Genomic DNA, 70497 nt, shown 5'->3' on the forward strand with positions numbered 1-70497 from the left:
AAGATGCGGGATAAAAAGAGGAAGGTCGAGAATGAGCTCAGATTTTTAAAATCAGACTTTGCTGAGATGGTGTTGGCAAAGGAGGAGGCACTTGCCCAGTTGGCCAGTGCAAAACAGGTTCTTACTGAACTGAAAGCAGAGGTGGATAAAACGAGCCTGGATGATCTCGATTAGGAAAATGATTATATTGTTCTTATGAAGTTGAACTAGCTATATGGTGTACTGTTGTTTTCATGTAGCTATCGTACTGTGATGTTATAATATATTTATGTGCCTGATATGAAATTGGCAAATAGTTGTTCAATATGAAGTGTAAATTTGCATAATACTGGAATTATTAATTGTAAACTAATAAACCTGCTAAATGTGTCATGAAACTTTGCAAACGGTTCTAGCAGTAAAAGCGCTTGTGATGGATAGCCCAATGCCACACAGTTTTCTTCATCAAATCGTGTGTGATGTAGTTGATAAAAGAAAACAGTTAACCAAGGCAGAGCATGTGTGATAGTTACACCTTTCACACACGAGCCTACACATAAAATTGTGTGGGATGTACATACGAATGGAAACGTTTTCACTGGATTGATTGTGTGGGATGTACATAAGGACGAAAATGTTTTTCCTGGATTGACTGTGTGGGATATACATAAGAATAGAAACATATTACTTGGATTGACTGTGTGTGATATACATACCTACGGAAATATTTTTCTAGGATTCACCGTGTGGGATGTACATACCTACGGAAATGATTGGGTTTCGATGCCTCGCCCGATTGCACACGAGCTCATTTGGTGTCCAGGAGGGCATATCCCCAACGATTTCTGGGTCGTGTGAGAAGAACCGCCCTATCGCCCACACTCACTTGGCGACGATTCCAAATGCCGTCGCGGAAAGGGGTTAAAAACCGTTTGTATAGCACCGATGTGTACCATTGAATTAAGTCTCTCTCTATATATAGTTTAGCTCTTTCATTGCATGTATATATAATTATCCTCACTATATTATGCAGATTGAAGATCGTCGAATGCAGAAAAGCACAAATCTATGACATTGGGTTAATTAACCCAAATATCATACATGAATGGACGGTTAAAAACAAAGTCACAAATACCAAGGACAACTTGCTACAATCGTTGCTTAAAAATTAAAACAAAGATAAAATACTCTTTCCTTGCAACTTCAAGTGAGTGTCACTTCTTGTGCATATTCGGTTTCCCTTATTACTCGAGGTTATAGTAATGTAATTGATGAGTTATGCATGCGTGCGTAGCTTCCACTTTATTCTGCTAGAGATTAAGCTTGACGGGGAGTAGTAACCGTCTTAGACTCGAGGCGAAAAGATCCCCAGGACTATGCGGACATGACTGAAATGCTCCAGAAATAAGTTCAATCGATCATTATCGCACCATATTGGCAACTTTATTCATTTCCTGATATCATGTAATTATTTTCTTTGGCTGGAAGGGTTTGTAAAGAGTTCACCGTAATTACTCCGGGACTGCCGAGCGAGTTGCGATTTACACACCCGAAAGTAAGTAATACTACCTAGTTCCGCGCATCTCCCATTGATTCTAACTAGTTTCATCAATACCATTTAGCATGCTTGCTTATCAGTTTGATTGACCTCTATTTCTCGTAAAGTGCTTGTGGCAAGAAGCCGGGAATAATTTTTGTGGATACTACATTTGTGAGCTCATCTATAACGCGACGGCCTCTAATAAGTCGGGCTACTTTAAAAAACAGTATGAAGTGTGTAAGTAAAAATATTCACAATTTTATTTTATTACCATCATTTGTGTTGAGTTTCATTCATATACATGTATTGATCCTCTTCTTCAATTTAGATCTGGCGGATGCGGGATGAACTCCTACCACAAGATCGCATACGAACAATTCAAGAGGAATTGGCGAGATTCTTTCTTGACCACGTCATCAATAAAGCCAGAGAATGCCATGTGGAAATTGATATAGACATGAGATGTTAGGGACTGTAAGAGATCTTATATTGTACTCCCTCCATTCCTAAATATTTGTCTTTGTAGAGATTTCAACAAGTGACTACATACGGAGCAAAATGAGTGAATCTACACTCTAAAATAAGTCTATATACATTCGTATGTGATAGTCCACTTGATATCTCTGAAAAGACAAATATTTAGGAACGGTGGGAGTATATATATATAGCTAGTAGTGTCGGATAGATATACGAAAACTTGTTGTTCGACAAATCTCTCGAAGAAAGAGAGGTGCACTCCTCTCTGTATATGTTCATGACGATCTTGTGTAATTAATGGTTCCTTAATTTACTTACTAGCTAGCATGTGGAGTTCTCTCTATACGCATAGTAGCTAGCGTCGACCAAGCACGGAGATAAGAGAGATCACTTCTCTCTATTAGCTAGCTAACATAATATATGAAACCCCTAAATTAACCCTCCAAAACCCCTACCCTCTCCCTTTAAAAAAACAAAAACCCGTGCTCCTGCCAGCTGCTGACGCGTGGATGCCTTTTAGTCCCGGTTGGTGTTACTAACCGGGACTAAATGTGCTCCTGCCTGGGCGCCCCGCAGCGGCCACGTGGATCCCCTTCTGTTCTGGTTCGTAAACGAACCGAGACTAAAGGTTTTGGGATTTAGTCCCGACCCTTTAGTCCCGGTTCCAGAATCGGGGCTAATGGGCCTCTGGAACCGGGACAAATGGCCCGTTTTCTACTAGTGGACCTAACTTTTGCATCAGACGTGTCGCCGTGTCCATGGACGAGGATGTCGGCGCCTTGCCCATCACCAATTGGTTTTCTCTAATCTGAGGAGCATATGTTTGTTGATGGTGCCCATCCTCATGGCACCCGCAGGGTTCGGGTGCGGGTAATGCTTGCCCAAACCCTTACCCGTCCCATTTTTTTCTGCCCAAACCCGTACCCGTACCCGTACCCCGGGTATCATATCTTTCCCATACCCGTACCCGGCCGGGTGTGGGTAATACCCGCGGGTAACCCATACCCGTCTGGGTCACTTTTCAAATAAAATTTTGCCATGTACTTTCAGCATGTACATACCACATTTCAGCATGTATATTAGTATATACCACATTTCAGCATGTATATTAGTATATACCACATTTCAGCATGTATATTACAGCATCTGAACACACACACACACACACACACATATATATATATATATATATATATCAGCACATATATTCCAGCATTTCAGCACATAAACATGTCAAGTTTCAGCATTTAACAATAGTTTCAGAATTTCAGCACATAAACATGTCAAGTTTCAGCACTTCACAATAGTTTCAGAATTTCAGCACATATGTCAAGTTTCAACACTTGGAAATATTTCAGCACACACATAGTCATTTCAACCACAAAGTTCGACGCATAAATAAGTTTGAAGACCGCAAATAGGTTCAACACACAAATAAGTTCAACATCTCAACACACAAATAGGTTCAACATCTCCAACATGAAACCGAACGGTCCAAACCAACTTGACTTGCTTTCATCTTCTCTCCACTTCATGAGCCTTGACATCTCAAATTATCAATTCCTACTATGGGACATATAAATTGCAAGACATGAGAACTTGAGAGTAATGAGTACAAGCTATGTTTAGTTTGCAATTCTTATGTATTACTAAGATAACAAGAATAGAAGATAACATGAATACAACATATCTTTGATGTGCAACTCCGAAGTAGTAATAAGATACATCATAACAAGAATACAAGATATGTTTGATTTGAATTCTTAAGTACTACCAAGTACTAACCTGCATCCCTTCTTGAATGTCTTGAAGACAAGTCCAGAAGCTAGTTTCTGTTGTGTGAGCATCTACAAAAGTAGACAAACATCAACAACATTTCAGCAAGAGAAAATATTAATGAAGTGCACTATTTTGTCACCTTTGTACTTGTTTCGAAGCCAATCTTGCGAGCACATTAAAACCTCCACCATATAAGGTGTAAGTCGGCTTCTATGGTCATTAAGCTTTCTGCCACTTATACTAAAGGTTGACTCTGAAGCAACTGTTGTTACGGGAATAGCAAATATGTCTCTTGCTACTTTCCTTAAGGTCGGATACCTTGTTCCAGCCACCTTCCACCAATCCAACACACTGAACTTTTCAACGTAAGGCACTAAACCATCAGTCAAGTACTGCTCTATTTCACCTTGAAGTCTAGTTGTTGCAGGCACTAAACTCTTCACCGATTTGGATGCTTTGCTGCCCTTCTCGCCACAGTCGCAGGTGTAGCACCACCACGGCCACGACCACGGCCACGCCCCACCTTGCAACCGGGAGCAGTGAAGCTGCGCCCAGGAACCTGCCCTGTTGATGGTGGCTGAAGACGCACAGGCTTGGAGGTAGGAGAAGGCGTCGGCGCACGAGACCCACTGCCGGTGCCTTCTTCAAATCCATCCCCGTCCACCGGAGTTGCATCCGCGCTGGAGTGAAACCCCTCCTCGGCGTCCTCCTGGTCAGGCGCCATGGCGGCAGGAGGTGCCAGGACGTGGAGGGAGATGGCGGCAGGAGGTTCTGCAGGTCTCGCGTGGAGGTCGCGTCGAGGAGAGGAGGTAGAGGGAGGAGAGGAGGAGAGGAGGGAGGTGGCCGGTCGCATCGCTGCAGGCAGCGGCGGCGGCCGGCGGCAGCGACCTGTGGCTTCTCCCCTCTAGGGTTTGTGGCGAGAGACAGAGGTGGGGTTTCTGGAGTGACGGCGCGGGGGTGGGTTGGGGTCTCGGAGAAGGATTTGGGTGGGATCGATGGGGAGTGGGCTGCTGGGCCTGGGCGCTGGGCCGCTGGCTGCCGCCTCGGCTGGGTTCAGTTAGGGTTTTGATGTTTTTAGCGACTGACATTAAGGGCCTACCTGGCATAATGAATAAGTATACGGGTATGCGGGTATGCGGGTATGGGTATTGTCGTCCCATACCCGTACCTGGCTTACCTGATGGGTATAGTTTTTTTCCCATTTATAAACCCATGGGTAATTTTCTTTCCCAAACCTTTACCCTAATAGGGTTTTTATCCGCCGGGTTCGCGGGTAGCGGGTACCCATTGCCATCTGGAGGTGCCCTAGATCACCTAGACCTCTCAAGAAAAAGGCCAAGACCGGGTGGTGGTCACGAGGACCATTCCTGATCAGCCTGTTGGCGTATAAATGTATTGCCTAGTCTATTCCATTGTATCGGCCTTTTGATTGCATCGGCTAGAGCATGCACTTCTACATGGTATCACAGCCAAGAGGTCTTGAGTTCAAGACTCAGCTGGCGTAATTAAATTGTAGCCCACTTTCGATCCACGTTTAGGCCTGTGGGAGAGTGTTGACGTATAAATGTATTGCCTAGTCTCTTCCATCATATTGGTTTTTTGGTTGCATTGGCTAGAGCATGCACTTCTACACAGTCCAAGCCCCCGGAGAGGAGATAATCGGTGACAAGGAAATAGGAACTCGACGATGGGGGAATCGCCTCTGAGAGAAGGGAAACCCTACACGAGAGAAAAAACTTTTTGCAGGTTACCCATATTAGTTGCTCTCACATGGTGGTTGTTGCATCAATTTTCTTATTGGGCTAAAAGAGGATGCTTTGGGTTACTGGCCATTTCGGAGTAGTGAAGGAGAGACCAGGCCCGGTTTTGGGCATATATGTTTGTTAAGAAGTACAATACTAAAGTGAATGTTTACGTACATACATACACATCTTTTTCGCTGCACACCTGTATACCCTAGCTTTATGATTACCATCAAGAGATCGAGCAAACACATTTTAAAATTGACGAAATCGCTGTAAACATCTCGCTATCAACCGGAACGTCACCTCCCATAAATATAATCAGTACACACTATATATACATAATTTAGTGACAAAGTATTCAACTGAACACCGATGAACTGACGTGGGCCCGCCCCTGCGTTCATACAGATCGGCAGCACCGCAGCAGCATTACCAGTGCTATGATGTCAGCTTGCCGCCGCTCCTCTGTCCGTACACGTGCGGATTTCATCGGTGTAGTTGTTGTTGCTGCCGGGGCACTCGAAAACAAGGACATGCGCTTGGCTAACATCGCTAGGACAGACCCGACGAATACCAGTATATACCAGTAGTACTGGTGTAAATCTACCGGCTGATCATTAACCGGTCGATCGATCTCATTCCTGAGCTGTTAGCCCATCCCTGAGCTCCACGTAAAGAGCATGAGGATCGTTGGAGTAGGCAGCGTGCTGGAGGCCGCTCGACCGGTGGCGGCGATGGTGGTGGTGGAGTTCGTCTTCTCGGCTATGCAGATCTTCATCAAGCTCGCGCTCGACGACGGCATGGACGTCCGTGTCCTCGTCGCCTACAGGCCCATGTTCGGCGCCGCGTTCCTCTGCCCCATCGCCTTCCTCGTCGAGAGGTGCATGCCTTCTTAATATCCTCGCTCATTTGAACATTTGTCTCACAAGATAGTGAGACGAGCATACACTCTGCCAGAACACAGTCTACATGTGTTAAAGAAGATTTGTTGCTGACTAATACGGCTGTGGTGTGATCTCTAGGAAGAAACGTCCACCACTAACCATCAAGGTTGTGACAGGGTTATTCTTGTGTGGACTGTTCGGGTAACTTCTTCTTCTCTTTGATGACCATGCTAGCAAATGCTCTAGACTTGAACTCTTTGGTCGATAGAAGAAAAACCACGTTGATTTACTATGTTTGTTCACATATATAAATACAAATGCAGAGTCACCATGAACCAGAACCTGTTGGTGCTTGCCATCAAGCTGACGAATTCGACGACCATCGTCACAGCTCTCAGCAACCTCACCCCTCAAGCTACCTTCATCGTCGCAATCCTGAGCAGGTGGGTCGTCATACTAATCAAAGATTTCTATAAAATCTCAATTCCTTTCTGGATAGTGAATACTGTACTAGTCACAGACTCACTTGAAAAATGGAAAAACAGGATGGAGACTTTGAAGCTCAGAAAGCCCAGCGGTCAAGCGAAACTGGCGGGAACCCTGGTCGGCCTGGGCGGCGCGATGCTGCTGACGTTCTACAAGGGCCCGGAGATGGGGTTCCTCCACCGTCTGGCGCACACCGGGCTCAGCCACGCCAGCGGCGATCGCCAGCTCCGCCCGCAGCCGGCCGCGGGTTCTCGGATTCTCGGCTCGTTTCTCGCCATCGCCGGCTGCTTCAGCTATGCGATCTGGCTCACCATCCAGGCCAAGGTCGTCCAGGTCTACCCGTGCCACTGCTCCATCGCCGCTCTGGTGTGCGTCTTCGGCGCGGTCCAGTCGACGCTGCTCACGCTCTGCATCCACAGGGACGCCGACCACTGGAGGCTCGGGCTCAACATCAGGCTCTACGCGTCGGCTTTCGCGGTAATCAGGCAGCTGATCGGCCGGCCACTGCTTCCTCCCTTCACGCCCATGCCATGTTTCTGATGTTTGATTCGTACGTCCAGGGTATCGTGGCGTCCGGGTCCGCCTTCCCGCTCATGTCGTGGTGCCTGCAGGAGAAAGGACCCCTCTACGTCGCCATGTTCGGACCTCTCATCATCGTCTTCGTCGCCGTCATGAGCTCCGTCGTCCTTAACGAGGCCCTGCACATCGGAATGTGATGCCCTATTCAGTAACTCACATGCCTTTTAACATGGTGGAGCCTGTTTGAGTTTCTCACGGGGAGTCGCGTGTGCGCTGCCATTTTTCCTTTTGCAGCGTACTTGGTGCTGTGCTAATCGTGGCGGGGCTGTACATGGTGCTATGGGGCAAGGCCAAAGAGGAAGATGAACAAGAAGCCGATGTGCCAAAACTTGTTGGTCAAGACGACGTGCTGGGCAAGGAGTCCGTTCCACAGGCTAACCGTGAAGTTAATGAGGAAAATAAAGACTTTAGACTAGTCATAGTGAGAATAACTTAGACTAGTGTCATGCATATGACACTAGTCTATGTTACTATCTTCAGAGCACGGTTAATAGCATAGCCAACAACAGGTTATATGGAGTTGCCATGTGACATATAGTCAACGTAATAGCCAACATGTATAGTAGCTAGTTGCTAAGTAATACTACTTTATTAATGCATGGTCCATATTAGAATATCTAGATTCACTCATTTTTGGAGTTCGGGCTGCAGCCGGCTGTTAATTTACAGTCTGCTTCCCTTCTGTCTCCTCTTCTATCTCATCGAACTCAGCAGAAATATAATTGTTTAATCCTTATAGTGTGCTGACTGTACCATATCATAGTACTCCCACACTCCCTTATACAAGGCCATTATAAAAAATACATTTTGCATCTATACAAGACCACTAACAGTAACCGAGACAAAATTTAATGATGTTTCCTCGCACTGGCGACTTGTTTAATACTTGCATGCATGTAGTCATAATGACATTGTGCTACTTTCTTTCCATTCATTCCTTGCATGCATGCGGACGTATTAATGATTCCGGTTAACTAGAAAAAAAAGTTGGCTTGCAAAGCAGTCATTAAATTTTACCTTGGTACTTCCTTCGTTTGGAATTATTTATCTTGGATATGGATGTATCTAGAACTAAAATACATCTAGATACATCCATTTCCGCGACAAGTAATTCCGAACGGAGGGAGTACCTGTAATTTGAGTGTGTGACCTTATATAAGAGAATGGAGGGAGTATAAATGCCATAGAAGTAGTACTCCCTCCGTTACGGTTTAGAAGGCACAGTTAAATTTGCGTGCGTTTCCACAATAGACAAGGTTTAGGGCCCATTGCATTTATTTCTAGTAGCTAATTAGTACTCCTATATACTATTTCTATATGCATGCGTAGTGTGAATGCTATTTTTTAGCCCATACCACAATCAATAGATAACCACCTAGGTTCCAGAGAATTTTCAAGCACGCCTTCTAAACCGTGACGGAGGGAGTACTATCATACTCCCTCCGTCCGGTGAAAAGTATACGTCTAGAAATTTTAGGACAAATTATGGAGTGGAGTAAAAAATGCATTGGGAAGATGGAAGCCACCTCTCTCTCCTCTTTAATTACTCAACCCCAAATGAGCTAAGTGCATGCAGAAATTAAGAAGATTATGTATAGAATGTTATTGGTCTTGACTACCGTGTAATGAGAGAAAATACTTTAAAGTGCATTGTAAAGATAGAAGTATACTCTTTTGTGGACAAATTTTAAACTCAAACGTACACATTTCATTGGACAAAGGGAGTATATGGTTGCATTTATTAACTTGTAGACTCAATTTTTCTTGAAAAACGCTACGTGATGTTAAATAAAGAAAGTACAATAAGGTGATATAGACGGGCTATAAGACTAAAAGTAATATATTTATACTGAGCTGAAAGAGAGAGAAGACAAGAGGACTACAAACTAACAGTCGGCTGTAGCACATGCTCCTAGAGACTTTGTGAGGGATGGAGGTGGGTCATGTATCAATGAAGTAATACTTATTTACATCTAACTATTATACTTGCCGGCTATATGTTTGGCTACAGTTGACATGGCAACATCATATAGTCACCAGCTCCCTGTACTTTTAACCATGCTCTAATATGTATGTTCCTCCAAACATCTCTCTTTTCATTAACTAGCTATCACATAAGCGAACTTGTTCTGAAATATGTTATGTTACTAGCTAAGTTACTCCCACTATGACTATCCTTACCGTACACTTTGCCCCAATCAAGATTCTTTCAATTGTGATGAAGCTACGCCACCAACCTAACATTTCACATTCTTAGTCGAGGGTTGAAAATTCTCCCATCTAAATAAAAAAATAAAAATCTTGTCTCACACCTGTTGGAAAATTAGGCAAGTTCATGCTTAAAGTTGCGAGAAAACTTCGAATCTACTCCCAAACATCATGGTAGTACAAAGAACACAAGATAATAGAAATTACATGCATGTTTGTATATATTTTTTGCAAGAATACATGCATGCTTGTAGACCACCTGGCGATGACTACAAGCACGGGAGTGAGCCGAAGGCGCGCTGCTGTCATCGCCCCTCCTCAGCGAAGTCGGGCAAACCTTATTGTATTAAACAGCCGAGAAGTCATTGTGCTAAGCCCCCAAAGGACCAGCACACTAAAATAGCAACTATCGTCGATGAAGAGAAGCATAGATTGAAAGGATCCAACCAAAATACACACGAACACTGACAAAGCAACAGTTATCATGCATACGTCTATGGCAACCAGGAGCAACAAAGTGGAAAAACACTTCATCCCTACCCCTACGTCGCCCAACCTGGCGACATGGCGGGACCATAGCCACCATCCACTAGTGTTCCTCCTCTCATTCTCGCATCATTGTCGCCGGAGGGGTCATCGGCAATGCCATCGCGACGTCAGGAAGGTGGGGGGAGGGGCTTGGCACACTCGTGTTCATGGCCATGGCAGCATGTCGTGTGGCAGCGCAGATCTGGTGGCAGCTCTTGTTACATGATGGTGATGCGTGATACGTCTCCAACATATCTATAATTTTTGATTGTTTCATGTTGTTATATTATCGTTATTTGATGTTTTACAATCATTTTATAGCAACTTTATATCATTTTTTGGGACTAACCTATTGACATAGTACCCAGTGCTAGTTGCTATTTTTTTGCTTGTTGTTTACTTCGTAGAATATCAATACCAAACGGAGTCCAAATGCACAAAAACTTTTTGGAGATTTTTTGGACCAGAAGACAACTTGGGAGCCAAGGAAGTGGACGAGGGAAGGCCCATGGGGCCCACAACCCACCAGGGCGCGCTAGGAAGGCCCATGGGGCCCACAACCCACCAGGGCGCGCTAGGAGGCCCAGCGCGCCCTGATGGGTGGTGGGGCCCATGGAGCTTCATTGCACCGCCTTTTAGCTCTATAAATACTCAGATATTCTATAAACCCTAGGGGAGCGATCGAAACACAATTCCAGCAGCCGCAAGTTCCAGAACCACGAGATCCAATCTAGAGCCCTATTCCGGCACTCTGTCAGAGGGGAACGCGGTCACGAAGGGGTTCATCATCCTTATTGGTGCTCCTTCGATGATGCGTGAGTAGTTCATCATAGACCTACAGGTCCGTAGGCAGTAGCTAGATGGCCTCTTCTCTCTTTTTGATTCTCAATACAATGTTCTCCTCGATGTTCTTGGAGATCTATTTCATGTAATGACTTTTTGTGGTGTGCTTGATGGGATCTGATGAAGTTTGAGTTTATGATCAAATCTATCCATGAATATTATTTGAGTTTTCTTTAATATCTTATATGTATGATTGTTATAGCCTTGTATTTCTTCTCCGAATCTTTGGTTTAGTTAGGCCAACTAGATTAATTTTTCTTGCAATGGGATGAGGTGCTTTGTCATGGGTTCGATCTTGCGGTGTCCTCACTCAGTGACATAAGGGGTAGCGAGGCACGCATGTATCGTTGCTATTAAGGATAAAAAGCTGGGGTCTATTCCTACATGAATAGATCTTGTCTACATCATGTCATCGTTCTTATTGCATTACTCCGTTTCTCCATGAACTTAATACACTAGATGCATGCTGGATAGCGGTCGATGTGTAGAGTAATAGTAGTAGATGCAGGCAGGAATCGGTCTACTAATCTTGAAAGTGGTGCCTATATACACGATCATTGCCTTGGATATCGTCATAATTATTTGTTCTTCTTTCAATTGCCCAACAGTAATTTGTTTACCCATCATATGCTATTTTCTCGAGAGAAGCCACTAGTGAAATCTACGGCCCCCGAGTCTATATTTTATCATATTGCTTTCAGATCTATTATTCCAAAAACACAAAAATACCTTGCTACACTTTTTATTTACTTATTTTATTTTGTGTTTTTGCTAGACCTATTTATCCAATCTCATATAGTTTAATCTATCTTTTTACCGAGGAGGGGTTGACAACCCCTCTTACGCGTCGGGTTGCAAGTATTTGTTCTTTGTGTGCAGGTATCATTTACATAGTGTTGCTTGGTTCTCCTACTGGATTGATAACCTTGGTTTCATAACTGAGGAAAATACTTACCGTAGCTGTGCTGCATCATCCATTCCTCTTTGGGGAAATACCGTGTTAGTGCATGGTGGTGGCGGGTCTGGTCGACGGCGTCCGGGGTGGTGGCGACAGTTGGGCCGTGGCGGCGCGTGTGACTGGTCTGGCCTCAAGTGGCTGGCCATTGCGGCTGCTGCCAATGGCGAGCTGCTTCAGGGGCTTGTGGCCTTGATCTGATGGCGTTGCGGCTGCGATGAGGCTGCGTGATTGGGCTTGATTCGATGCTCAATGATAGCGCTCCAGAGTAAGATCTATGGAGGACGGCTTGAGGCAAAGGGCATGGATGTGTACCAGCGGTGAATTTTCTTGATGTGTTGGTAATCTATGTAGTGAGATGCTAGTGCCATGATCCCATCTATAGGTACACGAGCGGTCACGTCGGCTTACTCCGTCATAACATGGCGGTTCTTCGCTCGGGTGCGCAAGTGATGATGTGGCCCTGGGTGATTACAAAGATGAGTTCGGGGATCTTCATATCCGACAACAACGTTGAGCTTGTTTTTCTACGTGATGCTTCCTCTGAACTAGGAAGGTGTTGAGCCCCCAATTGAAGGGTTTGTAGCAGCAATTATCCTCAAGTGGATGACCATAAAATTTATCGAACCAGTAGAAGTGTACGACATAACCAATGATAAGTATCTGCACACACAAATTGCAAAACTGCATTGGCCCAGAACAAAACTAGCGAGGTTGTCCGCCTCCCTAGTCTTACTATTACAAGGATTAAATGCAAGTGTGTACGGAAGAATTGATTGCAATGGGAAATTTTAAAAAACAAGCAATTGTAAAAAAAACACAATTGTAAAAAAAACATTGACCGAGGTTGAAGGAAATAGGAATAAGAATGGTGCGGGGTCCATAGGATGACCTTAAGGTTTTCCCCCTTTCCTCTTTCTTTTTACTTTTTCATTGGTTTTGTTTAGTTCTTTCTTTAGTTTTCATCGTTTTTCTTCAGTTTTTTAACACATGTCTAATTTTTTTCATACACATTATACACTTTTCGTATACATCAGCAACAATTTTTATACATGTTTAGCATGTCTCAAATATATGCTTAACATTCTTCAAATACGTGTTTTGAATATGTTTTGAATACATGTTAAACATTTTCATGTTGAAACATTTTTCCAATATGAAATATTTTTTCTAAACTGGGTGCACATTTTTTAACATTTCTTTAAAATCTCACAAACATATTTTTAAAAAGTGTGAATAAATTTTAAATGTAAAATACATCTTTTTGAATGATACATATCTTTTTTTAATCTAAAAAACTTTGTTTGCATCGTATATGTCACCTACATTTGTTTTCAAAGTGTGAATATTTTTAAAATGCCACATACTTTTTTTAATATTACAAACATTTTCTAAAAATTGAGTGAACATTACTTGTATGAACATTTTTTTAATGTGCAATTAACATTCTTAAAAACTTATTAATTATAAGTTTCACAAGATATGCATTTTTATTATTACTCAGGATATAAATAAAAGTAAAAATGAAAAGACATACACATGTGTGACGCCAGCGAGACGAAACAACATGGCTACTCGGCTGCCCCCACCATCGGCTCTATGTAGGCGAGCTCGGCTTCCGTCTCGCTACCGGTTGGTGCAAAGCAAATTTCTCGCCTGCCGCGAGTTCTAATTGGTCTCGCCTAAAGTTGAGCCCTCCCCCGTCTGGTCGACTACCCATAGTGAAAGTAACATAAGTAGTAACATCATACATATTTAGTCAAAATAAATGACGTGGCAAGTAATTAATGAGGAAAAAGAGACATGTGGTTATATAGCTATTACATCACATATATCAAGACAAGATGACTCTATAACCTAGTAATAAATGAAGTGTTGCATGATATCACACACATGTTACTCTTCACTATAGAAGTAGTAAAATAGACTAGTAATATATGCATATTACTAGTCGAAATTACTCCCCTCTGTGGGTAGTCTAATACTTTAGTTGTGCGCATGTTTTTTTATGTGGTTTTTATATTGATTTTTACAGTTTTGCATCAGTATTCTTCAAGATTTCCTTGGTTTCGACGGGTTTCTTTGGGTTTTCTGTCTTCTCCTTTTATTTTCTTTCTTCGATTTTCACCAGTTTCTTTGATTTTTTTAACACATGTATATTTTTTTCATACACATTGGACATTTTCGTATGCATGGGAATATATTTTATAGACATTTAATATTTCTGATACATGATTAATTATTTTTAAAATAAATGTTTTGATGTTTACTTTTTCCATACACAATGAATATTTTCTGTATACATCTAACATATTTGTATATATGTTCAACATTTTATAGATACATGATTATCTTTTAAAAATATAGGTTTTGATGTTTTCCAAATATGTCTATAATATTTTTCAAATACACGCTATTATTTTTTAATGATACAAAATATTTTTTAAATGTGGAAACATTTTTTTTCATTTTTTTAATTTATAGGAAATGTCACCAACATATTTTTGAAATGTCTGGACATGTTTTAAATGTAATTTACATTTTTTCAATGGTACAAAACATATTTCTGAAACATTTTTTACAATGTATATTTTAGAAAAATGTGACCTACATTTTCTTAAACGCGTGAATTGTTGAAAATATGCCCTAGAGGCAATAATAAATGTTATTCTTTATTTCCAAATTTTTATTTGATGTTTATTAATAACCACAATTCTTCTCGAGTCCGCAATATAAACGAGAATCGGAGGAAAACTCATGTGCATGTGTGAAATAATTAATTCTTAGTCTTACTGGTAAGACTAGCTCATGTGTTTCTTGATGGTCATGTTTTCCATATCATGGACATGTTTAAAGTAACAAGGATGCTGAAAACAATGGGAGTACATTGGTAGAATAACAATTGTGTTGATCATGTTTTCCTTATCATGGACATGGTTAAAGTGACAAGGATGTTGAAAACAATGGGAGCACATTGTTAGAAGACCAATTGTGTTGAACAGACCCAATCGATTGATATAGTACGAGATCATATCATCACGAGTTATTAGTATAATCACACAAATGTTAATGTATGCATAATTTATTAGACTGTGAGGGTATTGAGTACCTTCATACCGGAAGATGTGCTTTGGGGTTCATCAAACGTTACCCGTAACAAGATAATCATAACGACAACTTTAGGGTAAATCGGAAATGTATGACAAGAGATTGATAGGTCAAAATCGGGGACGACGGAGAAATATTCTTAGGGCCCTCTCAGTGTTACGACATCCATCATTGTTGGGCCAAACACTACATGACATGTTCACGGGCATGCCGAAATACGGGAACAAGAAAATGGAACAAAACCAGTAACGAGGATAACTTGGTATAGTGATAAAGTGTTGCTTCACATGGATATCAACAAGTATCACCTTGGGTTTGTAAAGTATCATGAAGCAAAAGGAATAGTACACGGGAACAACAAATTCACTCGGCAATTATTCATGCATGTGTAGGGGTCAATATGGATGTCCATGATTCCACTATTTATCATTGATCAGAAGGAGTTCCTGGTCATGTCTACACTTTACCAAGCCTGTGGCGTCACGCGCGTAGGGTTATCGTTCTGATGAGTATTATAAGTGTATGAGCTTATGTGAAATTGCACCATAAAAGTATTTGGAGAAAATCGAAAAAACCTAGATAACTATAAATGTTCCGGGCAACCCTAGAAAACCTCTGGTGGATCCAGTAGGTTTTAGAAGTGTTGAAACCCTCCCAAATAATTTCATAGGGTGTCATGGGGTTACCACTTGGCAAGGGCCTAGTGGACATCCCTAGATGGGCCACATGGCCCATTAGTGGGGTGCCTCCCTTTTGCTTGGGACACAAGCCTGTGGAGCGGCTAGGGAGAGGAGGAGGGGCAAACCGCTTGGGGGCTGCCCTCTCCAAGTCGGCATCCTCCCGTGGCCTATATAAAAAGAGGTGATGAGCAGCCTCCAAACAGACCAAGCACTAGCCTTGGTTGCCCCTCTCCCCCTCCCCGTGTCTTCCTCTTTCTCCCACAATTACATCTCCATGCCGTGAGGTTGCTCCTCCGTTTCTTCTACTCCGACACAACTGAGCTCTCGACAACGAAAACCTGTCAGATCATTGTTCCGTACACGTAGATACCGACAGAGATATCGTCTGTTTTATCTTTGGTTCGAGGAAAAAATTCTTATAGTTCAACTAGGAAAGGAAAATAAATAAACATAAAAGAAAAATAAAAACATAAATAAGAGAAAAAACAAACAAAGGAAGAAACAGTCAAATTTTCTTTTACATTAACCGGTCAAAAGCTTGTAAAAGCTTTGTAGAACCGGTCAGAAACTTCCCAAAACTGGCCACGAGTTGAACAAAACCCATAAAGTTTCAAAGCCCTATATGGGCTGGCCCAATTACTTTACGATGGATGTGGGTGTGCGCCCCATAGGCATTTCCTAGACGGCGCCTTAAGCGCCCACTATAAGCGAACTCGCCAACCGACACACACCCCACCCCCCGCCATGGGCCGACACCATGCATAGATTGAACAATGGCAACCATCGGGATACCATGGCTGCTGTGATGTTTATACTTCTTTTTTCTTCTTCAGTAAAACACAAAAATGTTGTGGTTTCACTGTTTTTGTTGTCTTCGTTTTGGCCGACTTTTTGTTCTCGTCTTTTCGTTTTCTCTTTCTCTTTCTCTTTCTTTCTTCATTTTATTTTCTTTTTAAAATTTGCGATTTTTTGTCAAAACGTTTACAAATTCAATGAACTTTTTTTAAAAATGATGAAATTTTCAAAAATTGCTGAAATTTTCTTAAAATTGATAAACTTTTTCAAAATTTGTGAACCTTTTTTTCAAAATTGATGAACTTTTTTGAAAATAGTTGAACATTTTATCAAAATTGATGAAATTTTTTAAAAGTCGATGAACCTTTTTTAAAGATCAATGATTTTCTTTACTAATTTGTGAACTTTTTTTTCTAAAATCTATGAACGTTTTTAAAAGTTTAATGAACCTTCTCCAAATTTGATGAACTTTTTTTAAAATTTGTGAATATTTTTTCCAGATTCGATGAACAATTTTTTAAAATGAATGAACTTTTATTCAGAATTGATTAACTTTTTCTAATTCATGAATTGCTTTTCAAAATTTTAAACATTTTCAAGTTCGTGTTTTTTATAATTTTCAAGTTCATGGGGTTTTCTATATATTTTTAGAATTATTTTATGTTTTTTCGGATAACTTATACTCAGTATATAATAAATGTTATCTGCAGTACTAAAAGGGTCAAATACTATTATTTACTAGCGGCTAACATTCTTCCACTCCGTCCTGAAGACTAACTAAGACCAATTGAGTCATGTTTTCATGTTTTAATTTAACACTTTCCATTTATGATGTAACTAAAGGAGAAGATTGTTCTTTTACCAAACATATACAGATCAAATCACATCTTATAATAAGAAGAAATCTTTCTCGGTGGTAGTACGTTGACTATGTCGTTCTGAGCTCAATTCCTCCTTCTTGCAGTAATTTCTGCTTTTTTTTGAGCGATTGCAATAATTTCTGCTAACATTTTTTTCTGCGCGTCTTTCCTTTTTAGCATGTTGTTGGGCTGGCCCGCTAGGCGCCGCATCCGTGCGCCAAACAGGTTTGTATACTTTATAAAGGAAATTATCATTAGAAAAATGTTTCCAACGAGTATTGAAAATGTTTAACATATATTCGCAACACAATTCAAAACATGTTCACGTAAAAATGTACATGTATTTTAAAATGTGAAAAAATAATAAAAAAAACATGTTTTAGATGTGCAACGTGTATGAAACAAAATATGGACATCAGAAAATATATTTAAAAAAAGGGAACAATGTATTTGAAAATGTTAAACGCGTGTTAAAAAATATTTCTAATGTACACAAAAAATGTACAATTCATACGAAAAATGTAGACATGTGTTGAAAGAAAAAAACTGAAAAAAATAGTGAAATTCGGTTAAAACCGAAGAATAGAACAAAAAAATAAAGAAAGTTACAAAGAAAAGTGTTGAAAAAAGAAACAAAAGAAAGTACAAGGGAAGCAAACCGAAGAGAAAACTAAAAAGAACGGAAGAAAAAATAGAAGGAAAAAGGAAAACCCAAAACCCAAACAAGCCAGAGAAAACCTATTGAAAACCTAAGAAAAAATGGGCTACAAATAGTAAAAAAATATATCAAAATATCAGAAGAACAAACTCGTGTCGTGCTACAGTGTTGGCTGCCCGTAGGTGATTCCTACTGGAATCGGTACTAACGAGACATAGCCATTGCACCTTTAACCAGCCCATATGAGAAGTATTTAGGACTCCCAACACCAGAAGACCATATGTCAAACGGCCGCTCTTCATAATATCCTGATGAGTTTGACTAAACAACTAATACATTGGGGTGATGGCCACCTGGCATAACCGGGTCGAGAGACGCTCATCAAATTGGTCGCGCATGCATTACCCACCTACATCATAGGTGTGTTTAAGCTTCCCTTTTTCGGTGTGTGATGAACTTACTAGGATGGTGCGAAGTTTTTATTGGGGTTCTACCAATGGGTAGAGGAAAGTTCACTGGCATGGGTTGGATGATCTTCTACAACCAAAAGAAAGAGGCAGTGTTGGGTTTAGAGACTTCCCGCTCTTTAACCAAGCCCATTTAGCTCATCGAGCATGGAGGCTAATTGTTAAACTCGAAAGTTTATGTGCACATGTTCTCAGTGCTTATTTTTATCCAAGTGAAAAAATTGAGGGCACGATCTTCACTGAAAATGTGTCTTCTTCATGGAACATGGTAAGCAATGGATTAGAACTTCTGAAAAAGGGTTTGGTATGGAGGGCGGGGGACGGCAGGAGCATTCGTGTGTGGCGGAACAATTGGATTCCGAGACCTTTTTCATACAAACCTATCTCTCCCCAAGGAACATGCAGAATCAAATTTGTTGCTGAACTCTTAAATGCTAATGGTTCCTGGATTTTTGGCTTACTTCAGAACATCTTTATGCAGGTGAATGTCTTAGAAATTTCAAAAATCCATGCTTCGCCTAGATTGGAGTCCGGCACACTGGCTTGGGGTCCAAAGTACGGAGTGTTTCCCGTCAAAAGTGCATATTAGTTGGCCTTAGATGAGGCGCACAGAGATACTGCTTCTGATTCTAGTTCGAGAGCAGATGGTCAACGTGATTGTTGGAAATATATTTGGTCATGCGAGGTGCCACCTATTGTCCGCAACTTTGCATGGAGACTTGTGATGAATACCTTGCCTACCTGGCAAAGGAAACACATGATAGGTCTCGAAGATGATGATCTATGTCTGGTGTGTTCGTCTGAACTGGAGGACAATTACCACCCTTTCGTTCGGTATAATCTTGCTCAAGAATTTTGACTGTTATGGCCGAGGTTTAGATGCTGCCGCCATTGTCTTCAATTTAGAATTCTGGGAGGGAATGGCTATTCCAAGTGCTTGAGCCTTTGCCTGACATTGAGCGGTCTATGTTACTAATGATGCTTTGGTGAATATGGCATGTACAAAACGAAGTTGTGCATCATAAGCCTCCTCTACCGATGGAAGTATCCAGAACCTATCTTGTAGCTATCTTGATTCCTTGATTGGCCTCAAAACAGAGCTATCTGCAGATCCTAACAAGGGTAAGTCTATCATCACTTGTGAGAAAAAAGTGAAGAAGCGACTTGTGATAATGGGAACAAGGGTACAACTCAGGTGGTGTCCTCGAAAGGGTGGTTGGGTTAAACTCAACACCAATGGTGCCTTTGCTGATGATGGTCATGCCGGTGCAGGTATAGTCCTTAGAGATGAAAAGGGCAATATCATTTTCTTCACTCGCAGGGCTCTCCTTTCTTGCCTTGATACACTTGAGGCTGATTTATGTGATTGCATGGAGAGTCTCTCTCTTGCCATTCAGAGAAGTGAATTATCAATCATGGTGGAGATGAATCCTATAGTTGCAGTGAAGTTTATCTAAGCGCGGGAACAAGACAGATCAGGCCACGCTTCTATCATCAAGGAGATTAGGCATCTTATGGGCTTACGTGAATGTTGTATTACTCATATTTACCGCACACAAAATAATGTTAGTGATAGTTTAGTTAAATTTGCTAGAGTTGAGGGCATAACTATGACTTGTTATTGTCTGGCCCGGATGTTTCTTTGGTTCTAGACCTCGTTGATTGTGAGGACTATGTGATTGAGTAATACAAATATTTCACTCACAAAAAAGAAAAAAAATCAACGCATAAGCAAGCGCCAAATAAGAACGTGCCTTGCCCACCCAAGGCGAAAGACATAGAGTTGCCCTGGTTTCTTTTTTTTTGAGTATCAGTAGCCGGCATATCATCTTGAGATTTACGAAGTCACCGTAGGCGCCTCGTCGTCGACGGGAACGTCTCCTCCCACTGAAAGCGCATCGCCGGAAATCCTGAAATAAATCCAGGAATAATGCGAGCACCAGGATTTGAACCCTGATGGGTTGGGGATACCACTGTCCGCCTAACCAACTCAACCACAGGTTGATTCACTTGCCCTGGTTTCATTGCATGTGTTACAAGATAAAACTGAAGGACGCGTCAAAGAAAATAAAATAAAAATAAAACTGAAGGCTGAGTTGGCCCATAGAGTCGCAAGACGAAACTAAAACTTTAGGCCCAAATAACAAGGCGTCCCACACTAAAAGTACAAGGCGGCCCACCACTAGAAAAAAACACAGGGCGGCCCATCGTCCTACTCCCCAGCAGAATATATCCGACCCAGTTCATCTGCAAAACCCAGTTATAGCTTTTCCCCTCATCTTCTCCGCAGATCAAACGCCAAAACCCTAGGCCGCTCCATCTCCGACGCCGGCTACGACCCCCAACCCCTGCTGCTGTCCGCGTTAGCCGAGGGCGGAGGTAGCCATGGACAGCGCCCTCGCAAGCGCCGCGGCGATCGCCGACCAGCGCCAGAAGATCGAGCAGTACCGCCACATCCTCGCCTCCGTCATCTCGTCTTCCCCGCCGGACATCCCCCAGGCCAAGCGCTTCCTCAACCACAGTAACGCGCTTCACTCAAACCCTAGCCGTAGATTTCTGGGTATCTGATTTTTGTTTTGGGCGTAATGGCCGGGATTGTTGCGAACGCAGTGGTTTCGGATGAGGTGCCGCTCGTGGTGTCGCGGCAGCTGCTGCAGACGTTCGCGCAGGAGCTGGGGAAGCTGGAGCCAGACTCTCAGAAGGAGGTCGCCCACTACGCGCTCACGCAGATCCAGCCTCGTGTGGTCTCCTTCGAGGAGCAGGTAGGCACCCTTCGGTTCCCAGCCGGCCAATTTGAAGTACCAGATTGCTCTGTACTAGTTGTAGTATGTTGTACTGCACAGCCTGTAAAGCTAATATGCAATGCCATGGTATAATTTTGGAAAATTGCTATCACAGCACTTTTGTTTTGACAGTTGGTCACACCTGCCACTGAATATTTTTAACTTGCCCACTAGCTACTAGTAGTACGCATGGAGCTACTGCTGTAATGAGATTTTCTGTTCTTGTGAGATTTGCTTTGGAGTGGCCAATTTGGGCTCTGGCTGATTTTTCTTCAAGGGAATACACAGTGCATGAAAATGAATTCATCATGTTATCTCATTTACGCAGTCTCAGCTTAGATTGTGTATGCAAGGGCAAGTATTGAGGATAATGTTATGCATTTTTTGTTGATGCTCTCTACAATTTAAATTTTCGTGTGGCATACTTTCCAGGGGAAATAGAGCTATAGTTGATTTATGCCAGTCAGGCAGTCAACCACACAGCTATTACATGCCGTGTTAGTCTGTAATCCATTAAGAAGACCTGCGATTTGGAGCCCAGTCATTATAAGCCACATATCAGCCATTTGAGCCAATTCCTTAAGCTTATTACCCCACATGGTTAACTTATTTTGATTATCTGTGTGATAGTTCGGGACTAGTTATGAACAGGAAAATTATAACTCAAGGATTATAGTTTTATAATACCTCATGATCTTGTCTGCGAGTAGAGAAAATAATGCAATATTTGGAATTACTGTTGCCACTCATTCCATGTTCATATGGGTTGCATTGCAGAAACCTAAATATCTAGATATAGCTTTGTGCATCATGTCCCTCTTATGCATCGCATTTCAGAAATCTAAATATCTATGGGTTACTTCTTTAGTGTTACTGTTTGGGAGTTCTTGTTGAAGTTGCAATTTATAATGTCTCATGGGTTCAAACTTTGTTAAGCTGCTGAAAACAGTCACTAAAATTAGCAGTTAAGGAGTTGTATTATTTCTATTTATTGCAATTATGTCAAAGGTCTTAGATATTCATATTTCTAGGTAGTAGCTACCATCAAAGTAGAACCAAAATGGATTAAGTGTGCCCATTTTGCAAGTTACCTAGTCTTGAAAGATTATGTAGATTGAAGCTGGTTAATATATACCTGTGCAGAAAAAAGTGTCCCTCCGATCCATATTAATTGTCGCTGATTTAGTACAGGGAGTACAAAGAATGAATGCCTGCATCATGCTTGTCATCTTGTGAAAGAAATTATCCATTACATTTTATGTGATATTTACTGCTGTTCCAGCGTCTTCATGTAAATCTCATGGAGAATCTGAATCTCTAGATTTGTTTCTTCTACCACAAATAACCAACTTAATATCTGTTTCTGTCGGCTTTGTATCCGCTCATTAGATCTCCATCGGTGACTTTGTGATTGACCCTGTTGTTATTATGTAAAAAAGTGTTGCAACAATCTTAATCTATAATTTTTCTGGCTATCGATCCAGGTAGTAGTGATTAGAGAGAAGCTTGCAGAACTGTATGAATCTGAACAACAATGGTCGAGTGCAGCACAAATGCTTAGTGGCATTGACTTGGACTCAGGAATCAGGTAGAAACAAGCTTTTGTCTCTCTTTACATGTCAATGGATTTTCTAAGTCTGGGAAACCTGACTATCTGCTAAAAAACCAGGATGCTTGATGACACCAACAAATTATCCAAGTGCGTCCAGATTGCGCGACTCTATTTGGAGGTTAGTGCTGTTTAGCCTTTGTCGTCATTGGTTCATTGCATTGTCAGCTGGACTAATGTAGTTCTTCATTTTGTAGGATGATGATGCAGTGAATGCTGAAGCTTTTATCAACAAAGCCTCTTTTTTGGTCACAAACAGCAACCAGGAAGTTCTGAACTTGCAATACAAGGTTTGTTGGTTCAGAAACAGTTTACCAATCTATCTGTCTACAACTATGGACAAAGATTTAGTTCCTTCCTTATATCTCTATAGGTCTGCTATGCGAGAATTTTAGATCTAAAGCGTAAATTCTTGGAAGCTGCACTTCGATACTATGGCATCTCTCAGATTGAGCAACGCCAAATTGGGGATGAGTAAGGCTTACTCCCTTTTAATGTTCTGTCTTGTATGGTCCTTTGTTGCCTTGCCGATGTAGTGGTGCCTAATTTCTATTTTACACCCTTGCAAATATTTCAATATTTTGCTCATTGTATCAAAAAAATTACCCTACTTGATACTCATGTTTAGATACTGCAGTGGTGGGTATTGACAAGTCGTGTTTGGAACTGATATTGCTTCCATGTATTATTCTCAAAAATCTTGATGGAACATTGTTTCTGTATTTTCTCAGAGAGATTGATGAAAATGCTCTGGAGCAAGCTCTTAGTGCTGCTGTAACATGCACAATATTGGCTGGTGCTGGCCCACAACGGTCCCGTGTTCTTGCTACATTGTACAAGGTATTGGCTTTTAGCTTATCTCAATGTCCTGTGATATCACACCTTCTTTTATTTACCCTATTATCATTAATTGCTGCAGTAACTTCTAACCATCATGATCGTCTTGGTTCTCTCTTGATCCAGTTTTGCCAATTGGAAACCAATCAACGCAAGTCACGTCATTTATTTAGAGTTTTCGTCCCACTGGTTTAAGTTGTTACCACCTCCATTCCAAGCACACGCATTTTGAGATTTCCGATTTCATCCGTTAGATCTCATCATTTTGCAAATCAGAACCGTTCAAAGTAGGCATCGCACAAAATTCGTACGTGCATTGTCATGTTCAGAGTAGTTTCGTTGAGATTTAACATTGACTATTAATTTGACGAATAATATATAAGTTATGTGACTTTACAATTATACTATTGGTCCTTTTCCAATACAAATTCAACGGTTTAACTTTTGCAGCGCATAACCCACATTTTGTTGGTTAAACTTGATGGTCAAACTTGATTCTCGAAATGTGCGTGCACCTTATTCACTGGAATGGATGGAGTTCTCCCTCCATAATCCAAGTACATGTTGCTGGAACTGTCTATGCAAAGCACAAGAAAATATGATGTTGGAGGATTAGGAGTTCGGTGATTATTGTATTAACGCCCCAGAAGTATAGATGCACCAGGCTTCGATCCCTGCACCTGCAGGGTACCAAAAAATGTTCATATGTAATAAGGGCGAGATGGTAAACAAGCTCTGTATTTACGTGGCTCTTTGGATGGGAGCCGTGAGCTGCCCTTCCAAAAATTGGCTGTTGACCAGATCTGGTTGCACGTTTGGTTTTGCACCGATTATGGCTTTACCTTACTGTTGTAGTGTTCTTGTGATGCCTCATTTCGTATCTATTTTCTCTTTGGTTGGTAACAATTTTAGTTTGCCACTCATCAATATAACGTGAAATACATTAAATTGCATCCTGGATTTGTGGGAACCCAGGGTTGTTAAACCTACTGTTTGCTAAACTCATCCAAGGTCCAAAAACATGCTGTTCTATGTCTTTCTCCAATCTGGCACCAACTTACTAATATCATGATCCTGTGAACCAATTATGTTCAACCTTTTTTGGTAATTATTTTTCTACTTTTGAATATCTTCCACCATTCAGTTTTAAAACTGTCCAATGGCAGGCAACCTATATACACCTTATTTTTGCTATGCTGCTTGAAACAAACATAATGGTTACCTTAGTAATGTGCAGATATTTTTGTTTTACTGTGTATCTTATCATAATGACTCCTAAACTATGACTTTATGACATGATGTTATAATAATTTGCCCCATCCAGGATGAAAGATGCTTGAAGCTCAAGATATACCCAATACTGCAGAAGGTATCTGACATGGATATACTTCCCTGGCATTATGTTCGGAATATAAGTTCTCTTCATTGATAGGGTCTCCACTTTTTCCAAATATTCAGGTTTTTCTTGAAAGGATTTTGAGGAAACCAGAAATTGATGCATTTGCAGAGGAGCTGAAGCCGCATCAAGTAGGGAAACTTTTAGTCATTCTCTCTGTACCTTGTTCAAGATAAGTTCTCATTTATGGTATTCCTGACTGGAATTTCTCTACTGTTCAACAGAAAGCCCTTCTGCCAGACAAGTCTACTGTGCTTGACCGGGCAATGATTGAGCATAATCTCCTTAGTGCCAGTAAACTTTACACCAATATCAGGTCAGTATTCATTGATATTGTTGTTCATTCATTATTGGTTTATTCAACCTAATAACAGACCATCAATTCATTTCTGCAGCTTTGAGGAGCTTGGAACATTGTTGGGCATTGACCCTAGAAAGGTAAATTCTTTGTGCATGTGTTGGTTCTTTCGTTTCCCTGAACTCTACCAGCAACTTAGACTCTGTAATATTCTGCCATATTGCTTCTGGCTTGTAAAAGGGAACTTGTAGTGTTGTGTAAAGCAATAACAGAGCATAATTAATTTACAAACTAAGACATGGTAACATTTGTCAGGGTCAGCTCCTTGTTCTTATTTTGGTTTTTACTGCTATACATATACAGGGTGCAGAGTTCTGAACTTAGTCTAGGGTACCATTTAGATTTTGAGCCTTCTTACCATTGACTTCTGTACTGGCAGGCTGAGAAGATAGCATGTCGAATGATTTGTGAAGATAGAATGCGGGGTTCAATTGATCAGGTATTTTTACCAGCTCTCTTTCTTGGCATTCACTATCTGCTAAGATCATGAAACCCCACATCTTTGTGTCATCAGTCTGAAATTCGTGCATACATCTTTGTTCCACAGGTTGAAGCTGTGATACACTTTGAGGATGACACCGAAGGGCTGCAGCAGTGGGACCAACAGGTTAGTGTAGCCTTGTATTTCATTTCTTCTAGTTTTAACTTCTTTTTTAATTTAGTTAAAGCGAGAAACTAGCCTTGATAGAACTGTTGCATACTTGCACTTGCCTTCGTGCACCGTACACCAAAAATTTCTCCACAAGCAACTGCTACGTTTACAACAACTATCAGGAAACGCATCCATCTGTTTCTAATCATGTATTGCAACAACTTTGCCACACCTGCAGATTGCTGGATTGTGCCAAGCGCTGAACGACATCCTTGACAGCATGTCGAGCAAGGGGATCGCTATACCTGTCTGAGGGAGTCTGTTCACCCAGTTGTTTCGATGGTATCTGTGGTTTAACTCGGGTCAAGTCGCTGGATTAACATTTTTGTACAGATGTTTTGCCGTTGACTGATACTTGGAACCGATTCTGCTATGCGATCATCTCATGTGAAATTTGCGTGGGAAATGCCGCCTGAGTTATGCTCTGTGTTTTTCCAGTGGGTGTTAATGGTTTGCACGCCCATCACTATGCGACACAAATACTTCCTTTCAACTTAATATATAAAAGATGTTTTTTGACACCGTAATAGTAGAGCATCGCCGGAGTACTAGATTCCAGGCTAGCGCAGTATGATCATCTAATCGTAATTTTAAAGCCTTGTCATTGTACCTGGAATTCTCGATTAACCGTCTATGACTGATTTCATGTCTACAAATGCGAAAATCGTGCCTCAAAATGTAACAATATTAAGAAGACCTCCTGGCCGTGAGTCTTTTTCAGGGGGTGTTTTTTATTTGCATTCACGCTTTCTAAAAAGAGCCGCTAAACTAAATTTCCACAGGTTGCCCACAGGTTCTTCCTCCAAAACCTTCTTTTTCATTCGGAACCCTCTCCGTATTAGTAAGAAAAACATACCAGACTCTGACTTCAAAAGGTGGGAACAACGTCAGCACGCAGGCGTTTTTTTTTAAAAACAAGAAAAGGCGCCCAGAGCGCCAAACTTTCATTCAAACTCAGCTCGGGTACACATGAATTACAGAGATAGGACAAGCTGAATTAGTAATTACAGAGAGGAGCTAAGAAGGGACATCCTGCTTGTCATGAACAATCATGCTATGATTTTCATGTATGACGGGATGGAGGCTCATCTGCTCGTGTTGATGAACAAATTCTGTATGTATCCTGAGAAAGGTTCAAAACTGTTGATTTTATTTTCTATCCCGAGCTTCCCGGATGTAACTGTTGATTTTATGTTGCGTCCCTAGCTCCCCGGGTGTCTTATGTTCTGCAACTTTCCAGCACACAGAGAATTTGTTCGTCTCTTTGATGTAAAAGAAGTTGCAAAATTTTTCAACTTACTTTCATTTCACTCTTCTTCTATGAGCAAATGAGCGGATTTCCGGGATGGAAGGAGATTATGCACCAGTGGTCAGCATCCAGTGCATTGCGATGAACAGCTCCTTTATTTATACGTAGGCATAATGCACAAGCTGCTCTTCTATACACCGGCTACAGCGAAGACACAGTGGCATTGTGGCAACGACGGACCCAACAAAACTACGAGCACAGACTACAGTAGACTGAACAGAGCCACACAACTAGGATCGCCACCATTATTCGTACAGCGGTACGCGGGGAAAGGGTAGAGCATAGAGCGTGCAAGGTGATTGGAACAGTTCTTGTTCAGGCGCTCTGGAACACGGCGCCCTTGCGACCACGGTGGTAGCGTTTCTTCAGGTTCGTCGCGGCCGCGCGGTACCTGGAGGAGTCTCCCCAGTCGCCTTCCTCCTCTTCCCACGGGTCGTCTCCTCCTCTCCCGCCACGGCCTCCTTCCTCCTCCTCTCTCCTCCCCCTCCGCTCCTCTTCCTCCCTCGGATCGTCTCCTCGTCCGCCTTGGCCTCCGCCACCTTCTTCCTCCTCCCTCCTCCGCCGTTCTTCCTCCTCCCTTGGATCATCACCTCCTCCTCCTCCTCCGCCTTGGCCTCCGCCACCTTCTTCCTCCTCCCTCCCCCTCCTTTCTTCTTCCTCTTCCTGCTCTCTCCTCGCCGCTTCTTCCTCCTCCCTCTGCTTCCTCTCCTTCTCCTCTCTCCTCTGCCTCTCTTCCTCCTCCCGTCTCCTCTGCTCCTCCTCCTCCCGCTTCTTCCTTTCCTTCTCCTCCCTCCTCGCCCTCTCCTCCTCCTCTCTCCTCGCCCTCTCCTCCTCCTCTCGCTTCTTCCGCTCCTCCTCCTCTCGCTGCTTCCTCTCCCTCTCTTCCTCCTCTTCCCGCTCCCGCTCCCTCTCCCCCTTCCCGCCCTCCTGCTCCTCCTGCTCCGCCTTCCTCTCCAGCTCCTCCGCGCACGAGACGCACGCCATTATGGTCGACCCGCTCTTCGCCGACAGCAGCTTCTCCACGGCGGTCGTGTTCTTCTGCCCCAGCGCCAGCGCCACTATCTCCTTGCCGATCACCTGCAGCACCGAATGCTCCCCGGCCAGGAACTGCGGGTTGTTCTGCCCCATGTGCGTGCTGAACCCGACGAACACGAACGACCCGTTGTTGAACGACAGCTGCGCCATCGGGTGGAACCTCGGCACCACGAACACGTCGCCTTCCTTCACCCTGAACACCGAGTTCTTGCACTCGACGCCTTCTTGCCCGTGGTCGCCGCCCCTGCGGCCGCCTGCGTCGTGGTGACCGTGATCGCCAACCCTGCGGCCGCCCTCGTCGTGGTGACCGTGATCACCGCCCCCGTGGCCGCCCTCGTCGTGGTGGCCGCGATCGCCTCCGGCACCCGACGCGGTGCTCGGGCATACCACCTGCACGATCCCTGACCCGTGTGTCACGATGGCGATCTCCGTCGCTTTCGGGTTCCAGTGAGGCCCCATCATCGATCCCTGCAAAATTACCAGTGCAAACACTTCTTATGTTGGCACGAGAACTGAATAACCACTCAACGCAACAGTAAGCGAAGAATCTTCTTGCCCACTTACCGTGGTCAGGTTCACCATGAACATGCCGATGTTGGACCCCCTGAGGTTCTGCAGGTCCTTGTTGGTCATGGTTTTGCTCCACCCGAAGCAGTTCTTGACGTCCGGCTTGCCGGAGTAGAAGTTGAACGTCTCGCTCTTGGACTTGTCATCCTTCTTGTCCTTCTTCTTCTTGTGCTTATCCTTCTTCTTCTTCTTCTTGTTCAGTGGGGACTCGTCGCCCCACAGCGCGTCGAAGATTTCCTCCGTCCAATTCGACTTCTCTTCCTTCTTCTGGTCTGGATTGTACGTTATAATCGACTGCGGGCTCTTGGCCGACCGGATTGCCTCCACCACTTCAGCGGAAACCTTACAAGACCAACAATTCATGTAATCGGTGTGATGCAACTATGCAAGACATGTGCATACTCGTTCGTAAGTTGATACTAATTTTACTTACCCCAAATCCCTGTCGAAGAATCTTTACATCAAATCCTCTCAGTAGATTGCTGACGCTCGAGTATGCTTCTGAAGTGGGATGCTGCAATACCGGGGGCGAAGTGAAGTACTCACTCGTCAGTGCCTCATGAATGAACGAATAAGTAGATCACCGACGAACATAGAAGCGGTCTGTAGGTACCGATGGGTCGTCGGAGTTGATGGCGTTGCTGGTGAAAATGGCGTAGATCCGGAGACGCTCTCTGGTGGCGTTGGGGTAGCTCTGGATGTACAGGATGCTGCCCTGCTCCAAGTTGTACACGTCTCCTCGCTGTACCTCCAGCGAGCTCGTCTCGCTGCCCCCTTCTTGGATGTAGGTCACCTTGCCCCGCCCTGCCCCCAGAAAACACGGCGTAAGTTTAGTCACACAATCACTGTGCACTTGCAGACAGCGTTCGTTCACGGATGCTACGTACCGCTGTGCACGTAGAACACCGCGTCGGCGTGCAGCTGCACGGGCAGGAACAAGGCGCCGGGGTCCATGGTGATGAACTGCAGCCGGTACACGGTGCCCGCCGCGTCGGCGACGTCCGTGGCCGTAACAGTGCCGGCCTCGCCCTCCGCGACCACCCTTCGCCGCTCCTTCTCCACGACCTGGCCGCCCACCGCAGCCCCGGCCTTCCATTTCTTCTCGTGCGCCGCGGCCGCCGCCGACGCCCACGCGGCGGACACGAGCAGGGACAGGACGAGCCACCGAGGCGTCGCCATGTTTGCAGTCTTTGTTTACCTCTCGTCGACCTCGCGCGGTCTGTGAAAGGAAGGGGAGGCTATGGGCGCCTCATATGTAGACGACGCGATGCTGTAGCTGGTGAAGTGGCGATGCGTGGCGTGAGCTACGTGGGAGGCCGTGGGCATGGTGGCCGTGCATGGGCGCGACGTGCCCCTGATCACGACGGAGGCGGTGGGCGGCTCGAGGACTCGCGGTGGTGTTGCCGTCCGCGGAGTGTGTCCTATGCTAGCCACTTGGCCCCTGGCTATGTGAGGTGGAGTGCACGTGCCGTGCGATATATATCCATTTGGTGCCCACCGCCCCACGCGAAGTTTCCGTACGGCTTCCGTTGCTAATTTCGGTGCTTAAGGGCTGTACAATGTTATCTTGACAGATAAACGTTGAGGCGAAGGATGGGAAAGTATCAGGTGCTCATATCCTTGGTTACTCCGGTGCTTCAAATTCAGAAAATATATTCTTAAATGTTTCAAAAGATTCTGAAAAAAATGTGAATATTCATACGGAATGTGACTGCAACTCCTAAAAATTTCAGGTCCAAACTTGAAATCCACATTGAGGAACAAAAAAGTGAAATCCAGATGTGTATTGTCAATATTGCTTTGGCCTTTTTTTACACCGTATTTTTGTTTCTCAATGTGTGTTTCGAGTTTGAACTTGAAACTTTTAGCGATTATAGTCAAATTCCTTATGAACATTCATATTTTTCCGGATGTTTTTAAAATATTAAGAACATTTTTTTAATCTGGAGCACCCGGAGTACCCCAAGATGGTAGTACCTGATACTCCCATGACGAAGAATAAAAATAAGAAAGACTTCTCTTAATTAAGAGAGGATCTTTTAGCATAATTTCTTTTATCACATATCTAGGTATATTTAGTTATGAGAGTGATGTGTTTATCTCTCATTTAGGTGGCGCCTGCATGGAAAACAAGCGAGGGATGAAATTTAAATAGAAGGCCCACTCGCAAGCCCCGTCTATCGTCTCAGCTTGCTGGGCCTGAATGGGCTCTAAGAGTATCTACAGCCGGGCACCCCAATGCCCCCTCATACGCCCGGGCGGACGGTCTAATCAGTGACCGATCACAAAAAAGCGATCCAGACGGACGCCTCAAACGGGCCTCAAATGCCCGGGCTGACCAGCACCCCAGCCCAAATGTATGGCGGATATGGAGGCATCGCAATGCATCCACCACGTCGGACTGACGATGGGGTCCCACACGGTATCACTCCAAAACCCGGCGGTTCGATGGACGTCTCCTTCGCTCGGGGGTGTGAACGCCGCGTGACGCCGCTCCGGCTCGCCGCCTAAGGCCAAATCCAACCATTTAAGTCGGCCAGCGTCCCACAACCCTAGCCGCATCCACCTTCTTCCTCTCCGCTGCCAGCCCGAGCTCATCCACCTCTTTCTTGCTTTGTTGATCTTCCCACACCTTCAGGCTTCGCCATGGTTAGGTCAAAGAAAACCACGTATGATATGCTCATGCTGGAGCATCGGTTCCAGATTGAGCAGGAGATCCGGACAAGGCGTAGGTTTAACAATATAAGTAATTTAAGAAGTGGCACTGGTTTATCAAACATAGTAGAAGCATCATTATGAGTATTATCAATAGCAGAAGCAATGTCTATTACTTGTGACATATCAGATTGAATAGCAGATGGTGGTGTCACAAGTTGACTTAAAACAGTAGGTGACTCAAGTGTAGACCGAGTTGGCAGTTCCTTAACTCCCCTCGTCTTAGAGGGCATGATGTTGGTCTTAGAGTCTCTCAGATTCTTCATAGTGAATATAAGTTGCAATAGATATTTAACTCCCAAGTGACCTTAATAAATAAAGCTATGCTCCCCGGCAACGGCGTCAGGAAATAGTCTTGATGACCCACAAATATAGGGGATTGCAATAGTCTTCGAGGGTAGTATTTCACCCAATTTATCGATTCGACACAACGGGATCCAAAGAGTATTTATAAACCTTAGCAGTTGAGTTGTCAATTGAACCACACATGAGAAGCAAACTCTTGCAGCAATTGAACATACAAAGAATGAAGGGGGTGCTAGGCAGGCTCGCGTCGTCCACGTGTCGCTATGAATAGTGCCACGAGCATTGCGTCTCGCTCGAGCAGAGAAGCGAGCGAGCGAGAGAAAAAAAATAAGTGGGCCCGCGTCTCCCCTGTGACCCCCGCCTCCTCTCCTGTCGCCGCCGCCGCGCCCTCCCCACCCGTACGCGACCCACCCTCCTCCTCGACCTCCCTCCTAGCCGCCGCTGCCTCTCCTTCTCTTCCTCCTCTCTCTCCTGCTCCGCCGTCCTCCCCCATCCACCCATGCCGCACTCCTATCCTGTATCCCGCTGGATCCAAGGCTTCTTCGACGGCGATGATGACCTATAGGCGAAGGGCGACGACGCAGAGGAGAGGGAGGTGCAGCAGCATACGGGAGAGGGTCACCAGCCAGCGTCGGCCTGTGCTGGTGAGGTCGGGCTCCACCATTCCTGTCCGCCGTCCTTACGCGTCACCGGTGCTGCAGTTGCGTGGGGCGTGAGGAAAGCAAGGAGAGGGAGGGGATGAGTGGGAGGCGCGAGGACGGAGGCGCTCCGGCGGCCGGGCTCGCCAGCCATGCGGTGCTGGTCGTGGAGGACTCCAGATCCCCTTTTGCTCGCTGCCACCACGGCCTTGCTCGCCATCGACCTCCCCAGGCGATTCTCTCCCCAAATTGTGCCTACATGGCCAAATTGATTCAAGCCCCAGGTGAAGACACCTCCCTCACTGTCCAAGCGTGCTTCTCTACATGGGCGACGTCACCACGACCAGTTTGCTGATTCAAGCCAAGGTGAAAATATTGCCCTCTCTTTATTTCTCAGTTGTGTGAGATCTACTTTTGTTCAGAATTTGTGTGGAGCTTGAAGCACATCAACAAGAAATTGGAGATGATTCTTTGTCCATGGGATCTTCCAAAAACAGAAAACAACACAACAAATTAGTCACTATGAATTGCACCATATTCAGATATTTTGTTTGCTTGCTCAGAAATCTCAATCAGACTTTTGCTTTCATTCTATTACATGTAAATGAATTACTTGAGGAATGTGAGATCTCTTATCAGATTATATCCTTTGGAGCTAACTCATGTTGCTTTATTTTACTTGCAGGGTTGCATTAGATCTTCACGAATCATATCTATTATTTTGAGGAGCACTCAAACAATTGTATTGCAAAACAGTATGCCTTTGTTTGACGGTATGGCATCTTAGTCCTTTCATTGGTAGCGCTGTATAGGCCGGATTGGCTGATGTATAGGTGTATTGATTGAACTTATCGACTTTGCCTGGTTCCATGTTTTTCATTTCCTTTTGTTGATGAAGATTGATTTTTTACAGTGCAGATCTGGATTGTAGAATTGCATGCTTGAGTTGAGGCTTGTGATTGGCCTTTGTGATGCGCAGGTAGTTTGTAGGATGTACTTGATTGATCTATGAAATGTGTGTCTTGATGGTGAAGTTTTTTCACATCTGCTTGGTTAACCATGTACTGACTATGTCAAAATGAGCATGTCCACCATGCTGATTGTTCATATATTCTCTGGCTATGTCAGTGCTTATCTTAGTTACCTGATTTGCTATGAATTGCTCTTGCCATTGTTGTGCTCTTGCCGGTGCGAGTATAGTAGCAGATTTATGCACTGCCACATCGGTTCATCTTTATTTCGTAGATTATCCTGACATGTTTATGTAGGATCAACATTTCTATCTTGCTAAGCATTTTTTAAGTAATAACGCAACTTGTAAGTTTGGGAAATTTATACTTGTTCATTGTAACATTAGTATTCCAGTAAGCTCACACCTGATGTCTCCATCTTATAATTGCAGGTGTATTCACCTCATCATACCATCCGTTCTAATCAAGGTACCCATCATTTCCTACATTGCAGATGTAAAACCCTTTTTTTGCGGGGGTTGCTGATATTAAGTTTGTCACTTGGGAAAACATTTCTGATCCTAATAAATAATAAGATTATTGTGCTCGTAGTTTTGCTTCTCTTAACTAGGATGGATGTGCCGCAGGCCACAGTCACTGCCCGGTAGGAGATGTCGGGGTTGTTATTGACTGGGAGGAGACAAGGAGCAGGAGGCAGCAGGAGAGGTAGTAAGCACCTTAACAATGACAACCGTCACCCGGCTTATTTGGTTATCCTTCATATGCCGCATAGGCTTGTTTGTGGGAATTGACATGCATTGCTGTTCCATTTTACTGATTTATTTGATAAATACATGACCATACGGGTAACCTCTTGTTTGTTTTAGCACTATCGGACAACACATTCCTATTTAACAGGGAATTGCTTATCTATGATTCAGGCTAGAACAATTGTTTTCTACTAACGACCGAAGTTCTACTGTATGCTTCAGATTTGCGTAGCGCATACTGCTCTCTGAACAAGGTGTTGATGTCTTCACAAAAATTGCTCAAAATCAACTATGTGTTGTGGTACAGATCTTTTATCTCTTTGTTTTTCTCCCTCAAATTGTTGAAAAATGGCTAGCCTATTTCTTCCTTCAGATGATACATATGAACAGATAATGCTAGGTGGCAGCCTTGCAAGATGCGTTTTGATGTTCATATGTACTGTCTACATGATGAGAGAAAAACAATAATATAATAGATAGTAAGACGTGTGCTGTTGCTTTGATATGGCTTGGAAAAGAGGGTTTAGTAAGGGGAAATAGCTGGCTGTTATAGTGTGGCTTTCATAGTTAGTTATTTGTTAGAAAAGCTTAAACCTGTTTGTTCCTTGCCAATCTTAAAGATCTTCCAATGCTTGTGATCCTTTTCCATAGTTATTACTTATTTGTTAGAAAATATTACAATTTCTTCATTCTACATGCGGCAATCGATTGTTGGATGTGGTAATAATGTATAAATTGGCATGAAAAGCACAGATGCAGAACAGATGGAAAAATTGATGTTGAACTCGAAAATACATTGCAAGAAATTTTCTTCAGAGATGCTATGAAAAAATGAATATATTTTGCTGTTTGTGAACATGTAGGAGAATGATATATACATTTATAGAGTATGTCCTGCTCGAGAACGGCGGCAATGGATGCCAGTGCTCCTCTTCATCTTTCCCGACCTGCAAGGACGTAAGCATCCAGTACGGGACTGCACCAGCACCGGTGGCGGTGTCCAGGGCGCCAGCTCGTCATCGTCCACACCACACTGGAGCAGACACGCCTCTGTACAGCTCTCACGCCCGCAGGTTCCACCTCCTTCCTTCCTGCTGCTCCCCTCTTTTGATTAATGAAGTTGTAACTGGAAATTGGTTTCAGTGCTATGCCTGATGTCGCTATAACATTGGTGAAGCTCTTTTGATTAGTCAACCACTGTACCATCTCTTTTGATTAGTGAAGCTCCTCATCCTATTCAGTCTCGCTGTAACCAACAAGTAAAAACATACCTGCTGAATTTTGGTGCCCAGGCACATGCTTTTGTTTCTTCAGATATATTATCGACTGCTGAAGAAGACACCAGTCACATTTTTCATTGCACAAGATGACTTTGTCATGTGTCATGCTTCCAGGAAAAGTTCAAGATCATACGACGATGCTGTTGTTTTTGACCTCCAAGGACGCGTGCCGGCATCCGGGTACGCAAGCAACCAATACAACCACGACATGGTGCAGTCGGCCTTCTCTGATGAGCTTCCGCCCCTGCACCAACAGCATCACCGCGCTGGCTGCTGCAACATTGAGTTCAACAGCGGTGGTAAGACGGCGACCATCCCTTCCTTCCTTGCTTGCTTGCAATGATTTAATTTTCACCTAGCTATCTAGATTGGTTTGGTTTGAGGGTGCTCTGATCTGATCCGTTGGAGGTGGATTCACTTCACATGGATGGAAACGGATGCCCTTTATTTTGTTTATTCTGTAACAAATTCCAATCAGACGAATTTTGTGTCAGTTCACTTGTACACATGGATGAAATAGAGGGGGTAATTCGGTTCAGAGCGAGACACATGGATAGTTCAACCCCACTTTTTTTGTTGTTGTTTCTGACAACAAATTCATCAAGCGAGCCAGGCATACAATGCTACAACTCACTTTTGCTGCTACGTTCACTTGCAACAAGAACACCAGGCCTAGGCTACAACAAACCAGAACACCAGGCCTAGGTCACGATTCAGCTGAACAGTAGCCTTTTCTTCTGTGTGTAGAGAAGAAAGAAGCTGGTACCTATAGATGGCAACAGTTACTCAGTTGAATCCCAACCTCCGAGTGCATAGAATCTACATTGATGTAGTTAGCCATGGAATTTAGGTCACTGTATGGCACCAACAGCATGTGAACCTGCTGCTTGGCGTCTCTAGGGATCTCCCCCTGGTGGCGCCCTGGGGAGGCGTCGCGAGGGCATTGGAAACTGCTTATATTATTGAACCTAATTATGTATAAAATCCCTATGTTTCTCTTGCTTGCTTCTCAAAGCAAGAGCTGGTTGTCCTAAAAAACTTGTGATATGACACCGAGGTACTTTTCCCTGTATGCCAGTGGTGCTATCTGCAACCCATTTGCTGCTACTCCTAGCTTACTTTAAATTTGACTTCCAGTAGGCTTTAATATGCACATAACTTTCCATTGTATTCTGTTTTTGTGCCATGGGCAATGTTGGCTATCCTCTGTGTGAACATTTAGCTTACTTTTGCAACTAACTATGATTTTACATTTAGCTTGCAATAATATAATAGCTGATCCATTTCATTCTGAAGTTAATCTGCTACATCGCCTCAAATTTGCAGCAACGCTATTGTTGCTTTGGAAATGCTATTGGATCTTATAAAGATTTTTGGACCTATTATTCATTTAACATTGTTAGCTAGCTCACTCGTTGGAGTAGATCTTCAAGCCGGAAAGAGCTATGCTCCCCAAATTTACTCAGAGAAGGGAGCTGGGTGTTGCTAAGAGAGATGTTGTCAAAACTTGTGTTGCTACAAGCCTACCAAGGAACTCAGTGCGAGGTGGCAAGTTGGACACAAACTTATGTTTTGCCGAAACTGTTGCCCCGAAACGAACCGCATAATTACTGCAGTCATCAGTAGCATATTTACTCTAGCTGCAACCTAATTCTCATATCCCATTAAGCTCATGTGCATAAATCAACTAGGTTGAAGAGTGTTATCAATTTCCTGAAGAAGACCAGTTGAGATATTATATGCATGGTGTGGATTGTTGAGTTTGCTTGGTTATTGGAATGCCATGCCTGTGTAGATCAGCGGGGGCTGAGTCCAGGGTGAGACCTTCAAGATGGATTTGTTGTTACCGTTATTTCAGTTTGCGGGTAGAGGATATGATTCCAGCAAGACCGAGACAACGATGATGAAAGGTGAGATTTCTGTTAAGGAATATTAGCAAATGTTCACAGGATCACTGGAAGCATATAAAGGTATCCACAAGGATAGTTGCTTTCTTATCGACTCAGAATTAAATTATAGTTATAGACAGTCAAGAGTAGTTGTCTTTTCATTTGTTCGAAAACACAGTGTACCTTTTGTGATCGTAGTTGTATGCAATGATCCATCATGTATTTTTTTCTAAACCACAACCCCTAATTGTTTGATGTCATGAAATGTCTATGTTTTTTGTTTACATTCTTAAGTTAGCTTCCATACTACAGTAAACTGATCTCGTGATGCATCTCTACCTATGTAGCTTGCTTGATAAAGGCAATGCAAATAAGTTGTCGTAAACTGATCTCTTGCCTTTCTTATAACACTGCCTATCAACTTCATACCTAAATATCTATTTCCTTGTGACCCAGTCGGCATCTAAATATTCTAACGTGTACGCTCTGAATGCTTGGCTTGCCCTTGCCCTTTGCGCCATTGGCGCAACAGGTCATCTAGTTTATTAGTAGCACGGTAATTTGATAGCAATAGCGATAGCAGTAGTAATAGTAACTGTTTTCGTACAAGTGTAAGAGCAGCAACAATAGTGGTAACTTAGCAAAAACAATATGAGCAAAGCTGAAAGTGCAACTAATCCCTGGGTGGTTTTGGTAATTCTTAACAACATATAGCTCATTGAACTAATATTCTTTCAAGATAATCATTTCAGAAAGTTCAATGATTGGCATGGCATGGACTAAGAGATGTGGACCCCTCAAATGCTAAGGAAAAATATTGGCAAAAGCTCAAGACTATACATTTTAATTTTAGTGATCCAAGATCACATTGAGTCCATAGGAAAAGCCAATACTATTAAAAGGGGATGAGGTGTTGCTTAATGGCATGCTTGCTCAAAATGCTTAGTGATATGCTCCAAAAGCCCTCAACCACTTTCTCATTTCCACATATGTCCTAAGCCTAAAGTCAAACTCGGCCCACCGATTTGATCTATCTGGCGCCACCGAGTTCATTTGACATAGCCATAGCCAGAAAGCCTAATTAGTTCGGTCTTACCAATAGGAATCTCGGTCTCACCGAGATGGGATTGCAAACTCTCTTTTTCCCTTTGTAATGTTTCGGTCTAACCGAGATGAGCGGTTGGTCCCACCGAGTTGGCAATGCAAACTCTCTGTTTCTTTTTTGTAACATTTCGGTCTCACGAAATGAGCGACCGGTCCCACCAAGTTTGCCTGGCCAAGTCTTTGTTTGCTTATTACTGAAATCGGTCTCACTGAGTTCATGTGATCAGTCTCACCGAGGCGAGGTTTCGCCCTAACCCTAGCGCATCGGTCTCACCGAGTTGGTATTGTCGGTCCCATCGAAAAGCCTAACATTCATATTTTGAACCAAATCGGTCTCACCGAGTTCACATATTCGGTCTGACCGAGTTGGCTCTTTTGTGTGTAACGGTTAAATTTTGTGTGAAGGCTATATATACCCTTCCACCATCCTCTCGATTTGAGAGAGAGCCATCAGAACGTGCCTACACTTTCACTACTCATTTTCTGAGAGAGAACCACCTACTCATGTGTTGAGACCAAGACATTCCAATCCAACCACAAGAATCATGATCTCTAGCCTTCCCCAAGTTGCTTTCCACTCAAATTATCTTTCCACCATATCCAAATATGTGAGAGAGAGTTGAGTGTTGGGGAGACTATCATTTGAATCACAAGAGCAAGGAGTTCATCATCAACACATCATCCATTACCTTTTGAAGAGTGGTGTCTCCTAGATTGGTTAGGTGCCACTTGGGAGCCTCCGCCAAGATTGTGGAGTTAAACCAAGGAGTTTGTAAGGGCAAGAAGTGAAGGAAATATGCCCTAGAGGCAATAATAAAGTTATTATTTATTTCCTTATTTCATGATAAATGTTTATTATTCATGCTAGAATTGTATTAACCGGAAACATAATACATGTGTGAATACATAGACAAACAGAGTGTCACTAGTATGCCTCTACTTGACTAGCTCGTTGATCAAAGATGGTTAAGTTTCCTAACCATAGACATGAGTTGTCATTTGATTAACGGGATTACATCATTAGGAGAATGATGTGATTGCCTTGACCCATTCCGTTAGCTTAGCACTTGATCGTTTAGTTTGTTGCTATTGCTTTCTTCATGACTTATACATGTTCCTATGACTATGAGATTATGCAACTCCCCGTTTACCGGAGGAACACTTTGTGTGCCACCAAACGTCACAATGTAACTGGGTGATTATAAAGGTGCTCTACAGGTGTCTCCAAAGGTACTTGTTGGGTTGGCGTATTTTGAGATTAGGATTTGTCACTCCGATTGTCGGAGAGGTATCTCTGGGCCCACTCGGTAATGCACATCACTATAGGCCTTGCAAGCATTGCAACTAATGAGTTAGTTGAGGGATGATGTATTACGGAACGAGTAAAGAGACTTTCCGGTAACGAGATTGAACTAGGTATTGAGATACCAATGATCGAATCTCGGGCAAGTAACATACCGATGACAAAGGGAACAACGTATGTTGTTATGCGGTCTGACTGATAAAGATCTTCGTAGAATATGTAGGAGACAATATGGGCATCCAGGTCCCGCTATTGGTTATTGACCAGAGAGGTGTCTCGGTCATGTCTACATAGTTCTCGAACCCGTAGGGTCCGCACGCTTAACGTTCGTTGACGATATAGTACTATATGAGTTATGTATGTTGGTGGCCGAATGTTGTTCGGAGTCCGGGATGATATCACGGACATGACGAGGAACTCCGGAATGGTCTGGAGATAAAGTTTTATATATGGGATAATAGTGTTTGGTCACCGGAAGGGTTCCGGAATTCACCGGAAGGGGTTCCGGATGTTTCCCGAAATGTTTGGGTACGAGAACACTTTATTTGGGCCAAAGGGGAAAGCCTACAAGGTTTTTGGAAAGCGCAAAAGAAAGTTTTGCAGAGTCCAGGGGCCAGACGCCAGGGTCCAGACGCCGGGAACCCTGGCGTCTGGCCCTGGAGTCCGAGAAGGACTCTTGACTTTCGGGTGAAACCGACTTTGTGGAGGCTTTTACTCCAAGTTTCGACCCCAAGGCTCAACATATAAATAGAGGGGTAGGTCTAGCACCCAAGACACATCAAGAAACACCAAGCCGTGTGCCGGCAACCCCGTCCCCTCTAGTTTATCCTCCGTCCTAGTTTTCGTAGTGCTTAGGCGAAGCCCTGCGGAGATTGTTCTTCACCAACACCGTCACCACGCCGTCGTGCTGCCGGAACTCATCTACTACATCGCCCCTCTTGCTGGATCGAGAAGGCGAGGACGTCACCGAGCCAAACGTGTGCAGAACTCGGAGGTGCTGTGCTTTCGGTACTTGGATCGGTCGGATCGTGAAGACGTATGACTACATCAACCACGTTGATATAACGCTTCCGCGAACGGTCTACGAGGGTACGTAGACAACACTCTCCCCTCTCGTTGCTATGCATCACCATGATCATGCGTGTGCGTAGGAAATTTTTGAAATTACTATGTTCCCCAACAGTGGCATCCGAGCCAGGTTTTATGCGTAGATGTCATATGCACAAGTAGAACACAAGTGAGTTGTGGGCGATATAAGTCATACTGCTTACCAGCATGTCATACTTTGGTTCGGCGGTATTGTTGGATGAAGCGGCCCGGACCGACATTACACGTACGCTTACGCGAGACTGGTTCTACCGACGTGCTTTGCACACAGGTGGCTGGCGGGTGTCAGTTTCTCCAACTTTAGTTGAACCGAGTGTGTCTACGCCCGGTCCTTGCGAAGGTTAAAACAACACCAATTTGACAAACTATCGTTGTGGTTTTGATGCGTAGGTAAGGACGGTTCTTGCTAAGCCCGTAGTAGCCACGTAAAATTTGCAACAACAAAGTAGAGGACGTCTAACTTGTTTTTGCAGGGCATGTTGTGATGTGATATGGTCAAGACATGATGCTAAATTTTATTGTATGAGATGATCATGTTTTGTAACCGAGTTATCGGCAACTGGCAGGAGCCATATGGTTGTCGCTTTATTGTATGCAATGCAATCGCCCTGTAATGCTTTTACTTTATCACTAAGCGGTAGCGATAGTCGTGGAAGCATAATATTGGCGAGACGACAACGATGCTACGATGGAGATCAAGGTGTCGCGCCGGTGATGATGGTGATCATGAAGGTGCTTCAGAGATGGAGATCACAAGCACACGATGATGATGGCCATATCATATCACTTATATTGATTGCATGTGATGTTTATCTTTTATGCATCTTATGTTGCTTTGATTGACGGTAGCATTATAAGATGATCCCTCACTAAATTATCAAAGTATAAGTGTTCTCCCTGAGTATGCACCGTTGCGAAAGTTCTTCGTGCTGAGACACCACGTGATGATCGGGTGTGATAGGCTCTACGTTCAAATACAACGGGTGCAAAACAGTTGCACATGCGGAATACTCAGGTTAAACTTGACGAGCCTAGCATATAACAGATATGGCCTCGGAACACGGAGACCGAAAGGTCGAGCGTGAATCATATAGTAGATATGATCAACATAGTGATGTTCACCGTTGATACTACTCCATATCACGTGATGATCGGACATGGTCTAGTTGATATGGATCACGTGATCACTTAGAGGATTAGAGGGATGTCTATCTAAGTGGGAGTTCTTAAATAATATGATTAAATTGAACTTAAATTTATCATGAACTTAGTACCTGATAGTATCTTGCTTGTCTATGTTGACTGTAGATAGATGGCCCGTGCTGTTGTTCCGTTGAATTTTAATGCGTTCCTTGAGAAAGCAAAGTTGAAAGATGATGGTAGCAATTACACGGACTAGGTCCATAACTTAAGGATTATCCTCATTGCTGCATAGAAGAATTACGTCCTGGAAGCACCGCTAAGTGCCAAGCCTGCTACAGGAGCAACACCAGATGTTATGAACGTCTGGCAGAGCAAAGCTGATGAATACTCGATAGTTCAGTGTGCCATGCTTTACGGCTTAGAACCGGGTCTTCAACAACGTTTTGAACGTCATGGAGCATATGAGATGTTCCAGGAGTTGAAGTTAATATTTCAAGCAAATGCCCGGATTGAGAGATATGAAGTCTCCAATAAGTTCTATAGCTACAAGATGGAGGAGAATAGTTCTGTTAGTGAACATATACTCAAAATGTCTGGGTATCATAATCACTTGACTCAACTGGGAGTTAATCTTCCTGTTGATAATGTCATTGACAGAGTTCTTCAATCACTGCCACCAATCTATAAAAGCTTCATGATGAACTATAATATGCAAGGGATGAATAATACTATTCCCGAGCTCTTCGCGATGCTAAAGGCCGCGGAGGTAGAAATCAAGAAGGAGCATCAAGTGTTGATGGTCAATAAGACCACCAGTTTCAAGAAAAAGGGAAAAGGGAAGAAGAAGGGGAACTTCAAGAAGAACAGCAAACAAGTTGCTGCTCAGGAGAAGAAACCCAAGTCTGGACCTAAGCCTGAGAATGAGTGCTTCTACTGCAAGCAGACTGGTCACTGGAAGCGAAACTGCCCCAAGTATTTGGCGGATAAGAAGGATGGCAAAGTGAACAAAGGTATATGTGATATACATGTTATTGATGTGTACCTTACTAATGCTCGTAGTAGCACCTAGGTATTTGATACTGGTTCTGTTGCTAACATTTACAACTCGAAACAGGGGCTACGGATTAAGCGAAGATTGGCTAAGGACGAGGTGACGATGCGTGTGGGAAATGGTTCCAAAGTCGATGTGATCGCGGTCGGCACACTACCTCTACATCTACCTTCGGGATTAGTATTAGACCTAAATAATTGTTATTTGGTGCCAGCGTTGAGCATGAACATTTTATCTGGATCTTGTTTGATGCGAGACGGTTATTCATTTAAATCAGAGAATAATGGTTGTTCTATTTATATGAGTAATATCTTTTATGGTCATGCACCCTTGAAGAGTGGTCTATTTTTGCTAAATCTCGATAGTGGTGATACACATATTCATAATATTGAAGCCAAAAGATGCAGAGTTGATAATGATAGTGCAACTTATTTGTGGCACTGCCGTTTAGGTCATATCGGAGTAAAACGCATGAAGAAACTCCATACTGATGGACTTTTGGAACCACTTGATTATGAATCACTTGGTACTTGCGAACCGTGCCTCATGGGCAAGATGACTAAAACGCCGTTCTCCGGAACTATGGAGAGAGCAACAGATTTGTTGGAGATCATACATACAGATGTATGTGGTCCAATGAATATTGAGGCTCGTGGCGGATATCGTTATTTTCTCACCTTCACAGATGATTTAAGCAGATATGGGTATATCTACTTAATGAAACATAAGTCTGAAACATTTGAAAAGTTCAAAGAATTTCAGAGTGAAGTTGAAAATCATCGTAACAAGAAAATAAAGTATCTACGATCTGATCGTGGAGGATAATATTTGAGTTATGAGTTTGGTCTTCATTTGAAACAATGCGGAATAGTTTCGCAACTCACGCTACCCGGAACACCACAGCGTAATGGTGTGTCCGAACGTCGTAATCGTACTTTACTAGATATGGTGCGATCTATGATGTCTCTTACTGATTTACCGCTATCGTTTTGGGGATATGCTTTAGAGACGGCCACGTTCACCTTAAATAGGGCACCATCGAAATCCGTTGAGACGACGCCTTATGAACTATGGTTTGGTAAGAAACCAAAGTTGTCGTTTCTGAAAGTTTGGGGCTGCGATGCTTATGTGAAAAAGCTTCAACCTGATAAGCTCGAACCCAAATCGGAGAAATGTGTCTTCATAGGATACCCAAAGGAGACTGTTGGGTACACCTTCTATCACAGATCCGAAGGCAAGACTTTTGTTGCTAAATTCGGAGTTTTTCTAGAGAAGGAGTTTCTATCGAAAGAAGTGAGTGGGAGGAAAGTAGAACTTGATGAGGTAACTGTACCTGCTCCCTTATTAAGTAGTTCATCACAGAAAATGGTTTCTGCGACAACTACACCAATCAGTAAGGAAGTTAATGATGATGATCATGAAACTTTAGATCAAGTTGTTACTGAACCTCGTAGGTCAACCAGAGTAAGATCCGCACCAGAGTGGTACGGTAATCCTGCTCTGGAAGTTATGTTACTAGACCATGACGAACCTACGAACTATGAAGAAGTGATGGTGAGCCCAAATTCCGCAAAATGGCTTGAGGCCATGAAATCTGAGATGGGATCCATGTATGAGAACAAAGTGTGGACTTTGGTTGACTTGCCCGTTGATCGGCAAGCAATTGAGAATAAATGGATCTTCAAGAAGAAGACTGACGCTGACGGTAATGTTACTGTCTATAAAGCTCGACTTGTTGGAAAAGGTTTTCGACAAGTTCAAGGGATTGACTACGATGAGACCTTCTCACCTGTAGCGATGCTTAAGTCTGTCCGAATCATGTTAGCAATTGCCGCATTTTATGATTATGAAATTTGGCAAACGGATGTCAAAACTGCATTCCTGAATGGATTTCTGGAAGAAGAGTTGTATATGATGCAACCAGAAGGTTTTGTCGATCCAAAGGGAGCTAACAAAGTGTGCAAGCTCCAGCGATCCATTTATGGACTGGTGCAAGCCTCTCGGAGTTGGAATAAACGCTTTGATAGTGTGATCAAAGCATTTTGTTTTATATAGACTTTTGGAGAAGCCTGTATTTACAAGAAAGTGAGTGGGAGCTATGTAGCATTTCTGATATTATATGTGGATGACATATTGCTGATTGGAAATGATATAGAATTTCTGGATAGCATAAAGGGATACTTGAATAAAAGTTTTTCTATGAAAGACCTCGGTGAAGCTGCTTACATATTGGGCATCAAGATCTATAGAGATAGATCAAGACGCTTAATTGGACTTTCACAAAGCACATACCTTGACAAAGTTTTGAAAAAGTTCAAAATGGATCAAGCAAAGAAAGGGTTCTTGCCTGTGTTACAAGGTGTGAAGTTGAGTAAGACTCAATACCCGACCACTGCAGAAGATAGAGAGAAGATGAAAGATGTTCCCTATGCTTCAGCCATAGGCTCTATCATGTATGCAATGCTGTGTACTAGACCTGATGTGTGCCTTGCTATAAGTCTAGCAGGGAGGTACCAAAGTAATCCAGGAACGGATCACTGGACAATGGTCAAGAACATCCTGAAATACCTGAAAAGGACTAAGGATATGTTTCTCGTTTATGGAGGTGACAAAGAGCTCATCGTAAATGGTTACGTTGACGCAAGCTTTGACACTAATCCGGACGATTCTAAATCGCAAACCGGATACGTGTTTATATTAAACGATGGAGCTGTCAGTTGGTGCAGTTCTAAACAAAGCGTCGTGGCGGGATCTACGTGTGAAGCAGAGTACATAGCTGCTTCGGAAGCAGCAAATGAAGGAGTCTGGATGAAGGAGTTCATATCCGATCTAGGTGTCATACCTAGTGCATCGGGTCCAATGAAAATCTTTTGTGACAATACTGGTGCAATTGCCTTGGCGAAGGAATCCAGATTTCACAAGAGAACCAAGCACATCAAGAGACGCTTCAATTCCATCCGGGATTTAGTCCAGGTGGGAGACATAGAAATTTTCAAGATACATACGAATCTGAATGTTGCAGACCCGTTGACTAAGCCTCTTCCACGAGCAAAACATGATCAACACCAAGGCTCCATGGGTGTTAGAATCATTATTGTGTAATCTAGATTATTGACTCTAGTGCAAGTGGGAGACTGAAGGAAATATGCCCTAGAGGCAATAATAAAGTTATTATTTATTTTCTTATTTCATGATAAATGTTTATTATTCATGCTAGAATTGTATTAACCGGAAACATAATACATGTGTGAATACATAGACAAACAGAGTGTCACTAGTATGGCTCTACTTGACTAGCTCGTTGACCAAAGATGGTTAAGTTTCCTAACCATAGACATGAGTTGTCATTTGATTAACGGGATCACATCATTAGGAGAATGATGTGATTGACTTGACCCATTCCGTTAGGTTAGCACTTGATCGTTTAGTTTGTTGCTATTGCTTTCTTCATGACTTATACATGTTCTATGACTATGAGATTATGCAACTCCCGTTTACCGGAGGAACACTTTGTGTGCCACCAAACGTCACAATGTAACTGGGTGATTATAAAGGTTCTCTATAGGTGTCTCCAAAGGTACTTGTTGGGTTGGCGTATTTCAAGATTAGGATTTGTCACTCCGATTGTCGGAGAGGTATCTCTGGGCCCACTCAGTAATGCACATCACTATAAGCCTTGCAAGCATTGCAACTAATGAGTTAGTTGCAGGATGATGTATTACAGAACGAGTAAAGAGACTTGCCGGTAACGAGATTGAACTAGGTATTGAGATACCGACGATCGAATCTCGGGCAAGTAACATACCGATGACAAAGGGAACAACGTATGTTGTTATGCGGTCTGACCGATAAAGATCTTCGTAGAATATGTAGGAGCCAATATGGGCATCCAGGTCCCACTATTGTTTATTGACCAGAGAGGTGTCTCGGTCATGTCTACATAGTTCTCGAACCCGTAGGGTCCGCACGCTTAATGTTCGTTGACGATATAGTACTATATGAGTTATGTATGTTGGTGACCGAATGTTGTTCGGAGTCCGGGACGAGATCACGGACATGACGAGGAACTCCGGAATGGTTCGGAGATAAAGTTTGATATATGGGATAATAGTGTTTGGTCACCGGAAGGGTTCCGGAATTCACCGGAAGGGGTTCCGGATGTTTCCCGAAATGTTTGGGTACGAGAACACTTTATTTGGGCCAAAGGGGAAAGCCCACAAGGTTTTTGGAAAGTGCAAAAGAAAGTTTTGCGGAGTCCAGGGGCCAGACGCCAGGGTCCCTGGCGTCTAGGTCCAGACGCCGGGAACCCTAGCGTCTGGCCCTAGAGTCCGAGAAGGACTCTTGCCTTTCGGGTGAAACCAACTTTGTGGAGGCTTTTACTCCAAGTTTCGACCCCAAGGCTCAACATATAAATAGAGTGATAGGGCTAGCACCCAAGACACATCAAGAAACACCAAGCCATGTGCCGGCAACCCTATCCCCTCTAGTTTATCCTCCGTCCTAGTTTTCGTAGTGCTTAGGCGAAGCCCTGCGGAGATTGTTCTTCACCAATACCGTCACCACGCCGTCGTGCTGCCGGAACTCATCTACTGCTTTGCCCCTCTTGCTGGATCGAGAAGGCGAGGACGTCACCGAGCCGAACGTGTGCAGAACTCGGAGGTGCCGTGCTTTCGGTACCTGGATCGGTCGGATCGTGAAGACGTACGACTACATCAACCGCGTTGATATAACGCTTCCGTGAACGGTCTACGAGGGTACGTAGACAACACTCTCCCCTCTCGTTGCTATGCATCACCATGATCTTGCGTGTGCATAGGAAATTTTTGAAATTACTACGTTCCCCAACAAGGAGATCGCCTACTTCGTGAAGATCTACCCAAGAGAGGCAAGTCCTTCGTGGGCGATGGCCATGGTTGGATAGACAAGGTTGCTTCTTCATGGACCCTTCGTGGGTGGAGCCCTTCGCGGACTCGCGCAACCGTTACCCTTCGTGGGTTGAAGTCTCCATCAATGTGGATGTACGATAACACCACCTATCGGAACCACGCCAAAAATCTCCATGTCTACATTGCGTTTGCTCCCTCCAAACTCCTCCCCTTTACCTTCATATGCAATGATTTACATTCCGCTGCTATACTCTTAGAATTGCATGTGTAGGTTGATTGGTTGACTTGTGTTAAGTTGCTAAAATCTGCCAAGACTTAAAATTGCGAAAAGACTAGATTTTTATTTGGTCAAGTAGTCTAATCATCCCCCCTCTAGACATACTTTCGATCCTACAAGTGGCATCAGAGCTTTGGTCTCCATTTTCCTTGATTTCCATAGCTTTGGTGATCATAGCCTTGGTTTCACAACCTAGGAGAGTATGGCATCTAGTGAGGGAAATTACCACCGTAGAGGTCCTTACTTTGACGTTACTAATTTTGCTAGTTGGAAGCATAAAATGAAAATGCATATTCTTGGATATAACCCCGCTGTTTGGACTATTGTGTGTATTGGCTTGCAAGGTGAATTCTTCAATGAAGGGAAACCAAATCGTGAAGCTACCGCTGAGGAATTGAAGATGTTGCAATACAATGCTCAAGCTTGCGATATTCTCTTCAATGGATTATGCCCCAAAGAATTCAACAAAATCAGCCGTCTTGAGAATGCAAAGGAAATTTGGGATACTTTGATTGATATGCATGAAGGTACCGATTCCGTCAAGGAATCCAAATTGGATGTGCTTCAAAGTCAACTTGACAAGTGATACGTCTCCAACGTATCTATAATTTTTGATTGCTCCATGCTATATTATCTACTGTTTTGGACATTATTGGGCTTTATTATCCACTTTTATATTAATTTTGGGACTAACCTATTAACCGGAGGCCCAACCCAGAATTGCTGTTTTTTGCCTGTTTTAGGGTTTTGAAGAAAAGGAATATCAAACGGAGTCCAAACGGAATGAAACCTTCGGGACGTGATTTTTAGGAAGATTATGATCCGGGAGACTTGGACCCTACGTCAAGAAAGAAAACAGGAGGGCACTGATACGTCTCCAACGTATCTATAATTTTTGATTGCTCCATGCTATATTATCTACTGTTTTGGGCAATATTGGGCTTTATTACCCACTTTTATATTATTTTTGGGACTAACCTATTAACCGGAGGCCCAGCCCAGATTTGCTGTTTTATGCCTATTTTAGTGTTTTGAAGAAAAGGAATATCAGACGGAGTCGAAACGGAACGAAATCAACTAGAGAAATTATTTTTGGAATGAAAGCCACCCGATGGACTTGGACCCCACGTCAAGGAAGGAACGAGGAATCCACGAGGGTGGGGGGCGCGCCCACCCCCCTAGGACGCACCCCCTGCCTCATGGGGCCCTCGTGGCTCCCCTGACGTACCTCTTCCGCCTATATAACTCCACGTACCCTAAAACTTCCAGAACGGAGATTAGATCGGGAGTTCCGCTGCCAGAAGCCTCTGTAGCCACCGAATACCAATCTAGACCCGTTCCGGCACCCTGCCGGAGGGGAATCCTTCTCTGGTGGCCATCTTCATCATCCCGATGCTCTCCATGACGAGGAGGGAGTAGTTCTCCCTCGGGGCTGAGGGTATGTACCAGTAGCTATGTGTTTGATCTCTCTCTCTCTCGTGTTCTTGAGATGATACGATCTTGATGTATCGCGAGCTTTGCTATTATATTTGGATCCTATGATGTTTCTTCCCCCCTCTACTCTCTTGTAATGAATTGAGTTTTCCCCTTGAAGTAATCTTATCGGATTGAGTCTTTAAAGATTTGAGAACACTTGATGTATGTCTTGCCGTGGATATCTGTGGTGACAATGGGATATCACGTGATTCACTTGATGTATGTTTTGGTGATCAACTTGTGGGTTCCTCCCATGAACCTATGCATAGGGGTTGGCACATGTTTTCGTCGTGATTCTCCGGTAGAAACTTTGGGGCACTCTTTGAGGTTCTATGTGTTGGTTGAATAGATTAATCTGAGATTGTGTGATGCATATCGTATAATCATACCCACGGATACTTGAGGTGACATTGGAGTATCTAAGTGACATTAGGGTTTTGGTTGATTTGTGTCTTAAGGTGTTATTCTAGTACGAACTCTAGGGCTGTTTGTGACACTTATAGGAATAGCCCAACGGATTGATTGGAAAGAATAACTTTGAGGTGGTTTCGTACCCTACCATAATCTATTCGTTCGTTCTCCGCTATTAGTGACTTTGGAGTGACTCTTTGTTGCATGTTGAGGGATAGTTATGTGATCCAATTATGTTATTATTGTTGAGAGGACTTACACTAGTGAAAGTATGAACCCTAGGCCTTGTTTCCTAGCATTGCAATACCATTTACGCTCACTTTTATCACTTGTTACCTTGCTGTTTTTATAATTTCAGATTACAAATACCTTTATCTACTATCCATATACCACTTGTATCACCATCTCTTCGCCGAACTAGTGCACCTATACAATTTACCATTGTATTGGGTGTGTTGGGGACACAAGAGACTCTTTGTTATTTGGTTGCAGGGTTGCTTGAGAGAGACCATCTTCATCCTACGCCTCCTACGGATTGATAAACCTTAGGTCATCCACTTGAGGGAAATTTGCTACTGTCCTACAAACCTCTGCACTTGGAGGCCCAACAACGTCTACAAGAAGAAGGTTGTGTAGTAGACATCAGGCATGAGGTAGGGGGGCGCGCCCACCCCCACCAGGCGTGCCCTCCACCCTCGTGGGCCCCCTGTTGCTCCACCGACGTACTCCTTCCTCCTATATATACCTACGTACCCCCAAACGATCAGATACGGAGCTAAAACCCTAATTCCACCACCGTAACTTTCTATATCCACGAGATCCCATCTTGGGGCCTGTTCCGGAGCTCCGCCGGAGGGGGCATCGATCACGGAGGGCTTCTACATCAACACCATAGCCTCTCCGATGAAGTGTGAGTAGTTTACCTCAGACCTACGGGTCCATAGTTAGTAGCTAGATGGCTTCTTCTCTCTTTTTGGATCTCAATACAATGTTCTCCCCCTCTCTTGTGGAGATCTATTTGATGTAATCTTCTTTTTGCGGTGTGTTTGTTGAGAGCGATGAATTGTGGGTTTATGATCAAGTCTATCTATGAATAATATTTGAATCTTCTCTGAATTCTTTTATGTATGATTGGTTATCTTTGCAAGTCTCTTAGAATTATCAGTTTGGTTTGGCCTACTAGATTGATCTTTCTTGCAATGGGATAAGTGCTTAGCTTTGGGTTCAATCTTGCGGTGTCCTTTCCCGGTGACAGTAAGGGAAGCAAGGCACGTATTGTATTGTTGCCAACGAGGATAACAAGATGGGGTTTTCTTCATATTGCATGAGTCTATCCCTCTACATCATGTCATCTTGCTTAAGGCGTTACTTTGTTTTTAACTTAATACTCTAGATGCATGCTGGATAGCGGTCGATGAGTGGAGTAATAGTAGTAGATGCAGGCAGGAGTCGGTCTACTTGTCTCGGACGTGATGCCTATATACATTATCATACCTAGATATTCTCATAACTATGCTCAATTTTGTCAATTGCTCAACAGTAATTTGTTCACCCACCGTAGAATACTTATGCTCTCGAGAGAAGCCACTAGTGAAACCTATGGCCCTCGGGTCTATCTTTATCATATTAATCTCCTACTACTTAGTTATTTCCTTTGATTTTTTACTTTGCCTTTATTTTACTTTGCATCTTTATCATAAAAATACCAAAAATATTATCTTATCATATCTATCAGATCTCACTCTCGTAAGTGGCCCTATAGGGATTGACAACCCCTATTTGCGTTGGTTGCGAGGATTTATTTGTTTTATGCAGGTGCGAGGGACTCGCGCGTAGCCTCCTACTGGATTGATACCTTGGTTCTCAAAAACTGAGGGAAATACTTATGCTACTTTGCTGCATCATCCCTTCCTCTTCGGGGAAAACCAACGCAGTGCTCAAGAGGTAGCAACAAGTTCAAAATGAAGGATGGTGAAGGTGTCGCTGAAATGTACTCTAGGCTTGCTCTCATCACAAATGAGATTGTCGGCTTAGGAAGTGAAGAGATGACCGATAGATTCATCATCATGAATATCCTAAGAGCCTTGGATGGAAAATATGATACCATGTGCAAATTGATCCAAATGATGCCCAATTACAAAGATATCAAGCCAACGGAAGTCATTGGAAGAATTGTTGCTCATGAGATTTCACTCAAGGACAAAGAAGAACTTCACAACAAGTCTAGTGGTGCTTACAAAGCTTCATGTGGTGCTCCTACATCATCAAGTGAGAAACAAGTCTTCAATGAGGAATTGAGCCTAATGGTGAAGAATTTCTACAAGTTCTACAAGAGTAGAAGCAAAGAGAGAAGTTCCAAATCAAGATCCTACCATGACAAAAGATCTTCTAGTCGTGATCGCAATTGCTACAATTGTGGAAGACCCGGACACTACTCAAGTGAGTGTTGCTACCTCTTGAGCATGTGTTGGTTTTCCCTTGAAGAGGAAAGGGTGATGCAGCAAAGTAGCGTAAGTATTTCCCTCAGTTTTTGAGAACCAAGGTATCAATCCAGTAGGAGACTACACGCAAGTCCCTCGTACCTGCACAAACAAATAAGAACCTTGCAACCAACGTGATAAAGGGGTTGTCAATCCCTTCACGACCACTTGCAAAAGTGAGATCTGATAAAGATAATAAGATAAATATTTTTGGTATGTTTGTTTTATAGATTGGAAAATAAAGATTGCAAAATAAAAGGCGGCAGAAATAGCAAGTAGATAGGAAAATAATATGATGGAGGATAGACCCGGGGCCATAGGTTTCACTAGTGGCTTCTCTCAAGATAGAAAATTCTACGGTGGGTGAACAAATTACTGTCGAGCAATTGATAGAAAAGCGCATAGTTATGAGAATATCTAGACATGATCATGTATATAGGCATCACGTCCGCGACAAGTAGACCGAAATGATTCTGCATCTACTACTATTACTCCACACATCGACCGCTATCCAGCATGCATCTAGAGTATTAAGTTCATAAGAACAGAGTAACACATTAGGCAAGATGACATGATGTAGAGGGATAAACTCAAGGAATATGATATAAACCCCATCTTTTTATCCTTGATGGCAACAATACAATATGTGCCTTGCTGCCCCTGTTGTCATTGGGAAAGGACACCGCAAGATTGAACCCAAAGCTAAGCACTTCTCCCATTGCAAGAAAGATCAATCTAGTAGGCCAAACCAAACTGGTAATTCGAAGAGACTTGTAAAGATATTAAATCATGCATAAAAGAATCCAGAGAAGAATCAAATATTGTTCATAGATAATCTTGATCATAAACCCACAATTCATCGGATCTTGACAAACACACCGCAAAAAGAATTACATCGAATAGATCTCCAAGAGAATCGAGGAGAACTTTGTACTGAGATCCAAAGAGAGAGAAGAAGCCATCTAGCTAATAACTATGGACCCAAAGGTCTATGGTAAACTGCTCACACATCATCGAAGAGGCTATGGTGTTGATGTAGAAGCCCTCCGTGATCGACTCCCCCTCCGACGGAGCGCCGGAAAAGGCCCCAAGATGGGATCTCACGGGTACAGAAGGTTGCGGTGGTGGAAATAGGGTTTCGTGGTGCTCTCGGATGTTTTCGGGGTATATGAGTTATATATAGGCAAAAGAAGTAGGTCGGTGGAGCCACAAGGGGCCCACGAGGGTGTGGGGGGTCGCCTACCCCCTGGGCGCGCCCTCCTACCTCGTGGCCGCCTCGTTGCTTCCTTGACGTCCACTCCAAGTCTCCTAGATTGCGTTTGTTCCCAAAATAACTCTCCCGAAGGTTTCATTCCGTTTGGATTATGTTTGATATTCCTTTTATGCGAAACACTGAAATAGGCAAAAAAATAGCAATTTGCACTGTGCCTTTGGTTAGTAGGTTAGTCCCAAAAATAATATAAAAGTGCATAACAAAGCCCATTAAACATCCAAAACAGATAATATAATAGCATGGAACAATCAAAAATTATAGATACGTTGGAGATGTATCAATCATCCCCAAGCTTAATTCCTGCTCATCCTCGAGTAGGTAAATGATAAAAACATGGTTTTTCATGTAGAATGCTACCTAGCATAATTCTCAATGTAATTTTCTTTATTGTGGCATGAATGTTAAGATCCGAAAGATTCAAGACAAAAGTTTAATATTGACATAAAAATAATAATACTTCAAGCATACTAACAAAGCAATCATGTCTTCTCAAAATAACATGGCCAAAGAAAGTTATCCCTACAAAATCATATAGTTTGGCTATGCTCTATCTTCATCACACAAAGTATTTAATCATGCACAACCCCGATGACAAGCCAAGCAATTGTTTCATACTTTTGATGTTCTCAAACTTTTTCAATCTTCACACAATATATGAGCGTGAGCCATGGACATAGCACTATATGTGGAATAGAATGGTGGTTGTGGAGAAGACAAAAAAGGAGAAGATAGTCTCACATCAACTAGGTGTATCAACGGGCTATGGGGATGCCCATCAATAGATATCAATGTGAGTGAGTAGGGATTGCCATGCAACAGATGCACTAGAGCTATAAGTGTATGAAAGCTCAACAAAAGAAACTAAGTGGGTGTGCATCCAACTCGCTTGCTCACGAAGACCTAGGGCATTTTGAGGAAGCCCATCATTGGAATATACAAGCCAAGTTCTATAATGTAAAATTCCCACTAGCATATGAAAGTGACAACATAGGAGACTCTCTATCATGAACATCATAGTGCTACTTTGAAGCACAAGTGTGGTAAAAGGATAGTAACATTGTCCCTTCTCTCTTTTTCTCTCATTTCTTTTTTTCTTTTTTTAGTTGGGCCCTTTCCCCTTTTTATGGCCTCTTTTTTTTCTTTTCTATTTTTTTTCGTCCGGAGTCTCATCCTGACTTGTGGGGGAATCATAGTCTCCATCATCTTTTCCTCACTTGGGACAATGCTCTAATAATGATGATCATCACACTTTTATTTACTTACAACTCAAAAATTACAACTCGATACTAGAACAAAATATGACTCTATGTGAATGCCTACAGCGGTGTACCAGGATGTGCAATGAATCAAGAGTGACATGTATGAAAGAATTATAAAGGTGGCTTTGCCACAAATACGATGTCAACTACATGATCATGCAAAGCAATATGACAATGATGTAATGTGTCATAACAACCAGAACGGTGGTAAGTTGCATGGCAATATATCTCGGAATGGCTATAGAAATGCCATAATAGGTAGGTATGGTGGCTGTTTTGAGGAAGATATATGGTGGGTGTATGATACCGGCGAAAGGTGCGGTATTAGAGAGGCTAGCAATGGTGGAAGGGTGAGAGTGCGTATAATCCATGGACTCAACATTAGTCATAAAGAACTCACATACTTATTGCAAAAATCTATTAGTTATCAAAATGAAGTACTACGCGCATGCTCCTAGGGGGATAGATTGGTAGGAAAAGACCATCGCTCGTCCCCGACCGCCACTCATAAGGAAGACAATCAATAAATAAATCATGCTCCCACTTCATCACATATCGGTTCACCATACGTGCATGCTACGAGAATCACAAACTTTAGAACAAGTATTTCTCAAATTCACAACTACTCAACTAGCATGACTCTAATATCACCATCTTCATATCTCAAAACAATCATAAAGAATCAAACTTCTCATAGAATTCGATGCACTTTATATGATAGTTTTTATTATACCCAACTTGGATGTTCATCACATTAGGACTAATTTTATAGCCAAAGAAAATTACCATGCTATTCTATAAAACTCTCAAAATAATATAAGTGAAGCATGAGAGATCAACAATTTCTATAAAATAAAACTACCACCGTGCTCTTGAAAAGATATAAGTGAAGCACTAGAGCAAAATTATCTAGCTCAAAAGATATAAGTGAAGCACATAGAGTATTCTAATAAATTTCGATTCATGTGTGTCTCTACAAAATGTGTGTACAACAAGGATGATTGTGGTAAACTAATAAGAAAAGACTCAAACCATACAACACGCTCCAAGCAAAACACATATCATGTGGTGAATAAAAATATAGCCTCAAGTAAAGTTACCGATGGACGAAGACGAAAGAGGGGATGCCTTCCGGGGCATCCCCAAGCTTAGGATTTTGGTTGCCCTTGATTTACATTGGGTTGCCATGGGCATCCCCAAGCTTAGGCTCTTGCCACTCCTTATTCCAAAATCCATCAAATCTTTACCCAAAACTTGAAAACTTCACAACACAAAACTCAACAGAAAATCTCATGAGCTCCGTTAGTATAGGAAAACAAACCACCACTTCAAGGTACTGTAATGAACTCATTCTTTATTTATATTGGTGTTAAACCTACTGTATTCCAACTTCTCTATGGTTCATACTGAAGGAAATATGCCCTAGAGGCAATAATAAAGTTATTATTTATTTCCTTATTTCATGATAAATGTTTATTATTCATGCTAGAATTGTATTAACCGGAAACTTGATACATGTGTGAATGCATAGACAAACAGAGTGTCACTAGTATGCCTCTACTTGACTAGCTCGTTGAATCAAAGATGGTTAAGTTTCCTAGCCATATACATGAGTTGTCATTTGATTAACGGGATCACATCATTAGGAGAATGATGTGATTGACTTGACCCATTCCGTTAGCTTAGCACTTGATCGTTTAGTATGATGCTATTGCTTTCTTCATGACTTATACATGTTCCTATGACTATGAGATTATGCAACTCCCCTTTACCGGAGGAACACTTTGTGTGTTACCAAATGTCACAACGTAACTGGGTGATTATAAAGGTGCTCTACAGGCGTCTACGAAGGTACTTGTTGAGTTGGCGTATTTTGAGATTAGGATTTGTCACTCCGATTGTCGGAGAGGTATCTCCGGGCCCTCTCGGTAAAGCACATCACTATAAGCCTTGCAAGCATTGTAACTAATGAGTTAGTTGCGGGATGATGTATTACGGAACGAGTAAAGAGACTTGCCGGTAATGAGATTGAACTAGGTATTGAGATACCGACGATCGAATCTCGGGCAAGTAACATACCGATGACAAAGGGAACAACGTATGTTGTTATGCGGTTTGGCCGATAAAGATCTTCGTAGAATATGTAGGAGCCAATATGAGCATCCACGTTCCGCTATTGGTTATTGATCGGAGATGTGTCTTGGTCATGTCTACATAGTTCTCGAACCCGTAGGGCCCGCACGCTTAACGTTCGGTGATGATTTGTATTATGAGTTATGTGATTTGATGTACCGAAGGTAGTTCGGAGTTTCAGATGAGATCGGGGACATGACGAGGAGTCTCGAAATGGTCGAGATGTAAAGATCAATATATTGGATGACTATATGCGGACATCAGAAAGGTTTCGAGTGATTCGAGTATTTTTCGGAGTACCAGAGAGTTACGGGAATTTGTATTGGGCCTTAATGGGCCATACGGGAAAGGAGAGAAAGGCCTTAAAAGGTGGCCACACCGCTCCCCATGGTTCGGTCCGGATTGGACGAGGGAAGAGGGGCGCCCCCTTCCTTCCTTCTCCTTTTCCCTTCCCCCTTTCCTATTCCATATGGGAGGAGGAATCCTACTAGGACTAGGGAGTCCTAGTAGGACTCCACACTTCTGGTGTGCCCTAGGGGCTGGCCGACCTCCCCTCATCCATCCTTTATATACGGGGCAGGGGGCACCTCTAGACACACAAGTTGATCATTGATCCCTTAGCCGTGTGCGGTGCCCCCTCCACCATAATACACCTCGATCATATTGTAGCGGTGCTTAGGTGAAGCCCTGCGTCGATAGCAACATCATCACCGTCAACACGCCATCGTGCTGATGGAACTCTCTTGTGAAGCTCTGCTGGATCGGAGTTCGTGGGACGTCATCGAGCTGAACGTGTGTTGAACTCAGAGGTGCCGTGCGTTCGGTACTTGGATCTGTCAGATCGTGAAGACGTTCGACTACATCAACCGCGTTCTCATAACGCTTCCGCTTACGGTCTACGATGGTACGTGGACGATACTCTTCCCTCTCGTTGCTATACATCACCATGATCTTGCGTGTGCGTAGGAATTTTTTCAAATTATTACGTTCGCCAACAGTGGCATCCGAGCCAGGTTTTATGCGTAGATGTTATATGCACGAGTAGAACACAAGTGAGTTGTGGGCGATACAAGTCATATTTCTTACCAGCATATCATACTTTGGTTCGGCGGTATTGTTGGATGAAGCGGTCGGACCGACATTACGCGTACGCTTACGCAAGACTGGTTCTACCGACGTGCTTTGCACACAGGTGGCTAGCGGGTGTTAGTTTCTCCAACTTTAGTTGAACCGAGTGTGGCTACACCCAGTCCTCGAGAAGGTTAAAACAACACTAACTTGACAAACTATCGTTGTGGTTTTGATGCGTAGGTAAGAACGATTCTTGCTCATCCCTTAGCAGCCACGTAAAACTTGCAACAACAAAGTAGAGGACGTCTAACTTGTTTTTGCAGGGCATGTTGTGATGTGATATGGTCAAGACATGATGCTATATTTTAATTGTATGAGATGATCATGTTTTATAACTGAGTTATCAGCAACTGGCAGGAGCCATATGGTTGTCGCTTTATTGTATGCAATGCAATCGCCCTGTAATGCTTTACTTTATCACTAAGCGGTAGCGATAGTCATAGAAGCAATAGTTGGCGAGACGACAACGATGCTACGATGGAGATCAAGGTGTCGCGCCGGTGACGATGGTGATCATGACGGTGCTCCAGAGATGGAGATCACAAGCACAAGATGATGATGGCCATATCATATCACTTATATGGATTGCATGTGATGTTTATCTTTTATGCATCTTATTTTGCGTAGATCGTCGGTAGCATTATAAGATGATCTCTCACTAAATTTCAAGATAAAATTGTTCTCCCTGAGTATGCACCGTTGCCAAAGTTTGTCGTGCTGAGACACCACGTGATGATCGGGTGTGATAAGCTCTACATTCATCTACAACGAGTGCAAGCCAGTTTTTGCACACGCAGAATACTCGGGTTAAACTTGACGAGCCTAGCATATGCAGATATGGCCTCAGAACACTGAGACCGAAAGGTCGAGCGTGAATCATATAGAAGATATGATCAACATAGTGATGTTCACCATTGAAAACTACTCCATCTCATGTGATTATCGGACATGGTTTAGTTGATTTGGATCACGCGATCACTTAGATGATTAGAGGGATGTCTATCTAAGTGGGAGTTCTTAAGTAATATGATTAATTGAACTTTAATTTTATCATGAACTTAGTCCTGGTAGTATTAGCATATTTATGTTGTAGATCAATAGCTCACGTTTAGCTCCCCTATTTATTTTGATATGTTCCTAGAGAAAACTAAGTTGAAAGATTTTTGTAGCAATGATGCGGATTGGATCCGTGATTTGAGGATTATCCTCATTGCTGCACAGAAGAATTATGTCCTTGATGCACCGCTAGGTGACAGACCAATTGCAGGAGCAGATGCAGACATTATGAACGTTTGGCAAGCTCGATATGATGACTACTTGATAGTTTAGTGCACCATGCTTTACGGCTTAGAACCAAGACTTAAAAAATGTTTTGAACACCACGGAGCATATAAGATGTTCCAAGAGTTGAAATTGGTATTTCATACTCATGTCCGTGTCGAGAGGTATGAGACCTCTGACAGTACTTTGCCTATAAGATGGAGGAGAATAGCTCAACCAGTGAGCATGTGCTCAGATTATCTGAGTACTACAATTGCTTGAATCAAGTGGGAGTTAATCTTCCAGATAAGATAGTAATTGAAAAAGTTCTCTAGTCACTATCACCAAGTTACTAGAACTTCGTGATGAACTTTAATATGCAAGGGATGACGAAAGTAATTCTTGAGCTCTTCGTGATGCTGAAATCTACGAAGGTAGAAATCAAGAAAGAGCATCAAGTGTTGATGGTTGACAAGACCACCAGTTTCAAGAAAAAGGCAAAGGGAAGAAGGGGAACTTCAAGAAGAACAGCAAGCAAGTTGCTGCTCAAGTGAAGAAACCCAAGTCTGGACCTAAGCCTGAGACTGAGTGGTTCTACTGCAAAGGGACTGGTCACTGGAAGCGGAACTGCCCCAAGTATTTGGCGGATAAGAAGGATGGCAAAGTGAACAAAGGTATATTTGATATACATGTTATTGATGTTTACTTTACTAGTGTTTATAGCAACCCCTCAAGTATTTGATACTAGTTCAGTTGCTAAAGAGTAGTAACTCGAAACGGGAGTTGCAGAATGAACAGAAACTAGTTAAAGGGCGAGGTGACGATGTGTGTTGGAAGTAGTTCCAAGATTGATATGATCATCATCGCACACTCCCTATACTTTCGGGATTAGTATTGAACCTAAATAAGTGTTATTTGGTGTTTGCGTTGAGCATGAATATGATTTGATCATGTTTATTGCAAAACAGTTATTCATTTAAATTAGAGAATAATTGTTGTTCTGTTTACATGAATAAAACCTTCTATGGTTATACACCCAATGAAAGTGGTTTGTTGGATCTCGATCGTAGTGATACACATATTCATAATATTGAAGCCAAAAGATGCAAAGTTAATAATGATAGTGCAACTTATTTGTCGTACTGCTGTTTTAGGTCATATTGGTGTAAAGCGCATGAAGAAAATCCATGCTGATGGGCTTTTGGAATCACTTGATTATGAATCAGTTGATGCTTGCGAACCATGCCTCATGGGCAAGATGACTAAGACTCCGTTCTCCAGAACAATGGAGCAAGCAACTAACTTATTGGAAATAATACATACTGACGTATGCAATTCGATGAGTGTTGAGGCTCGTGGCGGGTATCGCTATTTTCAAACCTTCACAGATGAATTGAGCAGATATGCGTATATCTACTTGATGAAACATAAGTCTGAAACATTTGAAAAGTTCATATAATTTCAGAGTGAAGTAGAAAATCATCGTAACAAGAAAATAAAGTTTCTACGATCTGATCGTGGAGGAGAATATTTGAGATTACGTGTTTGGTCTTCATTTGAAACAATGCGGAATAGTTTCGCAACTCACGCCACCTGGAACACCACAACGTAATGGTGTGTCCGAACATCGTACCCGTACTTTATTAGATATGGTGCAATCTATGATGTTTCTTACCGATTTACCACTATCGTTTTGGGGTTATGCATTTGAGACAACTACATTCACGTTAAAAAGGGCACCATCTGAATCCGCTGAGATGACACCATATGAACTGTGGTTTGGCAAGAAACCAAAGTTGTCGTTTCTTAAAGTTTGGGGTTGCGATGCTTATGTGAAAAAGTTTCATCCTGATAAGCTCAAACCCAAATCGGAGATACGTGTCTTCATAGGATACCCAAAGGTGACAGTTGGGTACACCTTCTATCACGGATCCTAAGGCAAGATATTCGTTGCTAAGAATGGATCCTTTCTAGAGAAAGAGTTTCTCTCGAAAGAAGTGAGTGGGAGGAAAGTAGAACTTGATAAGGTAACTGTACTTGCTCCCTTATTGGAAAGTAGTTCATCACAGAAAACTGTTCCTGTGACTCCTACACCAATTAGTGAGGAAGCTAATGATGATGATCATGTAACTTCAGATCAAGTTACTACCGAACCTCGTAGGTCAACTAGAGTAAGATCCGCACCAGAGTGGTACGGTAATTCTGTTCTGGAGGTCATGTTACTTGACCATGACGAACCTACGAACTATGATGAAGCGATGCTGAGCCCAGATTCCACGAAATGGTTTGAGGCCATGAAATCTGAGATGGGATCCATGTATGAGAACAAAGTGTGGACTTTGGTTGACTTGCCCGATGATCGGCAAGCCATAGAAAATAAATGGATCTTCAAGAGGAAGAGGGACACTGATAGTAGTGTTACTATCTACAAAGCTAGACTTGTCGGAAAAAGGTTTTGACAAAGTTCAAGGTGTTGACTACGTTGAGATTTTCTCACTCGTACCGATGCTTAAAGTCTATCCGAATCATGTTAGCAATTGCCGCATTTTATGAAATCTGGCAAATGGATAACAAAACTGCAATCCTTAATGGATTTATTAAAAAAAGGAGTTGTATATGATGCAACCAGAAGGTTTTGTCAATCCTAAAGGTGCTAATAAAAATGTGCAAGCTCTAGCGATCCATCTGTGGATTGGTGCAAGCATCTCGGAGTTGGAATATACGCTTTGATAAGTTGATTAAATCATATAGTTTTATACAGATTTGCGGTGAAGCCTGTATTTACAAGAAAGTGAGTGGGAGCACTACAACCTTTCTGATAAGTATATGTAAATGACATATTGTTGATCAGAAATGATGTAGAATTTTCTGGAAAGCATAAAGGACTATTTGAAAGGCGTTCTTCAAAGAAAGACCTGGGTGAAGCTGCTTACATGTTGAGCATCAAGATCTATAGAGATAGATCAAAACACTTGATAACGATTTTCAATGCGTATGTACCTTGACAAGATTTTTGAATTAGTTCAAAATGGAGCAGTCAAAGAAAGAGTTCTTGCCCGTGTTGCAAGGTGTGAAGTTGAGTAAGACTCAAAGCCCGACCACGACAGAAGATAGAAAGAGAATGAAAGTCATTCCCTATGCCTCAGTCATAGGTTCTATAAAGTATGCCATGCTGTGTACCAGATCTATTGTATACCCTACACTGAGTTTGGCAAGGGAGTACAATAGTGATCTAGGAGTAGATCACTGGACAACGGTCAAACTTATCCTTAGTGGAACAGGGATATGTTTCTCGATTATGGAGGTGACAAAACATTCGTCGTAAAGGGTTATGTCGATGCAAGTTTTGACACTGATCCAGATGACTCTAAGTCTCAATCTGGATACATATTGAAAGTGGGAGCAATTAGCTAAAGTAGCTCCGTGCAGAGCATTGTAGACATAGAAATTTGCAAAATACATAACAGATCTGAATGTGATAGACCCGTTGACTAAGATTCTCTCACAAGCAAAACATGATTACACCTTAGTACTCTTTGGGTGTTAATCACATAGTGATGTGAACTAGATTACTGAATCTAGTAAACCCTTTGGGTGTTGGTCACATGGCGATGTGAACTATGGGTGTTAATCACATGATGATGTGAACTATCGATGTTAATCACATGGTGATGTGATCTAGATTATTGTCTCTAGTGCAAGTGGGAGACTGAAGGAAATATGCCCTAGAGGCAATAATAAAGTTATTATTATTTCCTTATTTCATGATAAATGTTTATTATTCATGCTAGAATTGTATTAACCGGAAACTTGATACATGTGTGAATGCGTAGACAAACAAAGTGTCACTAGTATGACTCTACTTGACTAGCTCGTTGAATCTAAGATGGTTAAGTTTCCTAGCCATAGACATGAGTTGTCATTTTATTAACGGGATCACATCATTAGGAGAATGATGCGATTGACTTGACCTATTCCATTAGCTTAGCACTTGATCGTTTAGTATGTTGCTATTGCTTTCTTCATGACTTATACATGTTCCTATGACTATGAGATTATGCAACTCCCGTTTACTAGAGGAACACATTGTGTGTTACCAAACGTCACAACGTAACTAGGTGATTATAAAGGTGCTCTACTGGTGTCTCCAAAGGTACATGTTGGGTTGGCGTATTTCGAGATTAGGATTTGTCACTCCGATTGTCGGAGAGGTATCTCTGGGCCCTCTCGGTAATGCACATCACATAAGCCTTGCAAGCATTGCAACTAATGACTTATTTGTGAGATGATGTATTACGGAACGAGTAAAGAGACTTGCCGGTAACGAGATTGAACTAGGTATTGAGATACCGAAGATCGAATCTCGGGCAAGTAACATACCGATGACAAAGGGAACAACGTATGTTGTTATGCTGTTTGACCGATAAAGATCTTCGTAGAATATGTAGGAACCAATATGAGCTTCCAGGTTCCGCTATTGGTTATTGACCGGAGATGTGTCTCGGTCATGTCTACATAGTTCTCGAACCCGTAGGGTCCGCATGCTTAACGTTCGGTGATGATTTGTATTATGAGTTATGTGATTTGATGTACCGTAGGTAATTTGGAGTCCCAGATGAGATCGGGGACATGACGAGGAGTCTCGAAATGGTCGAGACGTAAAGATCGATATATTGGACGACTATATTCGGACATCGGAAAGGTTCCGAGTGATTCGGGTATTTTTTGGAGTACCGGAGAGTTATGAGAATTCGTATTGGGCCTTAATGGGCCATACGGGAAAGGAGAGAAAGGCCTCAAAAGGTGGCCGCACCCCTCCCCATGGTCTGGTCCGAATTGGACTAGGGAAGGGGGGCGCCCCCTTCCTTCCTTCTCCTTTTCCCTTCCCCTTTCCTATTCCATATGGGAGGAGGAATCCTACTAGGACTAGGGAGTCCTAGTAGGACTCCACACTTCTGGCGCGCCCTAGGGGCTGACCGGCCTCCCCTCCTCCATCCTATATATACGAGGGCAGGGGGGCACCTCTAGACACACAAGTTGATCATTGATCCCTTAGCCGTGTGCGGTGCCCCCCTCCATCACAATCCACCTCGATCATATCGTAGCGGTGCTTAGGCGAAGCCCTGCGTCGGTAGCAACATCATCACCGTGAACATGCCGTCGTGCTGATGGAACTCTCCCGTGAAGCTCTGCTGGATCGGAGTTCGTGGGACGTCATCGAGCTGAACGTGTGCTGAACTCGGAGGTGCCGTGCGTTCGGTACTTGGATCGGTCGGATCGTGAAGACGTTCGACTACATCAATCGCGTTCTCATAACGCTTCCGCTTACGGTCTACGAGGGTACGTGGACGATACTCTTCCCTCTCATTGCTATACATCACCATGACCTTGCGTGTGCGTAGGAAAAATTTGAAATTACTACGTTCCCCAACACATACCCCCCGATACTAGCCATAGATTCATCAAAATAAGCAAACAACACACGAAAAACAGAATCTGTCAAGAAACAGAACAATATGTAGTAATTTGTAGGTTTAGAATACTTCTGTAACCCCAAAAATTCTGAAATAAATTTGTGGATGTGAGTAATTTGTCTATTAATCATCTTCAAAAAGAATCAACCTAATCTCGCTCTTCAGTAAAAAATGGCAGCTAATCTCGTGAGCGCTAAAGTGTCTGTTTTTTACAGCAAGATCGCAAAGACTTCCCCCAAGTCTTCCCAAAGGTTCTACTTGGCACAAACACTAATTAAAAACATAAAACCACATCTAAACAGAAGCTATATGAATTATTTATTACTAAACATGAACAAAAAGCAAGAAACAAAAATAAAATTGGGTTGCCTCCCAACAAGCGCTATCGTTTAACTCCCTTAGCTAGGCATAATTTTTATTGATGCTCACAGGGATGATAATAATTTAAACACAAAGAGAGCATCATAAAACATGTGATGAACACATTTAAGTCTAACATACTTTCTATGCATAGGAATTTTATAGGAAAACAAATTAGCAAGACAAGCAAGATCTAGCATATGCATGGAAGAAAACAATAGCAATCTCTACATGAAGAGAGATAATTTAGTAACATGAAATTTTTTACAAGCATGTTTTCCCCTCTCATAATAATTATATGTAGGATCATAATCAAATTCAACAAAATAGCTATCACATAAAATATTTTCAACATGATCCACATGCATGCAAAGTTGGCACTCTTCCAAAATAGTGGGATTAACATTAACTAAAGTCATGACCTCTCCAAACCCACTTTTATCAAAAATTTCATAAGATTGAACATTCCCAAATATGTGGGATATAAAGTTGACACTCTTCCAAATCCACTTTCAATAATATTGCAAACACTATTATCAATCTCATATTCACCATGGGGCTTAAATAAATTTTCAAGATCATAAGAAGAATCACCCCAATCATGATCATTGCAACAACTAGCGGACATAGCAAAACTAGCATCCGCAAGCTTAGGGTTTTGCATATTATTAGCACAATTGACGTTAATAGAATTTATAATAACATCATTGCAATCATGCTTTTTATTCAAAGATCTATCATAAATCACTTCATAAAGCACTTCATCACAATTTTCAGATTCACGAATTTCAAGCAAAACCTCAGAAAGATAATCTAGTGCACTCAACTCACTAGCAATTGGTTCATCATAATTGGATCTTTTAATAAGATTAGCAAGAGGATGAGAATCCATAACAATAGATATTTAGCAAGCAAAGATGCAAGCTAATAGAAGGCACATGGTAACACAAGCAAACAGAAGGACGAACAGAAGAAGGGCGAATAAAATGGTAAAGGTGAAGTGGGGGAGAGGAAAACGAGAGGCAAATGGCAAATAATGTAATGCAAGGGATAAGAGTTTGTGATGGGTACTTGGTATGTCTTGACTTGTGTGTAGATCTCCCCGGCAATGGCGCCAGAAATCCTTCTTGCTACCTCTTGAGCATGCGTTGGTTTTCCCTTGAAGAGGAAAGGGTGATGCAGCAAAGTAGCGTAAGTATTTCCCTTAGTTTTTGAGAACCAAGGTATCAATCCAGTAGGAGACTACACGCAAGTCCCTCGTACATGCACAAACAAATAAGAAGCTTGCAAGCAACGCGATAAAGTGGTTGTCAATCCCTTCATGGCCACTTGCAAAAGTGAGATCTGATAAAGATAATAAGACAAATATTTTTGGTATGTTTGTTGTATAGATTGGAAAATAAAGATTGCAAAATAAAAGGGGCAGAAATAGCAAGTAGATAGGAAAATAATATGATGGAAGATAGACCCGGGGGCCATAGGTTTCACTAGTGGCTTCTCTCAAGATAGCAAATTCTACGGTGGGTGAACAAATTACTGTCGAGCAATTGATAGAAAAGCGCATAGTTATAAGAATATCTAGACATGATCATGTATATAGGCATCACGTCCACGACAAGTAGACCGAAACGATTCTGCATCTACTACTATTACTCCACACATCGACCGCTATCCAGCATGCATCGAGAGTATTGAGTTCATAAGAACAGAGTAACGCTTTAAGCAAGATGACATGATGTAGAGGGATAAACTCAAACAATATAATATAAACCCCATCTTTTCATCCTCGATGGCAATAATACAATACGTGCCTTGCTGCCCCTACTGTCACTGGGAAAGGACACCACAAGATTGAACCCAAAGCTAAGCACTTCTCCCATTGCAAGAAAGATCAATCTAGTAGGCCAAACTAAACCGATAATTCAAAGAGACTTGCAAAGATATCAAATCATGCATATAAGAATTCAGAGAAGAACCAAATAATATTCATAGATAATCTTGTTCATAAACCCACAATTCATCGGATCTCGACAAACACACCGCAAAAGAGTATTACATCGAATAGATCTCCAAGAACATCAAGGAGAACTTCGTATTGAGAATCAAAGAGAGAGAAGAAGCCATCTAGCTAATAACTATGGACCCGAAGGTCTGTGGTAAACTACTCACGCTTCATCGGAGAGACTATGGTGTTGATGTAGAAGCCCTCCATGATCGATTCCCCCTCCGACGGAGTGTCGAAAAAGGCCCCAAGATGGGATCTCACGGGTACAGAAGGTTGCGGTGGTGGAAATAGGGTTTCATGGTGCTCTCGGATGTTTTCGGGGTATATGAGTATATATAGGCGAAAGAAGTAGGTCGGTGGAGCCATGAGGGGCCCACAAGGATGGGGGGCACGCCTACCCCCTGGGCGCGTCCTTCTACCTCGCGTCGCCTCATTGCTTCCTTGACGTCCACTCCAAGTCTCGTGGATTGCGTTTGTTCCAAAAATAACTCTCCCGAAGGTTTCATTCCGTTTGGATTCCGTTTGGTATTCCTTTTCTGCGGAACACTGAAATAGGCAAAAAACGTCAATTTGCACTGGGCCTTTGGTTAGTAGGTTAGTCCCAAAAATAATATAAAAGTGCATAACAAAGCCCATTAAACATCCAAAGCAGATAATATAATAGCATGGAACAATAAAAAATTATAGATACGTTGGAGACGTATCAAGTGTACGGCTCCCTACAAAAGAAGGGAAGACTCACCTAAAAGGAGAAGTGGAAGAGAAGAAGCAGCTCCAAGAGAGAGAAGGAGTAGAGATGATCGTTATGAACGAAGAACCTCTCGCAGAAGCATGGATTCGGAAAGGAAGGACAAGTCATCAAGGAGCTATACAAAAATAATACATCAAGCTCATGTTGGTGAATGGGTATCCGGTTCCGACTCCGACAACCACTCCGAGAGAAGTTATCACTCCGACTCCGAATATACTCAAGATGAAGGTGTTGCCGGTCTAGCACTTGTGTCATCCAACTCCTACGAAATATTTGATTCACCAAATGAAGGGATTGAAAGATGCTTCATGGCTAAAGGCCCAAAGGCATCACACCCCGAGTATGTTGATTTCAATAGTGATGAAGATGATTTGCTAGGTGATGATGATTTACTTGTTGATAACTCTAGTGATGAAAACTGTGATGAACTTGCTATTAATCATGCTAATCAAGACAAAACAAATGACGATGATAAGAAGGAGATTGAGCGTCTAACTAAAGAACTAAACACTCTTAAGTTAGCCCATGAAACTACCTTAGAAGATCATCGAGAGCTTTTAAAGACTCATGAGAAGCTACGCTTTGAAAAGCTCAACCTAGAGCAAGAGCATGGGTTCTTAAAAGCAATCAATGATGATCTTCGTAAGAAAAGTTCTTCTTACATTGCCAAGAGTTTACTCTTGTCTACTTACATGCCACAAGTAAAATCAAGCAACAAGAGTAAGAAAGATTCTTCTTTTGGTAGTAACAATAATCATGCTTAATCCAATGTTGTTGCTTCTAGTAGTTCTCTTGATTCCACTAATGATTCTCTTAGCCAAGTTACACTTGAGTAAGAAAATAGATTATTGAAGGGAATTATAGAGAAAAGTGTTAACAAGAGCCTTGCCGGGAGTAAGAAATTTGAGGAAATTGTACGCAAGCAAGGAAGGCACCGGAAGAATCAAGGTGTTGGTTTTGAACGAAAGTTCAATGCTAATGGAGTTGAGTGGGAAGAAGATCAATACCCCAAGACAAAGTTTGTTCATCGACAAGAGAAGTATGATCCCACTTCTTTCAAAGGAACACAAGCTCAAGATGATCTTCCACCACAAGACCACAAGCTAAAGGCCCTGTTTGGTTCGGCTATGGATTTCTAAAAGCAGATGCGAAAAAGCTGATGTGGAAAAACAACTGTGGAAACTCTGATGTGAAAAAGATGTAGGTCATTTGGCAAACCAGCTGATACAACTTTTGGCCCGCGGCGGAATCAGATTTTGGAAAGCACGCCCTGGGTTGCTTCCGCTTTTGGTTCAGATTTTGGTAGCGGATTTCTGAAACCGGATTCTGCTGGGTTCGCCCTTTGGTTCAGATTCTGCTGCGCGGCAGCGGAATCCATCGATAAAAGCTGAACCAAACAGGGCCAAAAGGCAAGGATAAGCTTCAAGAGGAGATTGATGCATTTGAAGAAGCTCCAAAGGCCTTGTCAAGTGGGTTCCCAAGACTACATCAAGTTCTAGTTCAACAAGTACAACGACAACTCCAAGGATTCCCATCAAGATGATGTGGATCCCGAATAAGAGAACTAGAGAATTCTTGAGGGGGACTCCGCCAATATACCTCACTCATATTCACATTGGCAAGGACAAGTGCAATCAACCTCCACATCTTGCACTCGTTCAAGGAGTCACAAACCCTCTTGTTGGTAAGACAAGGGATAGGGTAACCTAATGTTGTCATGGACATCATCTTGTGTGTACTTCACTCTATGTCTATGGATATCCTTGTATGATCCTTGTGGGACTAACCCATGCAGGTATTGAAAGTGCAACTCACTCCAATGGATTGCTCCAAATGATTTACATCAACATTGAGCATCTACATCTTCAACACCTACATGAAGTCATCATCGACAAAACCCAAGGTTAGTTCATCCCTCTTAGGTGGATCTCACATCTAGGGGAGCTTT

At 42.6% G+C, this 70497-nt stretch overlaps 4 protein-coding genes across 12 annotated transcripts; 3 read left to right on the forward strand and 1 right to left on the reverse strand.

Moving 5' to 3' along the window:
- The first annotated feature begins 6200 nt into the window (after positions 1-6200).
- On the forward strand, positions 6201-7905 carry LOC125554856 (WAT1-related protein At1g68170-like). Its single transcript, XM_048718252.1, has 6 exons — positions 6201-6400; positions 6543-6605; positions 6728-6847; positions 6950-7367; positions 7451-7602; positions 7704-7905. Exons 1-6 carry the CDS (start codon positions 6201-6203, stop codon positions 7903-7905), a joined length of 1155 nt encoding a protein of 384 aa, XP_048574209.1.
- A 12918-nt stretch (positions 7906-20823) lies between these two features.
- LOC125552611 (COP9 signalosome complex subunit 4) lies at positions 20824-26612 on the forward strand. The gene is made up of 14 exons (XM_048716214.1): positions 20824-21092; positions 21182-21333; positions 22839-22942; positions 23024-23084; positions 23161-23253; positions 23337-23437; positions 23695-23803; positions 25125-25169; positions 25259-25327; positions 25421-25512; positions 25592-25634; positions 25934-25993; positions 26102-26161; positions 26385-26612. Exons 1-14 carry the CDS (start codon positions 20957-20959, stop codon positions 26457-26459), a joined length of 1200 nt encoding a protein of 399 aa, XP_048572171.1. The 5' UTR covers positions 20824-20956; the 3' UTR covers positions 26460-26612.
- Positions 26613-27591: 979 nt separating this feature from the next.
- Positions 27592-30361, reverse strand: LOC125552610 (vicilin-like seed storage protein At2g18540). The gene is made up of 5 exons (XM_048716213.1): positions 30005-30361; positions 29731-29921; positions 29551-29631; positions 29115-29459; positions 27592-29018 (listed from the first exon to the last, which is right to left on the reverse strand). The coding sequence occupies exons 1-5, from the start codon at positions 30294-30296 to the stop codon at positions 27831-27833; spliced, it is 2097 nt and encodes a 698-aa protein (XP_048572170.1). The 5' UTR covers positions 30297-30361; the 3' UTR covers positions 27592-27830.
- A 2101-nt stretch (positions 30362-32462) lies between these two features.
- On the forward strand, positions 32463-37944 carry LOC125552612. Of its 9 annotated transcripts, none has more exons than XM_048716217.1 (9): positions 32464-33142; positions 33462-33549; positions 33690-33758; positions 34179-34215; positions 34374-34455; positions 34719-34797; positions 35360-35569; positions 35891-36075; positions 37180-37944. In XM_048716217.1, the coding sequence occupies exons 5-9, from the start codon at positions 34398-34400 to the stop codon at positions 37263-37265; spliced, it is 618 nt and encodes a 205-aa protein (XP_048572174.1). In that variant the 5' UTR covers positions 32464-33142; positions 33462-33549; positions 33690-33758; positions 34179-34215; positions 34374-34397; the 3' UTR covers positions 37266-37944. The 9 variants fall into 9 exon arrangements, 7 of the variants coding, with proteins under 7 accessions (XP_048572174.1, XP_048572173.1, XP_048572176.1 ...); XM_048716216.1 differs by having other exon boundaries at positions 33690-33755; XR_007303697.1 differs by having other exon boundaries at positions 32463-33142; positions 33690-33755; positions 34374-34797; positions 37103-37944.
- Positions 37945-70497: the final 32553 nt, after the last annotated feature.

The sequence above is a fragment of the Triticum urartu genome, chromosome 4 (assembly GCF_003073215.2).
Source record: "Triticum urartu cultivar G1812 chromosome 4, Tu2.1, whole genome shotgun sequence".
In the NCBI taxonomy this organism is placed as follows: Eukaryota; Viridiplantae; Streptophyta; class Magnoliopsida; order Poales; family Poaceae; genus Triticum; species Triticum urartu.

Coding starts and splice junctions, on each gene's coding strand:
- LOC125552610 (XM_048716213.1), bottom strand. CDS start 30,296: ATGGCGACGCCTCGGTGGCTCGTCCTGTCCCTGCTCGTGTCCGCCGCG. Junction 29,632..29,730: donor TCAACTCCGACGACCCATCG/GTACCTACAGAC, acceptor CCGGTATTGCAG/CATCCCACTTCAGAAGCATA. Junction 29,460..29,550: donor TTCTTCGACAGGGATTTGGG/GTAAGTAAAATT, acceptor TGGTCTTGTAAG/GTTTCCGCTGAAGTGGTGGA.
- LOC125552612 (XM_048716217.1), top strand. CDS start 34,398: ATGTCGGGGTTGTTATTGACTGGGAGGAGACAAGGAGCAGGAGGCAGC. Junction 34,456..34,718: donor AGGAGGCAGCAGGAGAGGTA/GTAAGCACCTTA, acceptor TGTATGCTTCAG/ATTTGCGTAGCGCATACTGC. Junction 35,570..35,890: donor TACAGCTCTCACGCCCGCAG/GTTCCACCTCCT, acceptor TCATGCTTCCAG/GAAAAGTTCAAGATCATACG.
- LOC125552611 (XM_048716214.1), top strand. CDS start 20,957: ATGGACAGCGCCCTCGCAAGCGCCGCGGCGATCGCCGACCAGCGCCAG. Junction 23,254..23,336: donor TTCTGAACTTGCAATACAAG/GTTTGTTGGTTC, acceptor ATATCTCTATAG/GTCTGCTATGCGAGAATTTT. Junction 25,635..25,933: donor TGGGCATTGACCCTAGAAAG/GTAAATTCTTTG, acceptor CTGTACTGGCAG/GCTGAGAAGATAGCATGTCG.
- LOC125554856 (XM_048718252.1), top strand. CDS start 6,201: ATGAGGATCGTTGGAGTAGGCAGCGTGCTGGAGGCCGCTCGACCGGTG. Junction 6,606..6,727: donor TTCTTGTGTGGACTGTTCGG/GTAACTTCTTCT, acceptor ATACAAATGCAG/AGTCACCATGAACCAGAACC. Junction 6,848..6,949: donor ATCGTCGCAATCCTGAGCAG/GTGGGTCGTCAT, acceptor ATGGAAAAACAG/GATGGAGACTTTGAAGCTCA.